General features: G+C 37.1%; 1 protein-coding gene across 1 annotated transcript; it reads left to right on the top strand.

Moving 5' to 3' along the window:
* Window positions 1-22,224: 22,224 nt before the first annotated feature.
* LOC145665113 (uncharacterized) lies at window positions 22,225-22,659 on the top strand. Its single transcript, XM_081732389.1, has one exon. The coding sequence runs from the start codon at window positions 22,225-22,227 to the stop codon at window positions 22,657-22,659; it is 435 nt and encodes a 144-aa protein (XP_081588515.1).
* Window positions 22,660-72,089: the final 49,430 nt, after the last annotated feature.

Here is a 72,089-nt window from a genome sequence, read left to right as displayed (position 1 = left end):
ATTGCAGATTTTCACAAAATCGATTTGCAGAGGGCAGGAGTTTTATAAATAGAAATCCAAGTACTGTAACTGGGCCTAATCGTCATGGAAACACTATAGATTGTGGGATACAATGTTGCTTAAGTGAGCCCTTCGAACGTATAACTTGAACTATCCAAAAAGGCGTCCGATGGATTTGTATTAAATTGACCTTTGCTTACGTCTATGGTTAATATGTTCTTCAGTCGAAAAACATATGTAATTATGAAATATTTTGATTATGGGTAAAACTCATTATTTACGGAATATTGACGAAGTTAATTTATGGCAGTTAACTGAAAATATTATTGAATTTGTTATGCCCCCAGCAACTGGCCATAACAGCTCTGTTGATATTTTGTTTACCTTTTCGTTATTTATTTCGTTATTTATTGTTTGTGATTACATTTCGTTAAAGTTCAATTTTCTACAAAGTTGGGATTTATGTTTTATCAAAAGATTAACCTGTTCTAGACCTGCACCAAGCGATATTACGAATTAATTTGTTAATATTTATTTTAAATGCGATACCGTGTATTATATATCTGTGCCGTTAGAGATATAGCTTAATTGATAATTACTGTGTCAATTGGCGAAATAGCTTTCTTTCCCGGAACAAGAAGAAGAAGAAAAATTATTAATTTAAAAAAATAAAAAAAGTACAGGATACTGATAAACAAGTCGATGTTATCTGAATTATTGATTATAAACAAAATAATTGGATATAAAGTCTAAAAAAAGGAAACTACTGTTTAAGTTGGTAATATAATTTCAATAGTATTTATTTAGAAAATATTGGTTAAAACACTGAAGATATTTTAATTATGGAGGGCAGGAGAATAATAATAATGATTAGCTAAAGAGCTTCTTCTGGGGCTTAAGCCCTTCTCCTTATATGCCGCCGAATAACTGAAAATATGTAATTTCACGACAAACCATAATGTTCCAACTAAATTTCAGTAAATCTGTATTAATCGTTTGGTAGACATGGAAATTATTATGAATGATATCAACTCAATTATATTTATTGGCGTGATATTTATCAAACAAAAAATACCTACGATATATTTTAATGGCATAATATTTCTAGTAAAAAGACGTTAGCAATAACGTTTAATAGCACGGCACTAGGTTTAATCTAGTTAAGTTATGCAAATTCAGATAGAACGTAATTCTCTGTGATGCAGTTATAAGGTCATGTCCAGTTAGATTAGCAACAAAACAAGGATATGTACAACATAGGCAAAAGGCTTTATTTGTCATACGAAATGACGATAATATTAAAATACAAAATGTATCAAGGATTAAATAAAATGTAGTAAATATAATATCGTGCAATGTGATTGAGAAAATCTTCATGATTGCATTTACATCCTCATCACCGAACTTGGATCTAAAATACATCTTTCCACGGTTTTCATTCGTGGTGGCGACTCAGTCTACATGCCAGGGCCAAACGGTTCAATTGTCATAACGTCGCCTACGGTCGACGGAATGGATGACTGCTGTGCCGGGAGATGAGCAAAGTGGAGCGTTACAAAATTGGCTTGACCCAGCCAGGATTTGGAGAGTTCTGAATACAGGATACTCTAGTGAGGGGTTGTAAACTGAAGTTGTGACGATTATTACTAAAGTTGCAAGATGGGTATATGGAAATTGGAGAAACTTGAAGAAAATTAAATGAAGTATTTGTATTTACTTATATTGCTTGAATCGGAAAACGCTTGGTTTGCATAATACGATAGTGTGCGGCAAAAAGGGGAATTGGTGCTGGGTTCCCAGAATATGTGTAATGATAATGGTTAATAGTGAGATAGAAAAAAACTTGTATAAATGTTGTGGAGAAACTGTCTCTACAAAGAAAGGTAGCAAAAAGAAATCTGTGACCCCTGAAAAAGTCATAGAGTGTGAAAACTGTCAAAATATTTTTCATTGCAAATGCATCGGGATGGACGATGATGATTTTAACAAAGTTTTGAAAAGTGAAGTAAAATGGTGGTGCAAAACGTGTGAGACGAACTCGTCAGTGATGTCTAAACGTGATAAAAGTGACGAAAATAAATGTGATGGTGAAGTAAGTCAAGAAGGTCGAACTTCAAACCAAGATGTCACTGGAGAAGACGAAGTAGAGCCAAGTTGTTCGGACAATGTGCTAACACAAACAATGGAAAATGATGAAGTTTGTAGTGAAAAGCAACTTCGTCTAGAGAAACCTGTAGAGACAGAACTGGAGAAAGACATCTGCATTCTCATGGAGTCTATAGGAATGCGTGATCCGGAAGAACCACCTACAGTCCCAGTAAATAAAAGAAAACCGGAGGATATGTTTGCACTGATGATGCGACGATTCGATAAATTCAGTACAGATGTTACTAACAGTATGACTGCTTTAGCGAGAGACATGCACATGTTTGGAAAGGAGCTAAAAGATGAAATTCGTCAAGACTTAAATACTGCAGTCGCGGAGATGAAGAAAGAAGTTGAAAGCATTCGAAACAGGGAGGACGAAACAGAACAACGATTGAGAGTAATTGAAAATGCTATCGAGCATTCAGCTGAAACCCAAGAAGACACCGTTGCTAGACTGGTAACAATGCAGAATGTCCAAGCTGACAATATACGTAGAATTGAAAGTAACACCTGCAGAATCAACACCTTGGAAGAAGAAATGAAAAGTCGATTGACGAAAGTAGAGAATGAGATACAATTCAGAGAGCGGAATGTGACATCACACCAAATAAATTTAGAATGTGTCAGTAATGAGGAACATCCTGCCGTACCAGTGATGCAAAGTTCGGACACCATTTGCAGCACTACTGTAACCACAGTAACAAGTAATATTCCCAGTTTCACATCTAGTAAGTGTGCATGTACATGTACAAATGCTGTTAACACTGTTACGAATTTTATGGAGACGGTATCTTTGGAAAATGGAGTGGAAGTTTCAACGGACAGAAGTATCACAAGGAAACCCATTTCGTCAGTGCGAGACGCACCGCAGATTGCTGAGGGAAAGAGCTCACCGCATAAGGGAAGTTCAATATCCAAGCGGAATGCATCAGAGAGTGGTCTTCGAATTCAAGTGAGCGATTTAAGAGAGTTTCCTAAATTTGATGGTCAGTTGGACGGATCTGCGAAAACATTTCTGGAAGAACTGACGCAAACCATAAAACTCTTCGATTTCACGGAAGAGGAGAAATTAGTTATAGTACAAAAGTGCATGGTGAAGAGAGCTGGAGCGTGGCTCCGAAGACAACTACCGGAATTGCGTACGTACCACGATTTTGTCAACCGCTTCCAACGGAAATTTATGTCATCTAGAATTGAAAGAGCACAGAAGCGTCAACTTCAAGCAATGAGATACGATAGATGCAAATATGCGTCTTTGTCTGATTACGTTTGGGATCTAGTTGACAAATACCAGTCCATAGCAACGGAATTCGACGATGAGGAATTAACAGAACTTATCCTCGAAAGTATTCCTTACGAAGACGCGAAGATTTTCCGAGCGAATCCTAGTCCTAACGTGGACGACCTACTTCTTAGGCTGACTGAAATGGAAGATGGTCGTGGTGATAATCCAAGAAAGTCGACAGATTGGAGAGACATCCGTAAGACTGATTCGAGAGTGCCACGTGTCAATTATGCTAAGCGTGTGAAGACAGATTCCGCATCTCAGACGGATAATGAAAATAATAATTGGTCGAAGAAGCCGACTTTGTCGCAGAAAAAGGATATAATTAAATCCACCAATGCACAAGCAAAGAACCGAAACTGGTCAGATGGAAGACCATTAATGCAGGGTTGGTTTCCTCCACCTTACTATTATCCTCCGCCATGGTGGAACAATCGACGGCAATATTATCCGCCTGGACGTAAACCAGCTAAAAGGCAGGAATTAAAAGAGAGTAAAGAACCTTTGAAGGATAACTGCAATATCGAATTGGAAGTTGATGCGACCAAATCAATAACTAAGGCATCGACTTCCCAAAGTAAAGTTACGTCGGGAAACGAACAGCGCAACTGCACTTAGAAGGGGATGCAGGTTGCGGGGACGTAGGAAACCCTTCTACCAATGGTTGTTCCGTCCGATCCAATACGGAGAGTATCCAATACCAAGTGTCATTTGTGATCGACAATGATAGTGATAAAGAGGAAACTCCGATGGAATCCTACTGTTATCCGTCCCCAACAGTTCAAGGTAAAATTGGTGATATCAGTTTAACTTGCGTTATTGACTCTGGCGCAGAAGTGAATATCCTTAGTTATAGAATCTGGAAGCAGATAGTGGATAAATTTCCGTCGGTGAAATTACGTCCGTATTCTTCGTTAACATTAGGAGCATTTGCTGGATCAGAAAGTTTTCAGGTTAAGGGCCTTCAAGTTGTAAATCTTATGTTAAAAGGACGATTATTTGAAACACCACTGTTTGTGGTAAAGAATGTCAAGCCAGATCTGCTATTGGGCAGCCCATTTTTGAAAAAGTTTAGGTGTGTCATAGATAGCGACAAGCAGGAATTAACTTTAATAGATAACAATAGTCAGCAAGTACGAATCGATATATCCAAACCAAACTGTATACAACTTTCTTTACCAAATGTAGACATGATAGATGTAATAAATACCAGTAACACTATGAAGGAGGTGAAAACTGACAATGTGGAAGGTCCGGAGCCCAATGTCACTGTAGAAGAGCTCACAGAAATGGTCTCTGCAAGGAATGACCTGGACGAGGCAGCGAAAAAGTTATTATTAAATCTTCTCATACGGTACAGACATTTGTTTACAGAATACCCAAGAAGAATTAAAACCGAACCGTATCGTATTCAACTTACTGATGAAGAACCTGTTGTCGGAAAATTATACAGTGTGCCGCAGGCAATGCGAGCTGAGTTTGAAAAGGAGTTGGAGCAATGGGTTAAGCATGGGATTGTAGAAGAGAAATCCTCACCGTATCGTAACCCCATGCACTGCGTTCGTAAATCTTCGGGAGGAGTTCGGCCAGTATTAGATTTGCGGGGTCTAAATAAAAAGGTGATATCTCCCAAGGTTCAAGTAGAACCTATCTTTGACATACTTGCGAGGTTATCAGGAGCGAAGTATTTCACATCCTTCGATTGCGCTTCAGGATATTATGGACTACCTTTACATCCTGACTCATATAAATATACAAGCTTCGTTTATTTAGGACGGCAGTACTGCCTAAAATCTCTCCCGATGGGTCTACGATCATCTCCGGCTATTTTTCAAAACATGATGAATAGCTTCTTTGGAATGTCTACTCGATCGTATCTAACTGTGTACTTAGATGATGTTTTGTGTTTTTCACCCGATTTGGAGACTCATTTTAGACACTTGGAGAAGGTAATGAAGATTTTTGATACGGCAAGATTTTCTTTGAACTTTAAAAAGTGTAAATGGATTTTAACAGAAATCAAATTTCTAGGACACGTAGTAAATGGAGCCGAAATAAAAGCTGACCCGAAGAATACAGAAGCTATCCGATGCTTTCCGATTCCGAAAAATCGCAAACATTTGAAATCATTTTTAGGCATTATAGGATGGATACATCGGCATATACCTGATTACTCCGTACTCACTGCTCCATTTTATAACTTGCTGAAGAAAGATGTACCATTTAAACTAACTGAGGATTTAATAAACACATTTCATAAATTGAGAAAAATTGCCAGTAGTCCTCCAGCATTGAGTCAACCAAATTTTGACTTGGAATTTCACATTTATAGTGATGGTTGTAGTGAGAATCTTGCTGGCTACTTGGGACAACATCTACAGGAAGGAAATGGCATCAGAGTAATCGCATATGCAAGTCGTCGCTTGAAATTACACGAATTGTCGATGTCAATCTTCCAAATTGAGCTACTTGCAATCCTCTTCCTTTGTGAGCGATTTGCTTATTACATTTTGGGTCGACCAACGATTGTACATTGTGACAATCATGCAGCAACTTACGCTTTCTCTTTGAAAAACTTGGATTCCCGTACCACCCGAATCATACTCAAGTTGCAGAGATTCGACTTGAGATTCGAACATGTACCTGGTAAGGATAATTTTATTGCTGATGTTCTTAGTCGATATCCACCGGAATTGGAAGCTGAAGATGATGGGAACAAATATAGTGATACGATTAGAACTCCTGTCCAACACACAAATCCTGTTATAAATTCTTATCACGTACCGAAGCATCAAGTGGATATCTTCCAGTTATACGGAAACTTCATATTTCGAGAGGATCCAGAATTATACAATCCAAATGACCTGGGAAAGAAACAATTAGAAGATGAGTACTGTAATACACTACGCAAGAAGTTATTAAACGGACAGTCGACGTACATCAAGATGTATAGATCTATGATTTTCGTTAAGAATGTCAAACGAGGTAGTTGGCTCTTGGTTATACCCCAATCAATGGCTAAAGAATTAGTGCGGAAGATACATTGTAAAGGGCACTTTGGACAAAAGAAGTGTTTGGCTTTCTGCCGTTCTATCTTCCATTGGAAGACTTTGAAGAAAGACATGGTTCAGTGTATACAGGATTGCCTGGAATGTGCTAAATCTAAACCGAGAAATAATCGTATAAAGCAAGAGACTCATCATTTGACAGCCCACTATGTTCACGATAAAATCTGCATTGATCTAGAAGGAAAACTACCTGCGAGTCAAGGATACCAATATATTTTGTCTATCGTTGACGTTTACTCTCGATTTGTGTGTTTTCATCCTTTACGAAGGGCAAATACGGCTGAGATCATCCGCACGCTGGAACGATATTACTTCCATGTGTTCCCTTATCCCACAGCCATCGTCACAGATCAAGGTCCACAGTTTATGTCTGCCCTATGGAGAAACTTTTGTCAGGATAAGAATGTCAAACATTGCCCTACTTCCCCGTTCAATCCGAGGGGCAATGGAATCATTGAGAGAAAACATCGTGATCTCAATAGAATTATCAGAACATACTGTGCGGAAAATCAAGGTCAATGGAGCAAGATGCTAAAGTTCGTACAAAACTTGTTAAATAACTCTGTGAACACCATGACTCGTCAGATCCCTTCGGAAATTTTCTTAGGATATTCTGCGGTCGAGAGTTTCAAGAGAGCATACTTATGGCCTGAAGAGTTATATCCACTTGACATCCACGACCGAATCTTGACGCTTCAAAACCCTATACTACCAAAGGATAGTAGTCAAAAGCAACAAACTAAAGACGTCCCTCTGAAATTAGGAGACTTAGTAATGCGTAGAACGCATTATCTGTCATCAGCACTTAAGGGTGAATGCGCTAAATATTTAAACTGTTACGTTGGGCCATATGTAGTAACGAAAATTCTAAGAAATTGTGTTGTATTGAACACATTGAATAATCGTCCCGCAGGAACACAAAATTTCCGAAATCTAAAGCTCTTCAACTGTTCTTCTGAGGAAAGAGTTAATTTATTAAAGAAATACAATACCGTTTGCGCCAATTCTCTGAAAGACGAATCTCTAACAGAGTAAAAAAAATACCTTCGGATTTTTTTTTCAAAGGAGGGGAAAACTGTTATGCCCCCAGCAACTGGCCATAACAGCTCTGTTGATATTTTGTTTACCTTTTCGTTATTTATTTCGTTATTTATTGTTTGTGATTACATTTCGTTAAAGTTCAATTTTCTACAAAGTTGGGATTTATGTTTTATCAAAAGATTAACCTGTTCTAGACCTGCACCAAGCGATATTACGAATTAATTTGTTAATATTTATTTTAAATGCGATACCGTGTATTATATATCTGTGCCGTTAGAGATATAGCTTAATTGATAATTACTGTGTCAATTGGCGAAATAGCTTTCTTTCCCGGAACAAGAAGAAGAAGAAAAATTATTAATTTAAAAAAATAAAAAAAGTACAGGATACTGATAAACAAGTCGATGTTATCTGAATTATTGATTATAAACAAAATAATTGGATATAAAGTCTAAAAAAAGGAAACTACTGTTTAAGTTGGTAATATAATTTCAATAGTATTTATTTAGAAAATATTGGTTAAAACACTGAAGATATTTTAATTATGGAGGGCAGGAGAATAATAATAATGATTAGCTAAAGAGCTTCTTCTGGGGCTTAAGCCCTTCTCCTTATATGCCGCCGAATAACTGAAAATATGTAATTTCACGACAAACCATAATGTTCCAACTAAATTTCAGTAAATCTGTATTAATCGTTTGGTAGACATGGAAATTATTATGAATGATATCAACTCAATTATATTTATTGGCGTGATATTTATCAAACAAAAAATACCTACGATATATTTTAATGGCATAATATTTCTAGTAAAAAGACGTTAGCAATAACGTTTAATAGCACGGCACTAGGTTTAATCTAGTTAAGTTATGCAAATTCAGATAGAACGTAATTCTCTGTGATGCAGTTATAAGGTCATGTCCAGTTAGATTAGCAACAAAACAAGGATATGTACAACATAGGCAAAAGGCTTTATTTGTCATACGAAATGACGATAATATTAAAATACAAAATGTATCAAGGATTAAATAAAATGTAGTAAATATAATATAGTAAAGAAATATGTCCCATGTGGAATATATTAGCCTTTTCGCCGGACTGTTGTTATCCTATGATGTTAGCTGGAATAGGGCATGGATGAAAGCTGCGAAAGAAGGAGTTTAATCTGGAACATATATGATATGATGCTTGTGTCCGTTGCTTTTAATCTAATTTCGTTAATTTATTACACGCCTACGAATGTATCGTTGGTTACTTTCACCACATTTAATTACTTGCGAATCAGATGAATATGGTATCTACAATATTAAGGCCTATGGAACAAAGCCATTATATGGACTACGTCCCAAAATTAACAATATGAGTAATATTTAAATACATACACTACGCTAGTCCCTATAGACGTAGCATTGGTATTTATTGTAAAATCTCATTCTAACTTCTACAAATAATTTAATGTACATTGTTCTGAATTCAAGATCTTTATAAACAGAACATAAAAAATTTGGTTTGATATTTATTTCTTTAATTTCTGAGGTTATCATTGATACGTTTTTTAAATTTAGTGTACGCTAAATTCTTTCTTCAATGACTGTACTACATATTGAGTCACGGTTGTTATCTCGTACCGTGCAATGTGATTGAGAAAATCTTCACGATTAACGTTACAGCCTCATCACCGAACTTGGATCTGAAACAAAATAGAAAGTTTCCACGATCTTTCTATGCGTGGTGGCGACTCAGCATATCTACAAGGGCTAAACGGTTCAGTTGTCATAATATCGTCTTCGGTCGATAGAATGGATGACTGCTGTGCCGGGAGATGAGCAAAGTGGAGCGTTACAAATTTATTCCTTATAATTTAGTTACAATTTCCTTTTGTAACTTTAATTTGAGGAATTGTTAATTTGTACGGTTACATCCTCAAAGTGACGCCGCATTAAAGAGGATATACAAGTTTTGTGAGTTGTATGCCGGACCTTATTTATGCACTAAACAATTTAATCCTAAAGTATTTGAACTTATGGATATAAAGACAGGCAAAACTTTAAAATTACGAAACATCGATGAAATTAAGTTGTGGAAACCTACTGACAAGTAAACCTTACGTTTGGGTGAATCGAGTTGCTGACTGAGACACATATGAGAAAGTAGTACTAAATGTGGTCAGTATTTCAGTGAAGTTTTAGGTGCGAAGCTCCAGGGGTTTAGGAGATACAGCTACCAGAACATCACATGGAAGTACAGAATAGTCTTCATACAGCTGGAGGTAAAAGCTCTGTAAGACCTCTTGTAAGGACAAAAGGTGAATAACAAATATATGGGTACATATTAGGGCTAGAGGGAAGTCATATAGTAACGGCGGCCATCTTGAAATCCGCCATTTTGAATTAAGGTTACGTTTTTAAAATAGGAATAGGGTCATGTGATACATGATTTAAGGCGCAAATTTAATCAGAACAACAATGATGACGTTAATTTTGATTTACGCGCAATTGGTAAAAAGTTACAGGGAAATTAAATATTGTTGCTGCATATGTATTAGTCCTTTACCCCACCTTGTAAATTTTGTGTTAATGATAATAATTAAATAAAAAGCAGATGGATAAATATTAGGTCTATGGTAAGAGTTGCCTTGATGGTGGCCATGTTCAAATCCGCCATTTTGAATCAGACAAAAGTTTTAAACAAAACGCATAACAGTGGCACCTTATTAATAGCAAATTTTACCATACATCCAACGGTATAACCATTTTTGCTTTATCATTAACCAGCACAAAACTAATGGATCGCTCCTTACGATTACTGCTTTGACGGAATTGTTAACGACAAATGTGTCAAGTGTAACTCGATTGCCTTTGTCAGGTGTGCTCACTGTGAGCAGAGCATTTGTGCAAGTCATGCACTCTTTTCTGAACTACATATTGATTGTACTAATTGAGGACTTTTCTGGAAGAAAGACCCAAGTTCAATTATGACTCAATTCCACTTTGGTCATTTTTCCTTAAATTAGCAACTTGTTTATGCGATAACAAATGCTGGTTAATGATAAAGCAAAAATGGTTATACCGTTGGATTTATGGTAAAATTTGCTATTAATAAGGTGTCACTGTTATGTGTTTTGTTTAAAAGTTGATACAAAACTCTTTTGTCTGATTCAAAATGGCGGATTTGAACATGGCCGCCATCAAGGCAACTCTTACCATAGACCTAATATTTATCCATCTGCTTTTTATTTAATTATTATCATTAACACAAAATTTACAAGGTGGGGTAAAGGACTAATACATATGCAGCAACAATATTTAATTTCCCTGTAACTTTTTACCAATTGCGCGTAAATCAAAATTAACGTCACCATTGTTGTTCTGATTAAATTTGCGCCTTAAATCATGTATCACATGACCCTATTCCTATTTTAAAAACTTAACCTTAATTCAAAATGGCGGATTTCAAGATGGCCGCCGTCAGGTATACCCTTACTATATGACTTCCTCCTAGTTCTAATATATATCCATATATTTGTTATTCACCTTTTGTCGTTACAAGAGGTCTTACAGAGCTTTTACCTCCAGCTGTATGAAGACTATTCTGTACTTCCATGTGATGTTCTGGTAGCTGTATCTCCTAAACCCCTGGAGCTTCGCACCTAAAACTTCACTGAAATACTGACCACATTTAGTACTACTTTCTCATATGTGTCTCAGTCAGCAACTCGATTCACCCAAACGTAAGGTTTACTTGTGAGAAGACTAGAAAACGGTGGTTGGACTTAGTTCGAACTTTAATCCCTTCTGAGGTCATGACACAAGCTAATATTGAGACCAATTAACAAAGGAATTCTTTCTTTAAAAGGAGAAAAATGAAGTGTTTTGTGAATATGTAAATATGTAAATTTAGTTCATTGTATTTGACGTTGTGTCATTTTGTCATTGCGTTTTCAATTGATATATCTTAGAATTATGGGTCTTATTTGATGTTAATGTACCATATCTTTTATAAATTCACCCATAATTACAAAAATGATAAAAAAAAGAATTTGCTCATTAGGGGATTTGTTTCAACAATGATTTCGTTTGAATTTGTTCTTTGTACATTTGTTGCAAAGTTTCTTTCTAAATTATTCATTGAAGATTTGTTAATTTGTATTTCATATTAAGAAATCATTTAAAAACTGTGTTGTATTGTATATATATTTAAACTATGTTTATATTAGAATGATGGTACTTATACAGGGGCTGTTCAAAAGGTAAATGTCTTAAAGTTGTCATTCCAGGGTTCTTTCCTTTGTAATCAAACTACTACGGAAGTCCGCATTCGGGCCCCATTTACAACGATAACGTTGTATATTATAAAATTTACCTGTGCCAATTTACAAGAAAAAGAATCAGAGGCGAATTATGTGAGCAATTTTATATAATGAAAAGAGATATATGTAAATTATTTTCGAGTGTCAATTTTTCGTATATAGTTGCTATGGTTACGATGTAAATGTAATGAAGAATAAGTCAAGATATACGGCTACGTGTGTTTAATCATTAAAAACTAGTATCAAAATAATAATTTGTGTTTATCTTTATACATAAAAGGAACCAGGTAATAATTAAATGCTATATCAAAAATTGTTATAGCTAAATAGTGTGTATAGAAACAGAAATATATTTATGATATTTAAGATGATTAACCTCACAATAAAAAAGATATTTTCCTTATTCCGTTGCGTGTAAACAGTATTTCTTTCAGAGATAAACAGGAATGGAGATGTTATGCCCAGAGCACGAAAAACTCGTCGCTGAAGTTGACACTTAATTACATTCTCCAGACCAGGTCTATCGGTCTCCTGCTCCGTTTTAACTTTGGAACGTGCAAACGCATATGAAGTGCGTGTGTATGTGACAGAGAGGGAGGAGAAGTGAAAGATGCAAAGACAGGATAGGGAATCGTCAAGAAAGGGAGAAAGAGAGAGAGAAAGAGACGAATATATATATGAAACATACTTATCATTACAGTGTATGATGAAGAACGCACACACTGTTTACTGGAATTCTCGCCAGTGATGCTTTCTAAGTTCTCCAACAGAAGATAAATCTCTGTTTGCAGCCATTATTTTATGCGAAAATGTTATATTACCTGACGGGGAATCGAACCCAGATTTTCCGCGTGTAAGTCTGGTACTTTACTACTACACCACCGATTGCTTTACCCAAAGTTTGTTCAACAAATGCTGTACTATTTATTTCTGAGAATGATAATACGAAAAGTGTTTACTGCAGACCAATGAAGTGTTTCGAATGTCTTGGAAAATCCCTTGCCCTTTCCCAATCAACATTCGTAAATCGTCTCTATCATGAATAATGTGTTTTCTTCCACATTCTTAAGCATTGGACGTCTAGTGTGAGAAAACGATTCTTCACTATTACTTTATAAAAAATGCATCTTTGGCGTGAACAGGACTTGAACCTATGCTAGACAATTTTATTAATCGTAACTCCATTACGTTATCGCTACACTATCCTGCCACCTGAAACTAGAACCCAAAAATTACTTACTTCAGCATTGATCATTGGAGCGATCAAGCTTCTTCCTGTAAGGTTATTTGCACCTAAGTGCACAACGAAATTAATTTATTCGACGACCTAGAGAGAAATTAGTGCCCACTAACAAAGGAAACCACATTCCATCCATGAAAAATTTCAGAAATAAAAACATATTATGAATTAATTTCGCCCTACAAGTTCAAAAGTACGCGAATAATAATAATAATAATAATAATAATAATAATAATAATAATAATAATAATAATAATAATAGCTCTGCTGGGATAAAATGAGAAAAAAATATGCTCCGTTATTCAGTCACTTTTTACCATTACTAAAGCGCTCTTTGATATCGGTCATTTTCGATGAGTTTTATATATCCCATCCCCTTCCCATGTTGCGGAGCACGGCATCTTCAGTGTCATTGTTCATCTCAGCCACCCGGAAAACTATGAATTCCACAATGATATTGGTTATTTTGATCATTTTTATATGTCTTCCCCTCCTCCATGTTACGGGCTGAATTTGGATTTAAACGGCATCAGATGTGTCACTGTTCATCTCAGCGACTCCAAAACTTATAGATTCGATACTAAGATCGGTGAGTTTTCGTTCTCTTTTAAATGTTGCTATCCTTCCCCCTTCCTTTAGTTACACCATCAAAATTATATGAGGAAAATCTTCTCGGGTTCGAACTTCATCAAGGCTGAAAATTTTATCGAGATTGGTACGGTGGTTCAAGACTTATTAAATTTTATTTATGTTTGTATATCTCCCTTACCCATTCCCTTCTCTAAGTTCTAGCGTCAAAGTGAAATAATAAAAATCATATCAGGCCCGAACCTAATCAACTTTTAATTAGGCTTCGCCCCATCAAGTGAATTAAAAGTTGATCTCCGGATACTATATAAGTGATGACTAACTCCCAAGCAGCCAGAAGGAGTGGAAGTCTGATGAAGGCACATTTATTGTGTTGAAACTGTTACGTGATAATGTTTTTTTTTTTTACATATTATCACATAACCTTGCTCAGTGTGTTATTGTGTATTAGTACAAAATGGAAACAAGGCCTGATAGAATAGTTACAAACTAGAAAGCCATCCCAAAATTAATGACCCACTACACCTCTGTTGTACACAAGTAGATATGATGTTTGTTTTTATATAATATTGCGAGAGACGTGTTGTCACATCTAAGTTAAGATTGGTTGTCACATATGACAATTTACCCAACTTTACAGGAAGTTTTCATTGTTATGCAATGCTTCTGTGAGAGATTGTTTACCCTTGGAACACGGAATCCCTGGTTCAACCCCAGCTAGCACTAAATGGACTTTCTCGTCTTCTTCCAATTTCCATCATTTCATACATTATCATTATCGCCGTCTTAATTAACATATCCTTACACATTATATTTGCGGGACTTGAACCTGAAAGTTTCTTTTCGCTTTCTTCCTTCAAACATTATTTAATGTTGCAGGATTTGTCCAATGGAAAGTCTCTTAATCTGTGTGTCACGCTAATCCTAATAATGAACACTCACTCAAATAAATATATAAGGAATAGATTTATAACACAAGTAGATGTATAACGAATAGATTTATAACACAAGTAGATGTATAACGAATAGATATATAACACAAATAGATGTTTAACGAATAGATGTATAACGCAAATAGATGTTTAACGAATAGATGTATAACGCAAATAGATGTTTAACGAATAGATATATAACGCAAATAGATGTATAACAAATAGATGTATAACGCAAATAGATGTTTAACGAATAGATATATAACGCAAATAGATGTATAACGCAAATAGATGTTTAACGAATAGATGTATAACGCAAATAGATGTTTAACGAATAGATGTATAACGCAAATAGCTTATATAACGAAGTCCTTGGATAGTTGCATATAAATGGTATGGTATTTATGGTGGTTGAGGGGTAAATGAAAAAGAAATAGTGAATTTAAGTAATTAGAGCTTTTATTAAGCACAATTTTATGTTATAGTGTACGGACAGTCAAAGGCTCATAAGAAGTAACTAATCTGACGTAATGCGACTTGAAAAACTACAACTTTATGTTGGGCTTGCAACCCTTGTTAATTTTATAATACTTCAGAGTACCTTAAACTGTTTTCTACTGTTGATATTTGCTTAGTACAACGTTTAAGTGTTTTTATGTATAAGTGTAAAAATTATAAGAGCTTATCAAGATAAATTTTCAATCTCTCTCTCTTCGTTTATATATAGTGAATAAATAAAATAGATGTGCAGAAATATTACGAAAAGAATAAAAGAGAGAAAAAATTTAAAATTATATTAAAGAAAAATAGTAACAAAGTATTCTTCTTAGTTTTTCTTATATAAGCGTCTGTTCTGTTAAAGTATCTGCAGTGTACAGGATCGTGCATATGGTTCAGACACCCGTTAAGATTTGGTTGTGGCATCACAGAAGGTAAATTCAGCCGCTTTGTCCCCTACACGCACATTTTCATCTCTCGTGTCAAGAACAATAGGTGTATCCCGCATTTTTCTCGGTCCATATTTCAGTGCAAAGTCGCAGCTAAAGAAAAATACCTTATTTGAAATGCACATTAACACACTACGATAGGAACATTTAACATAAAGAACACTCCTACGTATTTCTTGACATTTGTATGTAGAGTGATTAATGCTGTATCAAAACTTAAAAATATTCACAAATCCGTTAATGAATAACGAGTGAGTGTCATTTCAAATCGTCTTGGGGTCCCGGGTTCGATCCCAGTCCCCGCCAAGTGAACTTTGTGGTGGACAAACACCGTGTGCGTGGTTTTTCTCGTGGTTCTCCCGTTTCCTCCCACTTTCTTCATTCCACCATTTCATTCATTACTCATCATCACCGTTTCCTTTAGCATAACCAGCATAACCGTGGGACGTAAAACTCAAAGATTTCATTTCATTTTCATTTCAAATTGCAGAACATTGGTCGAGGCTAAACTTCAAATTAACCGCTATAATAAACTTCAATAAAGTAACCACTATAGCAAGGATATGGCTGTTCACATTTCAAGGAAAGTGGTAGCTATTTAATATGCTTTTATGTTTGTTTTATTTTTAGGGGTGAGGTTGCGTGAAACTACTCTTGCAAATACGTTTCTCTTTAGCCACTGTGCCTTTGATACCGATTACAAATGTGTACTTTTTCTTGTTTAAATCTAAATCTAATCTAAAACACAAAGACTCATTCAAATAGTTCTCAATACTATGCAATATAAACGAACAATCTACAACAAAAGAAATTGGCATTATTTTTGTGTAGTATATACAGTGCTATAACATTTAACTACACTTTTGCACTAGCCTTAATGTTAATTTATTCCGAAAATATTAACGAATGAAGAGCCAGGACAGTCTCTCTGAGTTTTACGTCCCACGGTTATGCCGGTTAGGCTAAAGGAGACGGTGATGATAAGAGATGAGTGAAATGGTGGAATGAAGAAAGTGGGAGGAAACGGGACAACCCCGAGAAAACCCACGAGCAGGGTGTTTGTCCACCACAAAGTTCACTTGGCGGGGGCTGGGATCGAACCCGGGACCCCAAGCACCAGAGGTGAACGCTCTTACCACTGAGCCACCGCACCCCCCGAACCAGGACAGTCATCTAAAGGAAAGCAAGAAACTAATTCCTCCCTCTGCTGTGTGCATTTCCCTTTTTCCACGATCGTTAGTTTCAGGTTGTGTGTTAAGCTAGCTTCTACCCTGCATGGAAAGATCAACATACAAAATGTGCGAATATTGAGATCCCAGGTTCGATTCCTGGCGGAAACACTCGGTCGGAAAAATCTAACAACATTTTTTTAGGCCATAAACCAAAGAGACTGATAACAGAGTGAAATGCATAGAAACTTCTATTTTTTTCACGTGGGCCCGAAATCAATTACATGGGTTTCTGTAAAGTATCATGTCTTGAAACTGAAATATGGCAGATTATATCTACGCTTACACTAAATACTGTATAGACTTGACTACTCCATCAAAATTTCTGAGAGGATGCATTTAAAAAAGGAAATTCATTGGTGATTTGGGGTTCCACAAGGAAATTCATAGTTTCATGGGTACAATAAAACATGAATGCTTGATGGAAAACAGTTTTTGAGTTGATATTCTTTATCCGTTGTACGATTTCATACATTGAGTTCTCATTTTTAATAATATATGGCACATATATTTGCTCCTTAATCACAGATTGTTTTTAGATTATTAAGAATAAACAGCTGTGTACCAGATGGAAATCCAAGTCTGATTGTTGCCAGGTCTACAGATTTAGCTGTATATACAACAGTTTTTTCATAGCAATATGCGGAAAACAAGAATTTTCAGTTATGATCTAGATTTCTTTTGTATTGACAAATACATCATTCAGTACGTATATTAAAGATCCAATCAAGACGTTGTTAAATAAGAAACAAGCTAAAAGTATGCAGCAATATTTTCGTTTCCATAAATGTTTCTTCAATGGTTGATTGCTGCAGGGGTGCCCATCCCCCCCAAAGCTGATGGCGCACTCCCCCCCAAAACATAATATCTTCCCTCCTCAAAACTCAAGTCCTTAAAAACAATTGCCCAGTGTAGCAGTAGTTTTTATAGTACTAGTAATGTTATTTTTGTTGTTGTTTTTATTTTCTGTAGTAGTATTATAAAATGCTTGTAGTAGTAGTAGGGGCAGTAGTAATTATAAAAATGACATTACTTTTATTAGTAGTCTTGGTAGTGTACACTGAATACTAAATATGTTCTATAAGGATATTGAAGGGTATAAAAACTTCTACACACTGTGTATGGCACAGGTATTCTTTTTTTTTTTTTTTTTTTACAATTAGTAGTATTATTTTTTATTTACAAAATATTGATATAATTCCCTTGTACATGAAAAGTAAGACGCAAGTTACAAGTTATTGAGTTTGATACGAAAAGAAAATGTTATCCTCGAAATTAGCCTACAAAAAGAAGTGATATCCAACAAAAAACATTCCTGTAAAAGAGCCAAGTACGAGTAGCCTTAAAAAGAATTGAAATCACAAAAATAGGCGCCAAGTTCTGGTGGACAACAGTTACAAACACTCACTGGCTCACTTCAAATTTAGATTTGAAACTTGGCTGTTGTCTGTATGGTTACCACTAGCTCACAATTATGTCAAACTACTTTATAATTTTCAACAGACAACATAGGCAAGTTTCAAATCTAAATTTGAAAGTGATTCCTTGAGTGTTTGTAACTGTTGTTCACCAGAACTTGGCGCCATCCTTTCATATAGCAACTTGCGCGGTACTTCATTCATAGAGTTTCTAAGCAGGGGGGAGGGAGATTCATTCTCGAGATTAAAAAAAAAATCGCATCGTGTTCCAATGTTATTCTGACGACAGCAAAATTACTTATTCAACATTAGAGTAAAATTCTTCCCCAATTTTTTTATTCCCCCAATTTTTTTCTCGATGGCACAACTTGCTCCATTCATCTCTCCTGTGGGCGGCCCTTCTCTCTTAAAACGAACCAACCTTTCCTTTCATACGGCTACTTGCGTGGTACTTGATTCATCGAGTATCGAAGCAGGGGGTACGGGGGTTCACCCCGGAATTTTTTTGGAAATTAGCTTCTCAAAATCGTGTTTTAATTCTATTCCGACAGTAAAATTGCTAGTTCGAAAGTAGAGTAAAATCCCCCCCAAAATTTTTCTCAATGGCGCAGCTTGCGCCATACATCCCCCCTATGGGCGGCCCTGGATTGCTGCAAAAATGTCTAGCTTTTTTAGTCGTCTTCAAAACCTTTTAAGGTTTTAGGTCATTTTCGGTGTTTGTGTTGGTTTCCTCACACTTCTGGTGAGTATTCCTCATGGAATTAATCAACTAACACTCTCTACCAGAGGAAAGATAAATTGTTATTTCATGTTACTCTTGTGCAGGTCACATCATCACGTTACATTTTAATTTGCTTATTCTTGTGTACTAGTGTTTAATTAAAAATAAATAAAACAATTTTCTATCTTGAAGGAAAGTAATCATCATCATTATCACCATACGTATACTGTCATTATTGGTGGGTAACTTGCCGCACTTCCATGCTTCAGGTTCTCTCGCTAACCTCTTCGTCTTCGTCCAATTATTGTAGTCTCCTTCGCTCCCTTCTTCTCTTTCCTGCCATCATACCTCTAGCACATCCCTCATGATATAGTTTCTTCTGAGCCGATGTACCAAATAGTTTCTTTTCCTCTTCTTAATAATACCCAAAATTGTTCTTTTCTCCTCCACCATTTCTAACACTCTCTCATTCGTTTTCCGTTCGACCCAATAATTCTCTCCATTCTTCTCCACACTCACATTTCGAAGGCTTCCAGTCGTTTTCCAACATATTTGCGTAATGTCTATGCTTCTGATCCATACAATAGAATACTCCACACGAATCATTTTATGAGTCTTTTTCTCAACTCTTTATTCAAGGTCCCATCGCCATTCCTACCCTTGTTTTTATTTCACCTTCTTTCATATCATTACTAATAATACCACCCAGGTAGTGAAGGAAAGAAACATTGATAAAAGAGAAAACATATTAAAACTATTATTGGGATGGTTGATAAAATGCAGATATGCACTGCTTCGAATCCAGGACGGACTCCAGTGAAAGATTAGCAGTATTCTATCTCACAGGGCTTTTGCAGCGTTGGCGCCTATGCCAATACGAGGGGGAATAGGCGAATGACTCTTCACCCCTCACCCCTTTCGATCCACGTATGGTGTGTAGCCCTACGTTACTGAAGTTATAAACAAGTCACATCATTATTTAAGCAACGAATATTTATATAAATATACTCATTCAGGACCGCCGGTTCCGGCGATGATCCGGTACTCGAGTGGTGAAAGGAAAAGAAAGAGAAGGAAAGAAAAAGAGAGGCAAAATTCAAATATTTCACTGCATCTCTTAAATTATAGTGTGACACGATAGAGCTAAAAATGGTGGATATCAAGTTTGGGCAGACTTTCCAAGAGAACTGAGGATACTTAAATGGCAAGTTGAACAAACATTTCTCTGTGTTATTTTCAGCTAACATTTTTCACACTGCTTATGTCACAAATGGTCATCATTCAGAATGGCATGTCGAGAACTTAGATCTGGGGATAAAGCCTGAAACCCCGGTGCCTAGCATCATGTAATGATTTTGGTAGAGTTAATAATGGATTGAGATTTATCCCCTTTACCAATTTATTATAAAATTTGTTAACTACAAAACGTCTTTGATTACAAAGAGTAAAAAAGTGTTTATTTTGTTATTATTTAAATGTAGTTTTTTTTATTATTTAGTGTTTTTAAGGCACCTGCCGGTTTTGGTGAGTTTTGAAGGATAGCCCCCTTAGATTAAGGCAGCTTCGCGAGGTTTGGTTGTAGAAAGGACCCTTAGTTTAGCGCGACCACGGGTAAGGATGGGTGTACTTCTAGCCCAGTGCGACCTCAGGGCGGTGTAGGTAATTTGATCAGTTGAACGACTGATGCTAGGTCCCTCGGTAGTCAGCCTTTTATCTGTCCTCTTTGGGTTCTTCCGTGAAATCCGTTTTCTTTCGGCAATCCGCGGTGCCTTTTGTATTGGCTTTTTATATTTGCTCTTTTGTTTATAATCAATAGCACGTGTTATGTTGACATGTGCTCCTGTCGCAATGTGGGGATCCTTACAATATACTTATGCTACATTCCTCAGCTATATGATATACGTCCACTTGTATGTGAGATCCTGACCGCCTATATTGTTTCATACGGAAAGTGCGTACAGTTGGAACACTTATTCGGAAAGTATCATAAAACATGCGTTTTCAGTTATACGTCTGCCGTACGTTAAGTCCAAAAACTACAGGAATTATGCATGTAACCTACCTTTTTAAGTACCCCACTTACAATTTTTTTTCTCAGTGTAGTATGATGTTAATTACATTTCCTTAATGCTGGAACAAATGAGGAATTTCGGTTTATAAAACGATGGTTTTAAGAGTGCTTGTGAAACGCGTATATTGTTTGTATGATCGTCACGCCAAAAATATTGTTAACATTTTGGGTGTAACCTAGTGAGATTCGAAAGGACAGTTGAACAAACTATTTAATGATTTAATTAACAACGTATGGTATACTATTCTGATGTAATACACCCTAGACGTGGGCGCTCGAAGGGGAGGGCAGGTGGGGCACAAGCCCCCCTCCCTGGCTCACGAAAATGTATTAAATTTCTTGAGATTTTCTTAATACAAATAAAAAAAATATCGAACGTAATATAGAACCAGGGATTTGAGCTCCCTCCCCCCTAGAAAATTTTCTTCGGGCGCCCATAATCCTAGAATTTATTCTAAAAGCTTTTGTCAGTCAAACCACACTTAAGTGTTAATTTCAGAGAATAATGTTGAGATTAGTTTAAAAGTCTTTCTCACTTAGATTTTGATCATGTTGTGCCTTTCCCCCCAGACACCCTCCCCGTTGTTTAACACTAGGAGGACCGGATGGGTCAAAATAACCCATCACCATATTTTAATTTTCTACTGTAAACGTATTTGAAATACAAAGTGAACAATATTTTATGAATTTGTTAACGCTATTGGCCTGCACCAATGCTAAAATTCAGAGCATTGTGGGTTCAGAAACTAAGGCAAATTTTATAGTTATACCTAAAATGTCCGCAATGGGTCATTTTGACCCATGTTAAATTCCATATATTTTTACGGTATATTTCAATTTAAATATTTGATACGAACTAAACACATAGCAATATATTTTATGCCATTGTGTTTTACAACTTACACATAACTAGACGTACCTCATTTTTACTGAAGTTTTTGATGTGTCTGACAGATGGCAAGCAAGGATAAAATACGTGTTACTACCAAGTGGAATACATAATGCTACCTCTAGATATTATTCGTTAATGCTGTAATCTATAAAAATCTTCTTTTACTACGTCTGTTATTTTTTATTCCATATTTATTCATTTCCAATCCTTATCAGTAATAACTAAATAAGCTCCCATGGAGAAATAGTAGCTTGCTTTCTAGAAAAGCCTCTTGATCTTCTCAAAATGGGTGATGTGATGAAACAGACTGCTTTGTAGACCAAGATACAATTTTTATGCGATCATTCTGGAGCGCAGAAAGCGATTCTGGAGATGAAGATGTGCCGATTTCAGGTTCGGATTCTGAATTTACAGAAGAGTGTGAGAACATGTCCGAAAGATCAACGGACTGCTCTTCGAATGAGTCAAGCGATATTGAGGATTCCATACCACAAACACATAATCTACCAAGATCTGTAACTGCGGCTGATGGGACAAAATGGGAGGTTATAGATTCATCAGCTCCATCTCAGGGTAGAAGACAGACGCATAGCATCATACATATTACTCCAGGGCCAACACGTTATGCAAAGCAAAATATAACGGAGGATTCGTTGTTTAGTGCATTTCGACTGGTTATCAATGATGAATTCTTATCAATTATGAAAAGATGTACCAAGAAAGAGGCGGAGAAAGAAAAACCTAATTGGACAGTAAAGATGAACTTCTAATTTTCATAGCATTGCTCTATGAGGTGCGTTAGGTCTGCGGAATATGCCACTGAAAAGTTGTTGGTCCAGCAAATGGGGAATAGCTCTGTTTAGCGATGCAATGCCTAGGAACAGATTTCTTAAAATCATGAAGTACAATCGATTCGATATACGTGCGGAGAGATGAATCAATCTACAAACTGACAAATTTGCCCTTGCATCTTCAATATGGAACATATTTGTGAAAAATTCGTTGAATTGTTTCAACCCTGAGGAAAATGTTACATGTGACGAACAACTATATCCCACAAAGTGTAGATGCAGATTTTTGCAATACGTTGCAACGAAACCGGATAAATTTGGAATAAAGTACTGTCTGTTAGCTGACGTCAATACCAAATACTGTCTTCACGGGTTTCCTTACCTAGGAAAAGACGAAAATAAGCCTGCAGATCAGCCTCTTCCCGAATGTGTAGTTTTACGTCTAATGGAACCATATAAGAAAACCGGCTTGAACCTTACATAAGACAACTTTTTTACTTCTTAATCGCTAGCTGAGAAGTTGAAGAAAAATGCTATCAGCATTGTTGGCACAGTACGGAAACAACGTAGAGAATTACCAGTCTATCTCAAGAAAGTGGAATCAAATCGAGAGCTATATGATACAAAAATATATAAAAACCAATGTGGCCACACGATGACAGACTACCTCTGTATAAAAAATAAAAACGTGCTAATTTTGAACACTCTGCATCCTGATGTAGAAGCACCAACAACAAGGAAAAAGAAGCCCGAAACAGTACAATCACACGAAAGTGGATGTAGATGTTCTGGACCAAATGGCGCGCAAGTACTCTGCTCGAGCTGGTAGTAGACGATGGCCAGTTCATGTTCTTTATAACATATTGGACTCGACAGGCATAAATTCTTGGATAGTTTACAAAGCAGTCACTGGAAGACGGGTAAGCAGAATTAAGTTCCCCTTTGGTCTAGCTGACGAAATCATAAAAGAAAGGAAAGAGAATCTACAACCCAAACAATACCTTCCACAGCAAACTAAGGGTTCTACAAAAAGAAAGCACTGCAAGGTTGCACAAAAATGTGCCAACAAGTCATCTGCATACTGCCCACCATGCAAAAAATTTGCCTGCGGAAAGTGCTCATAGATAGTGTTGGTGTGTAATGAGTACAAGAAAGACGTGTAAGACAGTTTTCTCCTTGCACCATTTTCATGAGTAGGTGAAGCTCTATAGCTCATTGTATTCCCAAGATTATTTCAATAAGAAAGGAAAAATGTTAACTAAAGTGTTCATCTGTAAAATAACAAACTGCCTAGAAACAATTTCGTGTTCAAAAAAGAATAATAAAAAGAAAATTATTAGAAACATCATTTTGTAATAAATCATTTATTTTTTTCAACATTTTAATTCTCATACAAATTAGAAAAATAAATTGTGTATTGTTGAAGCATATATCACTTCCACATATCTTGTAACTAGCTATCTATCTGTATATATAAGTATATCTGTATAAGTATTTCTGTTTACCCCTTAATGTACGTAAAAAGTACTTCTGAACTAACATTGACAATAATTCGCGCTTTCTAGTGCACAAAGACAAGAACCCAACAGAAAATTGCACAATAACAATATAAAAATGAATATGGGTCAAAATGACCCATTGCGGGCATTATAGGTAGGTAGAAAGTGCGGTCCTTCTAGTGTTAAAGTTTTGCCACATTTGAGCTACGAAATGACGAAATCTTGCACCCTGATCTTTCACTTAGAGGGAGGAGGGGCAAGTGTGTTCTCCCCTTAGTTACGATCCTGATGTTGGGAATAGAAATTGTAAAAAGGGTTCAGAGTGTTAAGATTAAGTAACAATAAGGAAAGAAGAAGATTAATTGCTATATTCTGCCACTCTGTGAAATGATGGCTTTATTAGTATATAGGAGTATAGATGGAAGTGTGTGAATAGTGTGCCTGGTTTTCTAGAATTTTATACAAATGCTTCATAGTTCTTAATTTTTCTTTTTGTAAAATAATTATATAAATCCAATCCGCTGTGGGAAAATAATTTAAGTTTTACAGTGAGCATTTGCAAATTTATAATTAATCTACTAAAATAAGTTTCCCCGATAAACAAATTAAGTTTTTCATTATTATGATTATATATAAATAATTATTTTGTGTACTAATGAATATACTTTATTTCATTTAAGGACACTGTAATTGCAGGCAATCCGATACTTTGTTAGCGCCAATAATAAAAATACAGGGTGGTCTAGCATTTGGTGTACCTCACCTTCAGTTTTAACAGTATAAACATCGGTATGATCACCATCCATGTCATAACAGCATTCTGCGCCAAGTTTTCGCAACTGTACCCATTAGGGGTACGCCCACTTCCGGACCACCCTGTATAAAGTAACATATCAAAAAAGTGTTAAATACATAATAGAAATAATTTTTAATAACTGAATTTCTCATGCAAATGGCGGCGGTTACCAGACAAAATATCGCAGCAAGAAAATGCAAAGCATAAGAATCAAACAGCAATTTTCAAAATAAGAACAATTAACAATTGTTGTCATTGAAATGTTCAACTTTCATAATATATTGTCAAACAATTTAAACATAAGCCTATTTCACATTTGCATTTAATATGCATTTTTGGCACGCTGGAACGTGATGTCTATGCATCTATGTATATCGCCGATAATGGTGAATAAATGAATGAATGAAAGATAAATTATGTTCGTTGTATAAAATTCTGTGTTTACTCGAGCAATAGTCGCACTTTGTGTACCAGTTTTTAATGCGGAAATCCAACTGCAACTATTATGAGAGGAAAGCTGCCATTCGTTACCAGTATGATCAAAACAATTTGGAATTTTGAATACATACAGCACTGGGTCAACATAACAGATAAAATATAGTCTGCACTCGGTAAAATATCCAAATTTGTAAAAAAAATAAATAAATAAATAAATAAATAAAATAAAATAAAATAAAAAAATAAACTTGTAAGTTATCGATTCGTGAGAGACAAAAGAATTCTTCTTGGCATTGGCACAAAAAACGATGAATTTAGTAATCAATAAACCCATGAATAACAACTACGTAACACCACAGAGAAAAATAAAATATTTGAGTTTTACTGAAATTACGCTTATATAATATCGTCCTTCCACGGAGTCTTCCCGAAGCAAACATGCTGTACGTGGCATCTGAGCGCTGTCTTCGAAAGTCAAATCGGACTTGTACAAGACCGTCGCACATATTGGAGGCGCATTCTAGCGGATTTCGTGGGAAAGGTCCCAGCACTGAACACTTGGCGTAATTAGCTGCACTAGCGTACATACCTGCAGTTACCTTTTCTTACGTGTCCTGTGGTACCCGCCAATATTCGAAATATGTGAAATGTAGCTATTTGTATTGTCACTTGTTTATTTCATTATTTTGTATTTATGTCGATATCTTCGGTTTGTTAATAAAGTTTACATTCCAAATAAATATTTCAGGTTTATTTTGAAACAATTTTAGTTCTTATTACCAAGAGGCAGCTCAAAGTGTTAAAATGTCTGGGTGACCCTTCCCCTCACCCTTTTCTCCTAGGAATGTGAACTAATATTCGCATTGGGCCGCAGTGGTTCAGTGGTAGAGCATTCACTTCTGGTGCTTGGGGTCCCGGGTTCGATCCAAGTGAACTTTGTGATGGACAAACACTATGTGCGGCGGTTTTCTCGGGGTTCTCCCGTTTCCTCCCACTTTCTTCATTCCACCATTTTCATTCATTACTCATTACCGTCTCCTTTAGCTTAACCGGCATAACCGTGGGACGTAAAACTCAAATATTTCATTTTTAATATTCGCATTTTTAATTTGCTAGATTTACTATAGGAAAATACTTTGGACTCTTCAGTTAAGTACAAATTTGTGCAAAATAAAAAGTTGGGCGACATTAAATTCCCCACCCGAAATTAGGAGAGGCAATGATCCCATACATCCCACTTCCGTCTTGTTACGCCACTACGAGTTTTATGATTCCTGAAGCCAGCTTGACCATGTTTGCAAAACTTTTGTGTCCGTTTTGAAAGCAGCCAGTATGAAACAGATAATTAATCCCGAATAAAGGTCAATAATGCGGTCAGAGCTGCAGCATTCACTTGTTCCAGTCTTGAATCCAATTTATAAAATATGGTTACTTTGTTTACCTTCAATTCTACCTGATTTCCTATATGTATGTGAGGTGCATTGTTAAATCAGTCTACAAAACTTTTTTTTTCGCTACAAGTGAATGCTGCAACAGATCAACGAAAGATACAAAAATAGTACCAAGACAAACTACATTAAATCAATAGGTTCCGTTCAAAAACAATGTCACAGGCAAAATATGTATGTTATCTATATGGTTGTGTAACATGCGGAAAACAACGTTTGAGATATCAATGTCCAGCTAGGGATGCGCAATGTAGGAATTGCAACGAATATAATCCTTTTGTACAGTATTGTCCAAAAGAAGGACACGAATAGGTACGAAAGAAGAACCAATGAATTATCTGATGAAGACATTCAGATGGAAAACAAGACCTTAATCCTTACTGAATTACAACAAGCATTAGATGACATAGAAGCAAATACGAATGTAGAAGGTGAACAAAACTTTAATTCAACGGAGATTTTATATTAAGTTACATTCAGGTAGCCAATACAGAGAAGAAAATATGTTCACTAGTAATTAATCGAATTCAGTCAGAAAATAGAAATTCATAGGTACAACACGAATTCATAGGTGAACATGAAAATCTATGCCAGAGGAATAAGGTCTGTAGACGCCACACCAACAACCCGATAGAAGAAAAGAAACATCCTGATATGATCCCGGAGATAACTACGAGGTCAAGGACAGAATAGAAGAAAAAGACAAAATAGAAATAATAGAAGTCCAAAGCAAATATGGAAAACACGTGAGCGTAGAAAATAAAGTAACGAAGAACAATGAAGATGCGTAAAGATAAAAGAGAAGGCGAAGAGATGGAAAAATTAATGAAGGAACAAAAAATAAAAAGTAGAGGTTGAATTGAAAGCAAAAGACACAAAAAAGGAGGAATGATGAATGGAAGTCTGAAGAATTAAAACAAACAGAAGTGAAGAAGGTCAAGAGGAAAAAGAATGAGACACACGTGAAGAAGCAGATCAAGGAAAAAGAAGAAGCTGTAAAAAGAGAGAAAGAGGAGAAATTTTCGTATGATGGTTATTAGTATCGAAAAAGACATATTAAAAAATGAAATGAAAACTTTGAGTTTTACGTCCCATGGTTATGCCGGTTAGGCTAAAGGAGAGTAATGAATGAAATGGTGGAATGAAGAAAGTGGTAGGAAACGGGAGAACCCCGAGAAAACACACGCACACAGTGTTTGTCCACCACAAAGTTCACTTGGCGGGGGCTGGGATCGAACCCGAGACCCCAAGCATCAGAGGTGAACGCTCTACCACTGAGCCACTAGTTTTATTGTTCATGTGCTTGTCTTTATACAAAAAGTGTACAAGAACCAGACTGACTCCTAGGAATACAATATAATACAATACAATACAATATGTCTTACATACAAGAAAAGGAAATTGTAAAGTATAACAAAAATCGCGAAAAATAAAAAAAAAAATTAAATAAAAACGAAAAGATAAACCTACATAATGAGTTGTAGCGTTTTTTTTTTTTTTTTTTTTTTTTTTAAGAGAAGGAAGGAGATTACTGCAACACCACTTCTAAAAACCTACTAAAATACTGCCTGTCCAACTCGGGGGAAAAGAGCTTTCGGCGAGTGCGTTTAAAAAAATCCAAGTAGGTGCGAGCATCCAGCAAAGGTACATGGCGATGGATATACACAATTGTACACGCCAGTAGAAAAAGCACAGCGTGGTGTTTGGTCTGTGGAAAATAACGAAAATCCGGAAACAAAACATAGGATACTGTGAACTGGTGTGGAGGTCGACGACAAATTCGTCCTAAGAAGGACGTGAGACAGTTCCAGATAGCTGGAGCACCCACACACTGATCGAACCGGTGGGATAGTGTATCTTCTTTGGCGCATCGAGAACACAGTGGGTCAGGAACACGTTTCAGCTCAAATAAACGAGCGCGCGTAGGCACCAACTGATGCACCACTTGAAACCATTCAACCTGTAGGTATGAAGGTAATACCGGGGCAGAGATATTAGCCCATACCTGTGACCACGTAGTCTGAGGATATCGGTGAGGAATTCGGAGAATAATCTGATCGTTAGGCAACGAGAGAAGGAAGTTATACAAAGTGCGAGAATTGTATCCCGTAGGGCAGAGAACCACACCACTGTATGCCCAATAACGTATTAGTGAAGTAATGTACGCCGGACAACAATCAGCAAAGTTAATAAACGGGGGGCTCACAGGTAATTCATAACTAGGCCAAAAACATCGTATCCATTGCTGTGTGAAGGATTCGTTAATAGCAACTGCAGCATAGAAATCGAGCATAAACAGAGTTTGACATTTCAATCTGAGATGTACTAGACCCAGCCCTCCCTGTGAACGGGGAAGATAGAGTCCTGCACGTGGGATACGAAAATAGAAGCCACGCCATATATTCCATAGGAATAAGGAGTCAAACCGCTTAGCGAACAATTCCGGTAAGGGGAAAATTCGAGCCCGATACCACAGCTTAGGTGCAATGTAAATATTGATAAAGTGAATACGATGAATTAAATGAAGGCGACGGAAACGCTGAGAAAACAAAAGCTGGCGAATTTGTAACAACAACGGGGACCAAATTTCCTCGAAAAGGGGAGTAGGTTGTGACGTAAACGGGATACCTAAGATCTTCAAGGAAGTGACGTGGGGTACACACGGCACCCCAGGCTCGTTAGCAGGTAAATGAAAACCATTGAACTGTAATAGGTTAGTTTTCTGTACATTATACTGTAATCCGGAACAAAGTGCAAAACGTTGCAACACTGCAAAAACCCGCGCCATACGAACAGGATCCACGCCGTTGATGGTGACGTCATCCGCATACCCGAATATATTTTGACTCAAGAAACGGGAGGGTCCAGGGGGGTGCAGGGTGGCCAACTGTCGAAGTAAAGGATCTAATGCGAGTGCAAAAAGTATCGTTGACAAAGAACATCCTTGCCTTAATCCACGTTTCAGCGGAATAAGAGGGGACAGGTGTCCGTTAATATGTATACGGAAATTGGCCGTGGTATATAAATTGTTAATGACTGTGCGGAAGGCTAAAGGAAACCTCCAGGCTTCCAGCACCTGCAACAAAAAACTGTGATCTAAACTGTCGTACGCTTTTTCTAAATCTACAGCTAATGCGCCCGCAGGCACCTGCCGAAAATGAAAATAAGCAAAAATATCGCGCAAAGAGCGAAGAGTATAGGAAAGGTTATGCGTAGCATGGAGTGCTGCCTGATAAGGACTAATGTAGTGACGGATGATTGGTCGAAGTCGGGCTGTAAGCACTTTAGTGAACAACTTAAGATCGACGGGCAATAAAGAAATAGGTCGATAGTCCTGAACATAATGCGCTGCGCGGGATTTCGGAATGAGAACTAAGATAGCGGTATTACGACCCACTGCTTCGCCTCGTAACCAAGCATTGAATAAAGCGGTAAGAGAGGGACTGAGTTGAGACCAATACTGTTTATAAAACTGGATATTTAATCCGTCTTCTCCGGGGGCACTACGGCCCTTTGTCCGCCTGAGGACTGCGAAAATTTCTTCCGCACTAATGGGATTGATCAATGTCTGACACTCGTCATCCGTGAGATGGGGAGATAACGTGCACAAAAACTCCGAGGCATATGAGTAGTCTATGGGACGCGCACGTGCAAAGTCTGTATAGTAGCGCGTGAATTCTTGTAAAATCTGTGAACAATTAGTAGTAGTAGTGCCATCTCCCAGAATGAGAGAATGAATGGCGGTGGAACGCCGTTGTCGCAAAATCCAATCAACATGATAAATAGTTATAGTCTCCTCCGGAAAGCGATGATAAAAGTCTTCCGACAAATACGCACTAATCGACGTGTGGGAGTAAATACTTTTCAATCGGTGTTTGATACCGTTAATACAAGCCAGGTTCTCCAGCGAAGGCGGAGCATTCCAAAAGTCACAGAGAGCTTGATATAAAAATTCATGTAAATGGTGGTCGTCTTCCCTCGCGACCCGCCCTTGCCATTGAAAAAAACTGCGTAATTTAGGTTTACAATATAAATTCCACCAGGAAATAACAGAGGGGTAGTACCGCTGCATGCTGCACCAATAAGGTAAGCGACGCGAGAATTCCTCTACAACCTGCGGGCGAGACATGATGTCATTATTAATCTTCCAATAGGAAGGGCCCCGGGCCGGTGGTAGCAAGAAAGGCATTTTAAAGGCTACTTCAATCGCTGCATGATCGGACAGCGCCACAGGAATTGTATTTTGTTGTATCACCGCAGTGCATAAACTCTCTGAAATGTAAGCTCGGTCGATTCTACTCTTCGTCGTAGTAGTGCAGTGGGTGAATACATGCTTAGAGTTTGACACAACTAAAGCGTCTTTTAACTTTAGGACACGAATAAGCTCTGACAAAGTAGGACAAGGCGTGGTAGGCGTCAGAGAATCTCGGGGATCAACAATTGCATTGAAATCTCCGGCAATTATACAATGAGGAATTCCCGGAGGAAGTAAAGAAGGAATGGTAGTTGCATAAAACTCATTCCTCTCTTTTGCACGTGTAAAGCCAGAATGACCATATAATGCTATAAAACAAATGTTCTGAATATAACAACGTATAGCCCTTCCTTCAGGGGCTAACACAACACGATCATAACTCAGACCCTTTCGCACCAAAATCGCAACCCCAGTCTCTTGGTCGCGGTTAATAATAACTTGATAATTGGTAAGAAAATCCAAAGATGTAAGCAGAGAACTTATTTCTTGTAGAAAACAAACGTCTGGTCGGCGGCTTTCGATGAACTGTTTTAAAAGGGCCTTATTATGATCGGAACTGATTCTATGAATATTGAGTGATATTAACTTAAATGAATTTACTGTTAACATTAGAAAATCACTCAAAAAGAAAACTATAACAAAAAGAAAAAAGTACTTACAAAGGTGAAAGGGATTCTTTCCCATGAACACTAGTAAAGTGACGCATTTTGAGACGAATAGAAAACAAATCGAGTGAACTTTCCTGTACGAACACAAACACTAACACTGCCAAATACATCATAACATCCAATGTGGACGAAGCCCTGGAAAGCAGGTGTGAAGGTCAATAGCGAAGAGTAAACACACCACGCCTCAGGGCAATTCTGAATCAGATATTGCCCGATGTTGTGATCGTAATTCGCGTGGCTCAGCTTGGTCTATCCCTCGTGTAACATCAAGGGCACACTGTTCTTTCTTTCGTGTAGACGTTCGAGTAACTTTCCTTCTTTTTTGTTGTGAAGAAAAATCAGCTTGCACAGAAGTAACAGTATGTTCAGCTGAAGACGGGACATTATTGTCTTGCACTTCAGACGAAGAACCAGACGGAACTGTTAACACTTCCTGCTCCGACGGACGAGTCGAGTCAAGTTCCATGACATCCACAGGCGTATTCTGTAAAGGCGGGGGTCGCAGTTTCACTTCAGAATCTTCCATAACTAGGGCATTATTTGTGAGAGATGAATTCACTTGGGGTGTTCGTACTAACACTGGAAACTCGTTGGTATCAGTCAATGAAGGCAAGCCTGAGGAACTCTGATCAGGGGCCCGGGGGGCAGTGACAGAGAGCGAAGGCGAGCCAGAAGAGGGAAAAGAGCGATGCACTTTGCCAATCTCCGTCATGTGTAGAGACGTCTGTTCAGGGGCGGCCGTAGTTGGTTTTGCGTTCTTCAAAGGGCACGTGGCAATCGTGTGAAAATTACTCTGACATCTGAAACAAGTAATAGGCTGCCCTTCATAAGACACACTCACCTTACAACCGTGCACTATGATACGGGACGGTATATGCTTATGTATTTCCATATGAACAATACGTACGCCACTGTCTATGCCTGGGGGAAAAGGGGCACTCCATAGTTGTGGTTTCACTTTGCGCACTTTACCATAACTTTTGAAATGATCTTCTAAGAATGATAACGGTAATTCAAGAGGAAAGTCATATATACGCACCAACCGAATGGGGTCATCAGCGGGGACGATCCTTACTGTGCTTGTTTCCCCAGACACATGCGTGAATTCTACAGACGAAGGAGCTGTTGCTGCGAAATGTTCATAGGCTTGTAAATCTTTAAACTTAATATATATGCTATATGATTCCGCATGTAACTGGAGCGCACAAATGTTGTCGAAGATACGAGGAAACTTATTTTCCAACCACTGATATACTTGATTAGCATTAGGTTTGACATTTCTATATCTTCGGTCAAATATTAATTGAAATTGTAAGTCCTTCTTATATTCCATACTACCACAAGCTATTTAAACTGCAAAACACTGTACACACAGGGTGAGATTCACCGAGCACACTAAAGCACAAAACTTGTGGAAGAAGCACAAGTCTTTTCAACTAACGTATGAGTAGCGATATCAGGCACTCCAATGGGACCAACACTACTCACGATGTGAACAGCTCGAGACAACGAGCTCAACTGGAGCCACCGTGGTCCCAAAGACATATTAATTGGTGCCACATGACGAAGTAGAAAAAGAAACGAAGAAGTTCCGATATAAAACAGTTGAATATTTGCTGATTGTAGTTAAGAGATAAACAGTTGAATGTTGATTTCATTCCTATTGCCTATTATTGCGTGTACTTGAGGAAAACAATACAATATTTTCAAATATCGAAGCTTTTGATATGTTAATGGTGTTGGGTGAATGTCGGCAGAATCATAGCAAGGAGCGCGGCTGTATGGTGAACAGTTTCCTTATCGTGCTTGGCAGTCGAGAAAAGTATTTCGGTTCTTGGTACTTCGTGTGCAGAGGACTGGGCACGTCACTCCTCACCACAACAAATGTCAGCAGATCAGATGCCGTGTTCAGGATAAACTGTCTCCCGACATCCTTGTCGCAGTCCATATGGTTCAACAAATCTCGACAAGACGATTAGCCAGGGATGCTACTAGTAGACACATGGCGGTTTGGAAGATTCTGCACAATAATGCGTTGCATTTTTACCATTTTCATCTGCATCAGGAACTTCGAGAACAAGATTTTTATAACCGTCTGTTTTTTTGTCAGTAGATGAGCGCCAGTAACCCATGTTCTCACCAGAATATTCTATGGACGGATGAGGCCTCCTTGAAGAGTAATGGAGATGTTAACATACACAACGCTCACTACTGGTCCCGCGAGAAATCTTACTGGGTACGTGAAGTTGACAATCAACTTATCTGGAATCTAAATGTCTGGTGTGGTGTAGTAAGGGGCCAAATAATATTGGTCCCCATTTCTTCGAAAGTACATTAACAGGGGTAGGGTACGCAACTTTTTCGTGAGATGTTCTTTGTGAGCTCTTGGAAGACGTTCCACTAACAACTCGTGAAATGAAATGGCTACAACAAGACGGTTGCCCTGCTCATTTTGCGAGAGTTGCTAGACGAACTGTTGCTCGCTTATTTCCAAACAGATGGATTGAAAGAGGAGACCGGTTTCCTGTCCAGCTCGTTCTGCAGACTTGACTCCGCTCGATTTTTTCTTTTGAGTACGTGTCAAGGAGCTGGTTTACCAAAGGCGTCCTACTACATAGGACGACACGATGAAGAAGATCCGTAATGTGCATGGACTAAGTGCAAATGAAGTGTTAAGAGCAGTTAAAAAACTCCTCGTACGCATTCGCATGTGTTTCGCAGGTGCTGGATGATCCTTTGAATGTTTATTGAGAGTTTACTTTAGGTCCAAGTGCGATATATTGATAAGAATGTTCAGAACTTGCCGTTCACGTTATTTATTTTATTTATTATTTTCTGTTTATTTATTTGTACTCTTCCTGAACAGATATTTGTGCTATGAGTTCCGAAATTCAATAAATTTGAAAAATTTTGGTTTTCTTTGGATGCTTTATTGCTGGGACTTTATGTCCAAAATTGTTTCATACGTAGTTTTACTTAAGACCAAAAAGTGTTTTTCTCTATTTTTCTGTTTTAAATTGGTTCTAACCCCGGAATTTAAACTACGTATTGTCCTGCAATAATGTTCTCGTTTGTTGATACATGCACGAGATATGTCATAACATTTGATACTGAATTCTGTAAAGAGTTTTCAACCGTACTATTTGATAGAACATGTTATCTGGTGTTCTTTAGAAGTCAGTGCCAACTATGAAACTGTTGTTTAGTGGCTGCAATTCATATTGGAAAAAGTATTTTCGAATTTCCTAACTTAACTGCAATACGCAATTTCATCCCTCGCTTTTACTGTGAAAGTCTGTCTTGCACAAAATTTGTTTGTTTGAAGTGTCTACGTGCACTACTAACAGAGAAAAATGCCTGGGACGGGTGGTCTGATAGTAGCAATTCTACAACAAATAACAAACGTAGATGCCAAACCATAGAATTTAACAAAAAGTATTTCCTGTAAAAGTTGTTTCTTTTTCAATAGTGCTTCCAAAGAAATCGAAATTGATACCACTTTCCATTTGAAATTTTGGAGTTGACTCCCGTAGTAGTATTACCGCTACGCCACTGCATATAGAAGAACCACCATTTGACTCTTCAGATACGATTTAGTATTCAATTTTTTGTTTGAAATGTCTACTTGCATTACGAGCCGAGAATAATGCCTGGGACGGATAGTATATATACAGGATGTCCGGTGAGGAAAGTCAAAGACTTTGAGAAGTGATAGGGAAGGTCATTCTGACATAAGCAAAAATGCTTATGTGAACATAGGGTCTATTCCCCCTCGTCCGGAGATAGGAGTGGGGGTAACTTTTTTTTCCTCTTGCACTTGCCGATTTTCGTTTGAAACATTCTAGCACATCCTGCAGTTGGGGTTGTGTACATGTTATACCTCGTTAGAAAGCTAATGAAACAGACTTGCAGTTGGTATATAAATTGTCCCAGTATTGCATACAAGAGGAAAGTAACGGAGGGATTTGTTTCGAATTTGCCTATAAAATTCCATTTTTAAAACAATTTTGCACTGTTCTTGAGTGGAAACACTATCGCTACAGGAACATTATCTGATTAGGCGAAAATGATACTGCATACAAATATCCAGGTGAAATGTTAAGTTTTTAGCTTCATTAGGAGCCGTAAAAAAAGCATTCTTCCTACTCCTTACTCTAATAACATAACAATGTTCCAACTTTCCATAGATGACAATGGTTACGAATATTAATAAAGAATGTTTTTATGCAAAATTGGAGATACAACACTATTCCCTAACATACGAGAGCTCTACATTTCTATGTAGGAACACTGATTACAGTTCTGAACAACAGATGGCAGTGAAACTTAAAGTTTTCGTACAACATACTACACTAGAATGTCCATTGCAACAGGGTTGACGAAATCATAAATAATTACTTTTACAGAATTCTGTAATACATAAATAATAGTTACTTCTAATGCATACAGATAGAGACGTAACTCTACTACCGTCAACCTTCGACGTAATTATTTTGCTCGTGCAGCAAATGTTCAATCATCTCATCCTCCTCCTCAATGCTTATTGCACTGCGCGCCATTACATACAGTGTTGGCGACAGATGTCTTCTCAGAGCTCTTTGACGCTGTTGAATGCCTCTAGAATGATCTGAATTATCTCTTCTCTTGACTTTGCCTTTCGCTTGTATACAATGTCCTTCAACAACCCCACAAGGCAAAAATCCAAAGGTGTAAGATCCGGGGAGAGCGGCGGTCAGTGAATAATCGACCTCCGTCCTCGGCGACTCATCCTCCTATGAGGAAACTTGGAGTCAAGATATGGACATACAGCTTGTGTTGCATGAGAGGAACCCCGTCGTGCTGGAAGTAGATAGACGCCCGAGTTTGAAGAGCTACATCTTCCAGTAGTACTGGTAATTCATGCCAAAGGAAATGCAAATAATATTCATCTGTCAAAGGCTCAGGCAGTAAAAAGGGACCAATGATTTGATCACAGATGATCCCCGCCCAAACATTTATAGAAAGTCGTTCCTGATATTGTCTTACTGTGATTGCCCTAGGAATTTCGTCACTCCAACGATGCCTGTTGCGGGTGTTGTTTGTCCCATTACACACTGAAAGAAACCAACACGTAGTTCACTGTCTCCCAGATTCAGATGTTGCACTCTTTGGACATGGAGAGGATAAAGTCCTTCTCCTTGCAGTACATCATGTACACTCATGTCCAAAATTATTGTCTCATGTCTATAAATATGTTGTTGCAGGAATATAATTTAAGAACGAATTCGCCCGATGTTTCTTATAATGTTAGTATGTGTATAATCGGCAAAGACATGTATGTAGCAAATTTCATGTCAAAAGAGTAGTAAATGAGAACAACAAAACGAAAATAAAACTTTCTTGTCCATTTAGCAATATTTTGGTTTACTCATTCTAATTTTCGTATTTAAAATTCTTTTCCTATGAAATTTGTCACAAATATACATTTACCGATTATACACAGAGTATCAGTATTAAAAGTATCCTACAAAATCATTATCAAATTATATTCTTACAAAAAGACAGTTATAGATATGCGACAACCAGTTTGGACATGAGTGTACATACGTACGTGGAAGTTCAAGTTGATTAGAAAGTCTCTTATTGCTGGTGGTTGGACTTCGCTGTACACCCTGAATAACTTTGTCTTTTTGTGGAGGGGTGTATTTTTAGGCTCGTTCCCATGTTAGCTTCAGGCTGGGAAGGTCACCAGTTTGCCGCAGTGTAGTATACATGTGTGTAAAGACCCGTGCAGTAGGGACTCTGCGGCGAGGAAATCTTCGCTGGTGTTCTTCCACCACACCTTTGGCATTACCATCACAAAACCTGTAGGTGTACATTATCTGCATATTCAGCGTGGGTCTATTGGAACGGCATTCTACTACAACACTGTCGAACTTCTTTCACAGAGTACACACAAGTATCTTGCATTTTCTCGCGGTACTGAATCTCCTCCTATCAGTTGCACACACGAGACACAAAATAACTAATGAAGGGCCCTTTCAAGTTAATGAGTTGCGGTGCGCTACTTACAGCATTAAAAATTAAAAAAAAAAAAAAAAAAAAACATTTCGAGGGAATTTGGCATAACAGTGGCAACGTCTCTGTTGGGTGTACGTCAGACAAGCAAAATGTTTGTGTGCATTAGAAGTAATTATTTGTGATTTCGACAACCCTGTTGCAATGGACATTCTGGGGTAGTATGTTATACGAAAACTTTAATTTAAGTTTCACTGCCATCTGTTGTTCAGAACTGTAATTAATGTTTCCGCATAGAAATGTAGAGCTCTCTTATGTTAGGGAATAGTATTGTATTTCCAATTGAGCATAAAAACATTCGTTTATTAATATTCGTAACCATTGTCATCTATGGAAAGTTGGAACATGCTTATGTTATTAGCAGAAGGAGTCAGGAAGAATGCTTTTTTTACGGCTCCTAATGAAGCTAAAAACTTAACATTTCACCTGGATCTTTGGTATTCAGTATCATTTTCGCCTAGTCAAATACTATTCCTATAGCGACAGTGTTTGCACTCAAGAACAGTTAAAATTGTTTTTAAAAAGGGAATATTATAGGGAAATTTGAAAATTTTCTCTCCGTTATTTCCCTCCTGTATGCAATACTGGAACAATTTGTATACCATCTGCAAGTCTGTTTCATTAGCTTTCAAACGAGGTATAATATGTAACATAACCCCAACTATAGGGTATGCTAGAACGTTTCAAACGATAATCAGCAAGTGCAAGAGGCAAGAAAGATACCCCACCCCTATCTCCGGAACAAGGGGGAATAGCCCCTATGTTCACGTTCACGTAAGCACTTTTGCTTAAAGTAATGACCTCCCTTATCACCTCCCAAGATCTTTGACTTTCCTCACCGGACACCTTGTAAATATATATATATATAACTCCACCGTTAAAGTCGTATTCTCCGTTAAAATGTTAACAGATTGACTTCATTAATAAACTCGACCAAGGTAATTGCTCTAGTCACCTATTGTAAAAAAGGAAAAGGGCGGAATATGAAATTTCCTCTACATAAATGGGTTATAAGCTAGAGATAACCAACGTTAAAGTTACCGTAACCTGTACCCGTTAAAATCTTAATGGACTGCTCATTAACAAATTCAGCTGAGTTAATTCTTCTTGTAATGTATTGCAAAAACAAATATAAATTCGCTTCTGCTTACGAAGTGTCGTGCGAAGAGACAGACGTACGGACATTACAATATTGTAAATATACCTGCGTGATTCTACTACCAGACAACCAAAAAAGTTCTTTCCGTTTTGAAGTCCCATTGATTATGCTCTCACAAAGAAGAAACGAAATGACGCGCGTGTTTGGCAAGCGATCGGAAGCTAGTCTGACATCAACCTTCAGTAATACAGGCACGTTGAGTACATACAGCAATCAGTGGTGCCCCCCCCCTCATGTCCATGACGCACCCCCCTCAATTGTTTATCCGTAGGTGTTCTTCCATGAAAAAAAATCTTTTCGATTAAATTTTACACGCCCTCAAACATATTTATATAGATTTTTAACCCCCCCTAATATTTCAATAACGCAGTTTGCGTCATAGCCCCCCTCCCCCCTTGTGGGCACCCCTGACAGCAATCATAGCTCGTCCATCGTCGAAGAGAATTGGAAGTATCGAAGCAACTTGTTTTCGTATATTTGTTGTATGACTTTAAAGTAAAGTGGGCCTGTGAGTTACCGCATCAAATCGCCAGATATGCCAGGTGTTTGGGGAGAATGCCGTGAACGAATGCACCGCCAGACACTGGTTCCTGAAATTCTGTTAGGGTGAGATGTGAGCCTATTGGTTGAATCTCGCAGTAGACGACCACATATGTTGAATGACGAGGCCGTAAAGGCAGTCAATGAGGAGGACAGTGGTCTAACGTGTGATGTACTTGCAGAAAGGTCCCATGTTTCCGCTGAAGCAGTCAGACTGCACCTAGATGAGATAGGGAAGTCATACAAGTTAAGTAAGTGGGTTCCCCACACATTGTCAGCAACCAACATGGAACCACTTGTGACAGCCTGTTTGTGCTTGCTCACTCGGCACCTGAACACGTCCATCTTTGATCAGCTGCTCAATAGAGACGAAAACTGGGTCCTCTACGATACTTCCAAGCGTGCTAGATATTGGTTGTCGACCCTGTTCCTCACACCTCAAGACCACCTCTGCACTCACGAAGAGTTTTGCTCTCTGTATGGTGGAACTATCGGCAGGTTGTGTATTACGAGCTCCTTTCACGTGGTCAGTCCATCACTGTTGACCTCTACTCTCAGCAGTTGCAAAGCGTGAACCATGCATTGCGGCAAAAGGAGCTAGCATTAGTGAATCGCAAGGATCCACTGGTCCTGCAACCAAACCAAGCCAAGCCACATGTGGCAAGAGGACCCGAGTGAGCCTTCAGCAACTTGGTATGGAGACACATTCACCGAACCTTGCGAAAACAAATTGCCACCTATTTCGTTCCCTCGACAACCACCTCCGTGGGAGATATTTCGCAAATGAAAGAGACCAGCGGAACGCACTCGTGGACTTCTTTGCATCTACGACCGTCGAGTTTAATCACCAGGGTATTGAACAGTTGCAGAATTGTTGACAAAAGGTGTTGGATGCTAATGGAGCCTAAAGGTGCGTACCGTCTACTGTATTACTCTTTGTTTATCATTGCTCTAGAACAAGGTGACCAGACGTCCCGTTTTAGCCGGGACAGTCCCTTATTTTCAACCGTTGTCCCGTTTTTTCTTATTCTCAAACGGGATGCCTAAATGTCCCGTTTTTAAGCAAACATGACCCAGGTGTTCCGTAATTATTATTCAAAATATAAATGGTCAATACTAATTCTAACTCTCATTGGGAAGGTTCCGCTGTGCCTAGAACTTCTGAATATTCAAATGAGAATTGAGTGTTCTGTGGTTCAAGTGGGAATTGAGTGGGAATTCTGAGTTTCGAAGTAGTTAAAAGTATTTTTTGGGTAGTACTTAAGTTAGAAACGCTGTGTTATCATTCTTACTTGTTTATTTTGTAAATTGAAAACACTGCTGAGACTCGAAATGCAATGTGGAAGCACCTCCCCCCATCCCCGTCGCCGATTCGTATGCGTCCCGTTTTTTAAAATAAAAGTTCTGGTCACTTTGCTCTAGAACGGCAAGAACGTTTTGGTTACCTGGTAAAACACATTCGAATAATCAACTGTACGTACAGTATAAGAAATAGTTTGTAAATACGAGGAAAGTTTTTATTAATTTATTTATTTACAACTGAGCAATTTATATCCTGTCTTCAATCAATGTAATGTAGAAAGCCAGAATCCATCAACATATGAACTTGCTTATGCGTGTAATGATTAATTGAGGGAACAGATTGTAAGGTTGCAATTCAATAGGTATAATTCATTAAATTTATTCTGCAAGTTCATATTATTTCACAGTGAATGAATGTTAAAATGTTACGTAGTACATTAGCAATATATATACACCTAGGTATGGTATATATATATATGTGTGTGTGTGTGTGTGTTTATTTTCGTTTAATTTTGCATCCTATCAAACCAATGTGTTGGAAATTAATTTGAACGAAACTTCCAGTGTTCGTGTAAAGGGCAGGAGGGAATAAAAGGGAGGGAGAGTATTACTGTTTCTTTTTCCCTCCCCCTTCCTTGTTTTCCTTTCTATTTTTTTAATTGTTCTTGTTTTGTACTCCACGTAGATGTAACATGACACTTCATTAATTAGCGGTCATATTCTGGGAGTTCTGTTTCATGTAGATTCTCTAATTGCCAAATTATTACTTTACTCTTTGCTCATTTTCTGTCCATATGAACCGTATTATTTCAGTCATGTAATGCACACTGTTATTGAGTGTAAATTTAGTCTGGGTATCAATTACAGAATGATATGTTTTTGTCTTCTACTGACAGAAGTTGTCATTTCTTATACCGGGTGTTTACAAAAGAATAGTACTCAAAAATTCAGCTATGTGACAGGGTGTTCAGAAACAGCACCAACGTTCAATAAGTTTTGCACAGATGCTTATAATATTATTAATAGTTGCAATATTATGATGATGTTTTAGGTGTATATATTTTGAACCTTTGGCTACAAGGTCGTATCACTCGTATACTTTTCACTATCGTATACTTTTCCTCGCAGGTGGACCTTCACACAACCAACCAGGAAGAAATTTGATTGAGCCAAGTCCGGACTGTAGGGATGCAAAGGGAAGACTTCCTATCTCATTTTCATGATTTTCCGCTGTGTCATCGTGGCTGTGTGAGGTTTGGCACTGTCATGATGAAGTTTGATGACCTTACCTTGCAGCTCCGGTCTCTTGGTCTGGATAGCACGTCATAGAGACAAATAATTATGCTCCTTATTAATTGTGGAGTCATGTTCCAGGAAGTCTATGAAAATGGCACCTCACTGGTCCCAGCAAAAGGCCATAATTTTCTGCCATGATGTGGAATGTCTACGTTTTCTAAACCGCTGCATACAACAGTTGTTGTAACGTTGGATACTGACGCGGTCCAATGTGTGATCCCCATAAACCGTAAATAACTTACTATGAGGCTGAACAACTTGATCACCGGTTTTCAACAGGAATTCTATTACCGTCCGTTGTCGGGTTCTGATGTCTCCTTCACTATTCAGTGTGGTTAATCTTGAACAATATAAAAGAACAAAGTATTACCATAATAAAGCCAATGGATAAAAGTATGTTCACCTAAATTATATACTATATATCAATACACAATAACACACTAAGCAAGGATATTTGATAATATGTAAAAAAAATACTATCACGTAACAGTTTCAACACAATAACTGTGTCTTCATCAGACTTCCACTCCTTCTGGCTGCTCAACGTACGCGGCAGAAAGAGTGTTGAAGAGATACAGCACGACCATTATAGCCGGGAAGTTGACCGCTAGTGTCTGCGAGATCCTTCAAGCTTTCCGCTTAATCGCATAGAATAGAAAGCTTCTATTTCTCCAGAAGGGGAAGAGAATTTTAGTAGTTGCTTGGAAACTGTTTAGGGCACCATTTCGTTACGGTTTGCGTCAACAGAACAATGTAAAATCTATTGCTTTAGTTAACACACAAAAAATAATTATTACACTATGCAACACTTTAAAAAAAAAAATATTTTTTGTCCTTCGGTTGCTATTGTTGATTCCTTAGTCATATTCATTGAACATTTATGAAAATGTGCATAGTTCTCATGAAACTTCGCTTTTGTAAGTTTAACATCGATTTGTTTGCAAAAACAAATAACGCTATGAAATATATTAGACTTTGCATTTAAATTAATTAAAGGAGTTTGGTCGTAAGTTCGTCAACACCCCTATTATAACATCAAAAAAGTAGGCCACTTAAATACATAAATTAACTTAGGTACATAGATATCAGGGGTGCCAGAAGAATTTTTTTAAAGGGGACCATCTCTATGGTTGCTATATTACGTCTAATATTTCTGGTATTTAATATACATGGTTTGCTATATTACGTATACATTAATTTCCGGGCCCCTCTCTGCCCCCTTCGTGCGACCATGATAGATATCCATGTCCACCTGTGTATACCCCTTGAAATGTGTCCTTTTCCTACATTTTCATTGATGCGTATCATCATTTTCATGAATTAGCCTCCAGATGTAATTCCGCATCATGTTCTCGTCATACTGTCCTCGATAACCGCGTTTGAAAGTCATAATGTCTTGGTGAAAGCGCTCACCGTGCTCCTCTGTACCCATATTTTCCTTAAAACTGTCCAGATGAGAGGCAAGGACAAGTAACTTAAGTGACATCCTACAACCCGTTTCGCCATAGTTTGCCACCATGTTCGTAAGTTCCACATAGTTTTCAGCTCTGTAATACCCTAAGAAACATTGAACGACTGCCACATAACTGCACCAGGCTTCTTTTTCAGTCTCAGTTAGCAACGTGGAGAACTCAGTGGACTGGATTATTATCATCACTTGTACACTCCAGCCTCCATCTTAACACGAGATAGCTGCGGAAACATGTCTTGTAAAAACTTGTGTGACAGGACACGCTGCCCCATCAGTAGTGTTGTAAATAGAAAAAAAACGGTTCGTATTTTTTCAGAAATGTACGTTTTTTTAGAAAAAAAAAACATTGCCTCTCGTTTTTTTTCTAAATTTCGTTTTTTTTCAAATGGTCATTTGTAATGCATCTTACGTCTATTTAAGTATGAAATATTTTTATGTAGGTGTAATCACCGTAAAATGCAACATAAATTAAACGCTAGATACTGATACGCTACAAATATTTTACAATTTACATGAATACCATACCTATTAACAATTCGAGTTTCAGCAGTTTTCATCAATATCAACTAAGAAATAAAAGTAGAAATGGAATTTTGTGTTTTCGTGAATGTAGGCCTTTAATAAGTACGAAAATAATGTCACGAACAGTATAAAATTCCAATAATTTGTCTAAAGGTAAAAACTAATACTAATTTGCCTAATAGTATTTTTCTAAATGTCATATATAAATAATATGTCGACTAGATATATATGATATGCAGAGCCGGCTCTACCATATATGCAGTGGCGTATTTACGATTTTGTTTCGGGAGACGCTTTGCTAACTTTCGGAGGCATTTGCCTGAAAATGTGAAAACTCTGCAAGATATTTCATATACACTGCTCCACAAAACTTAAGCAACCCGAGAGAACGTAGTATAAGCGACTTGTGGGGCCCACTCAACACTGGTTAGTGGCATGCACATACACAGAGACGCGTCAGAGACACACAGGCAAGGCGAACACACGTTCTATTGCATAAGCAACACCGTTTCAAGCGCGGTGAACAAATTATGCCATGAGGCGTACACCACAGCCTAGTAGTGTCCGAGGCTCCAAGCATTGTGTTAGTGGTTCTTGTGTGGGGTACACACCTTGCAATGACTGATAGACGACATTTGAGTGACTTTGACCGCGGGCGAATAATTGGGCGGTTGGAATTGGGTTGATCGTACAACGACTCACCAAAGGTAGTCGTTAACCCTGGTTCAGTTAATATAGGTATATATCTAGTGGCAATAATCGTTTATACCTTAAAATATCTTCTGAAGTTATATTCACTAATATGCTCACCTTTTCTACTGAAATTACAAGTCCATGATGAATATTAAATAATTTATTCTTTGATTCCTTTTTAATGTATATTCACACAAACTGACTTGCAATCAAACATGTTAAGTGAGTATCTATAAACAACGACATAGCAACCAACTGGACAATAATGTATATTTCTTATATTAGAACATTCTTCTTTTGTTATTTAATTAACATTATAATAGGTATAGTGCTTGTGTAAAAGCACTTTCTGCCCGAGATATATGTAATTATGGACCGATACAAAGTATCTCGTTATATAAAATGTCGCCCGATAAAGGGACTAAATATAAAAGTTACAAGGGAGCTTGACTTTTATATTTAAGAACCACTGGTCCGTTTATAATAATGACATAAGAATAATTGTGTTCTCTACATTTTGATCGCCCTTCATATATATAACTTCATTAAGTTTCCTCATATAAATACATTTATAATAAAACTTTTATTCCATTAATATTTATCTTTTATCATAAAAATGTCGTCGCTTACTAATACAATCAACGAAAAATGCGAAATCAAAAGCGTAAGAGATAATTACATTTTAAAACACAAATTACAATGATCAACGATTTCATTCATCATTAAAAACGGTCATGTTAAAAAAAATGTTTGTTCTTTCCAGGGCGCATTATATAACAATTGCGTAAGATGGTATTTTAAAGTATACATCATATCAACAAGGCGTCATGATACAAAAGAATCTTATCCAAATATCATATAAGGTGACACATGAGTACAGTCGTCGGATAATTGGCTTAATAGAATGAACCTTCTACTGAATATAATCTTTGACAATAAAGTTTCAACACAAATCAATATAATATAAATAATCTTTGTTTTTAATCAGTAATAACATTAACATCTTCCCGTATGGTAGATATAATAACCTACGTTCAAGCGAACGAAAAGAAGGAATTAAATTTATTTTCACACATAAATATTCATAAGAATCAATAGCTGATATGGGTTTAACCTCTACCACATCAACTGCAGTCAGTTTAGATTCGTACTTGTATATGATTCCAATAAAGTACATTGTACCGCACAATCATGATTATGTCCCGCATTATTATTCTGTACAGGAACTGTGTCATTATTTTGATTTTGATACGAAATGCCATCTCTTGAACTACGGTTATGTCTATCAATGTAGTTTACAGTATTTCTAGAATTTCGCCATGTATTTCGTCTGTTTTTGAATCTACTTTGGTTAAATGGTCTGACATAATTATTGTCACGATTAGTTAGGTTAGGTGGATTCCCATCATATCTTTGCCTATTCTGATTGTTCTGATTGTTTAAATTTACTCGATTCAGGTTATGTTCCGTATCGTCTACATTACGGATATTTAGATTCCGGACAGGTACTGATCTAAAATTATCTGAATTGTTTTTAATTTTGCCTACTCCCGCTTGATGATTCTGTGCCTGGTATTGAGTTTCATAACATTGAACAAGCATTAATAGATGATTAAAACTCATGCATTGCGTAGAAAACAGGATTTGTTGTAATTTAAACGGTAGTAGATTTCGAATAGATGCAATCACTCTAGATTCAGATTGCAGTGGATTTACGACTTTTAATTCATTATACGTATTCACAACAAAATCAACAACAGATTTGTGCAAGCGAGGATTAAAAGGTTGGTTTCTAATCGTAGCATCTCTGTTTGCAAGTAAAAAGTCGTTTTCGTAATTTGCGATCAACGCTGCTTTGAATTCCTCATATGTATTGACGTGTTCCCGTACTGCTTTAAACCATAAAGAACACGGTGGGAGTAATAAATGAGGAATTAGTTTCATATATTTAGATTTATCTATACACATTATACTGCATTCGTCCTGAAATTTTTCTAGGAAATAAGTAGCATTTTCATTACATCTACCACTAAACTTACTCATAGCACGTATTTCGCTCATTTTTACACTTAACTTTACATTTCTTTCACCATTTCGTGTTCGTGTTGAGTGAAAATTTCTACCTACTGCGTTATGGGTGGTTCCACCATCTCTTTTCCGCCCATCTGTATTCCTGGGTTGAATTCTTTAAAAAATAATATCCTCATCGGATGGGTTACTTGAAGAAGAGATAACGCAAGGTTCACGTCGATCTGCTGCGGGTGAATGCGAGGTCATCTCTTGTGAATGAGGGAACTTCAAACGATCATTAACCATGTTGTTGTTGTATGCGTTGTCTTTAATCTGTAACGTCCTAATTTCCTCCTGTAAGGTAGATATCAATTGTGTATTTGCACGTATTTGGTTAGAATTATCTGTCACCTGAATCTTTTGCTGACGAACATAAGATTCGATTACTTCAAAATCTTTTTTTACAATATTAACTTCTTGGATTACATGATTGTAATTATCCTTGCAATCTTCAGATAATCTTTTTAGCTTCTCGTCGAATTGTAACGTGATGTCTGTCACAGCTTGTATTACAGATTGTTTCGCTTCTTCTGACTTTTGATCTATTTGTCTACCCAATTCTTCATGCTGTCTTTCTATTCGTCCATTCAATTCTTCATACTGTGTTACTAATCGTCCATTCAATTCTTCGGATTTTTGCTGTAACGTTTGTTTTAATTCGTTAGACATCTGAGTTAAATTTTGTTTCATAATTTCTAAATCATCCTTTCGGCTTTGTTCCTGTCGCTGTAATGCTAATAGAATTCTATCCTCTAGGGTCAACATTCCGGGTGCAATAGGAGCTATATTCTGCTCGTTGTTAGCACTGTCAACAGTTTCGTTCTCTACTGTCTCACCAATCATGATTTTTCTTGTGATTATTCTGCCACTTCTAAGAACGGTTGAGTTCGTATTCATGAACCTTCTTACAGAGGTAAATTCACCCTTACTTTATACTTCGGGATATGAATTTACAAGATTCCCGGGTTCCGGCACCAAAAATTTTACAACGACTCACCAAAGGTAGTCGTTAACCCTGGTTCAGTTAATATAGGTATATCTCTAGTGGCAATAATCGTTTATACCTTAAAATATCTTCTGAAGTTATATTCACTAATATGCTCACCTTTTCTACTGAAACTACAAGTCCATGATGAATATTAAATAATTTATTCTTTGATTCCTTTTTAATGTATATTCACACAAACTGACTTGCAATCAAACATGTTAAGTGAGTATCTACAAACAACGACATAGCAACCAACTGGACAATAATGTATATTTCTTATATTAGAACATTCTTCTTTTGTTATTTAATTAACATTATAATAGGTATAGTGCTTGTGTAAAAGCACTTTCTGCCCGAGATATATGTAATTATGGATCGATACAAAGTATCTCGTTATAATCGCAAGTGGAAGTGGCGCAGGAATTCAACGTGAACAAAAGCGTTGTGTCAAGGCTGTGGAGTCGCTTCCAAAATGGAGATGAAGTCAGTAGACGTCATGGAGGAGGCCGTCCGAAGAAGACGTAGGCCGTCGATGACGCATTTCTCACAATTTCTGCCAAACGTAACCGGCAAGAGTCACGCTCTCAACTGGCCAATGAGTTGTTTCAGGCTACATAACAACGCGTGAGTCGTGAAACTGTTCGTCGTCGGCTCAACAGAGCAGGACTCTATGCAGGAAGGCCTGTGCTGTGTGCGCCATTGAAAGTGGAGCACAAACGTGCGCGTTACACATGGTGTCAGGAACATGTTGCATGGGGGAACACCAGTGGGCGCATGTCATGTTCTCCGATGAGTCGAGATTCAGTTTGTCGTATGATTCTGGTCGGACTTTAGTGTGGAGAGAGCCAGGAACACGCTATCATTCAAACTTCATTGCTGAACGGCCTTCCTATGGCGGTGGTTCCATTATGGTGTGGGGTGGAATTATGCTGAATGGGAAAATGGACCTCCATATTGTGCAACATGGCACTTTAACAGCACAACGGTACCGGGATGAAATTCTGAATGCACATGTGCGCAATTTCCGCGGAGCATTTGGCCCAGACTTCCTGTTCATGGATGACAATGCCCGCTCACACCGTGCACATCTTGTTTCCGACTATTTGGAGAGCGAAGACATTACGCGTATTGCATAGCCTGCATATTCGCTGGACTTGAATCCCATCAAGCATGTGTTGGATGCTCTTGGACGGCGAATAGTGCAGTACAGTCCACCACCAGGCACTCTCCCTGACCTGGGAGCAGCTCTCCTGGAGGAGTGGCAACATCTGCCACAAGACTTGATCAACACTCTGATTTGCAGCATGGAGGCCAGATGTCGTGCCTATAGCTGTTCGTGGTGGTCACATACGAGCATGGAGGCCATATTGACTGAATATGCCCTCGCACAATCCAGCTTCACATGTTGAGGTATTGTTGTGCTGAACTTTTTGGTTACTCTGTACATCCTAACTGTATTGTTCGTCTTCACTTGTGTTGCATTGTGCATCTAGACCGTCGGTTTCTTCATTATACTTGGTGCAGTGATGGTGTCGTTTTATTTTCTGCCACTTTCTTCGAGTTGCTTAAGTTTTGTGGAGCAGTGTACTTTACTATAGTAAGATTTCGGGGGGGGCTTAAGCCCGGAAGCCCCCTAAATACGCCACTGTATATATGCAACACGTGCATTTGCGTGGAATGGCAAGCTTGGATGGTCCGGCAAAATCTGTCATAAGTATATTATTTAAATTAAATATTTCTTGTTGGGAACAGACTTCATAATGATGGTAGTTACATTTACTAAGCTGACCTTCTATTTGAATACAACATTCATAAATTATGTTTAGGTTGCATTAGTTTAAGGCTACATGGACAATGCTAAAGCAAATGGTCGAATAAATCCGAGCACAAATTGCTTGATTGTTGTCAAATGCAAGAATTCAATTCTCGAATAGTAGTGAATATATGTTCCATTTAGTAAGTTATCACAGTTTTGATATGAAAGTAGTCTTGTTTTTCTCAAAAGCAAGTTCCTTATCATTGAAGATAGAAACAAGTTTTTTAAAAAATGTTAGAAGATGTAGAAGAAAAATCAAGAAATAAAGATAAAAGAGCTAGTTGCACTGGAATTGCAAACTGATACATTGAGATTGAAGCTCGATAGTGAATTCTATAAAAAGGATTACCATCTTTCCTCTGCAGGTGTGTTTGCTTTATCTTTCACTATCTTAATAGATTAACATTTAAAGAAATAAAACAGACAGAACGGAATTGCATTTTAAGTAAGTATTTAAGCCTTTCTGAGTGCGACTGCACTTCCCTCACCTTTGTTGTTCATGCTGGAGTAGCATACTTAAAATCATGACTTCTAAGATTTGTTCTTTCTGGAGAAAGGGGGAGGCTGCAAATTATGCCATTGCACGAGGCGACAAATTGACTAGGACCTGAATATAGGATGACTGAATTTGAAGTAATGCAGGGTGTTTCAAAATTAATATTAGGGTTTTGAAACTTTGTAGTATCTATTACAATTAACTTACAATTATAAATATTATATCAAATGAAAGAGCAACTCAAACAGTTTTGTACGCACGCATGTACATGCATTGTTTCTTCTGTCTGCCGTTAAAAAGAGCAAGTAGCAAAGATGGAGACTAGAGAGCAGAAAGCTTTTTGTGTTTTAATAAAGACAGAACCTGTACAATGCAACCGTCTGTGTGAAGAATATTAAGGAGACGCTTGCAACTACGTCTTTATTATTTGCAGTTGCTACAAGTCTAAAGCCTACAGACTACGGTTTACGTGCCAATTTCGCAAGTGAAATATTCCTGCATAACAATGAAGATTTTCTGGATCGTGTCGTCTTCAGTGATAAATCGACTTTTTACCTAAGAGCTAATGTGAACACTCGTAATGTTTGCATCTGACCGTCAGCAAATCCTCAGGAGATGGTACAATTGAAACGAAACTCCCCTAAATTGAATGTGTTTTGTGCCATATGGCGAAAGTTTATGGGCCTTTCTCGCCTATCGACTAGATGTGTGCCGTGTGACGAATGAATCTCACATTCAACACTTGTAGCAAAGACTGTTTGAGGTGCTCTTTTACTTGATGCATTGCTTATAATTGTACGTAAAATGTAATAAGTACTACGAAGACTTAAAACCCCAAAATTTATTTTGAAACACCCTACATTTCTCACCAACAGTGTTGGAACTAAGATCTAAAAAGGAGAGAAAATTTTCCTTATAAAGTTATTGTTTACAACGATATTATTATTAGTCGAGACTATAAATACAACAACAACACCAGTTAGTAGTCAAAAAAGTGTAATCAAATGTATACTCGGTGGTCCAGGTGGCCAAAGTTTCACACACGGGTGTGTCACTTGTTTAATCCGCTCCAGTGTGGACACTAATTAAGATATCGGGATATTATTCTTGCAAAATGTGGTTGGACTATAGTTTATCATTTTAATTTCTTTTTCTTCTGGTGTCGAATTTCCTTCTCAAATTTCACCCCAGTCAAAAATTCGAGAATTTTCGAATTTCCTTTACTTTTTTTCCCTGTAGCTTCCTTCGTTGTACAAAGACATCCTTAAGACTTGCCAGGTAGATACCTCGGATGGATACCTAACTGTTGACATCAATTGGACGGGCCTGCGGGCAGTGTTGCCATTTAGGGAAATTAAATTTCTCCTATATTTGGGCAAACAATTAGAAATTTTTTTTATAAATCCATACTTATACGTCCGAATGCAAGTCAACTTACGCCAATCGAACATTTGTCCTTACTTAACAAACGAAAGTACAGATCGTTACAATGGGGTAATTAGGGGGCGCACGTAAAATTCGTATTTAGGTTCTAGCCCTTGATTTTTCTAGTTTTCCCTTACTTTTCTGTTTACCGTAATATATTTTTGGTAATTAGAAGCTTTGTTCCTTAAATATCACCATAATACTTGTAGGATATATTAGTGGTGTAAGAATGTTTAATTTAAGATAGTTTGCGTCTGTTTGGTAGCAGTGTTGCCAGGTACAGAATATTTTAATTCCAGATTTTAGGGGGAAATTTTGGAAAAATTATATGTTTTGTCTCTATTATTTCCCTCTTGTTGGCTATATCGAAACAAACGTACCAGTATCTGGAAGTCTAGTCTTTACTCTACATAACGCACTATAGAAAGTTTCAATAGGATAATTACGGGAAGTACAGTTGAGGTTTACAGTGGACCTTGTTCTCTAATTGGAAAGATAACTGTGATTTTTTTAAAGGTAGAATGAGATATTTTTAATTGGCATGCTTACTTTACTAGATATTGTCACAATACTTGTAGGATATATTAGAGGGATACCAAAGCTTATTTTAAGATAGTTTGTGTGTGTCTGATAGTAGTGTTGCTAGCTACAAAAAAAATTCCAGATTTTAGGGGCAAATTTTGGGAAAAATTCCCTTTTTTTATTTCTATTATTTCCTTCTTGTTGGCTACATTCGAACAAATGTACAAATGTGTAACAGCCTCATCCTTAGCCTACACAGCGCACCATAAAAAGTTTCAATAGAATAATTAGGGGAAGTACAGTTGAGGTTTATAATAAACCATGTTCTGGAAATGGTAAGAAAATGGTGAATTTCTGAGGTAGAATGAGATTTTTTTTAATTTCATGGTTACTTTGTTATATATCGCCATGATACTTGTAGGATATATTTTTGGAGCACTACGGTTTATTTTCAGATAGATTTCGTCTGTCTGATGGCAGCGTTTCCAGCCAAAACAATTAATTCCCGCTATTAGGTGAAAAATTCAGAAAATTTCCCTTTTCCCCTCTATTATTACCCTCTCACTGGCTATATTGAAACAAACGTACCACTACCTGAAAGCTTTCTCTTTGCCCTATAGAACGCACCATAAAAAGTTTCAATAGGATAATTAGAGAAGCTGTACCCCGGCATATTTGATTTTTTCTTCTGAGGCGTAAAAAGTGTCAAAATTTCATGGGTATGACAGAATTTTTTCTTTCCCTCTTTGAATGGAAGCCAGCGAGTTCAGGATTTCACTTTACCTTGTCAACACACCAAAGAGTTGTTTAGGTGACTTGAACCCATATAGCAGCAGTGGTGCTAGATACAAAAAAATTTTGAAAATCGGTTAGGGATTTTTTTGTAAATTTTCACCCCTACATTTCCCTCAATAATTTCCCACCCGTTGGCAACACTGCAATACAACTTACACCAAAAAATAGCCACATCTATTTTCTTAAAAGCAAGGCCTGATCCATATCAATCGAATGAATAGTTTTTGAGCAATAAGTCACTAACTGGAAATGTAGGAAAACGCCAAAAATGACCTGGGGCTGAAAAGAATAATCACACAATTTTGCTCGTATAGGTTCAAAGAAACAAACGATTTGTAAGTTACGAGGGCTTCGACTCAGGTTCTGTTGATTATTTCAATAATCTGCAACATAAATCAATAAATAATAGTTGCCAGAAAAAAAACAGACTTTTGAAAAAAAACATGAAAAAGAACGATGTTTTTTATTGAAAAAAAACTTCACAGAAAAAAAACCGTTTTTTTACAACACTACCCATCAGCATTTGTGTACGTGTTGTTTTCGCAAGTTTTACGTTTCGCTCACTTCGAGCGGTGTGACTGAGCGCTCCGCTCAGTAACCTTCTGAACTCCACCAATGTTGTCTAAACTTGACTGGCAACAGTGACAACATATGATCAGGGAGCAGCAATGTGAATCGACAGCAAGTGGGCAGGTTGAAGGAGAATAATAAAAGAAGAATGCAACTATGAAGAATTATTTGTAAGTGAATTAATAGAACAAGAATTGTTAAAGGACTTGTTTTGTTTTAACCTGCCGGTAAAGGTAAGAAAACTGAATGTGCTCGAAAAATAACAAGTAAGCCATATTCGTGAAGAAACCAGCCACTGCAAGTAAACATCGCATGTCACGTACTAATGTCAACGAAAAGTATTAAAACAAGTGATATTTGTATACGGTATACGACACACTAAAGCATGCTTTGCACTCGTAACCTTATAGAATTCTTTTGATATTACCGTAATAACATATGCGCATATAAAAAGTAAAACTGCAATATAGATACATTATTTATGTAAACCAATATAATAATATTTATTTCAAATATTTCACTCATAACCTAACCTATTTTATTGGATACTGCATATCATGCTACAAAAAGTAAATATAAAGTTTCTTGCGCCAGTCAATATTAGTAGAAGTTAATAACTTGTATACACTCTGGAGGATTAGTAAATATAGAACGTCGTGCATATAATGAGCGCACAATATGAACGCATTACTTTGCATTGAATTCTTTTAGTCTTAAGCTCAAGTTTGAAACATATATCCACAAAAAGCGCTTGAAAGAAAATCAATCTATATTTGATATAGGCCTATATAATAGCGGAATATTACTTCAAATTATAGCTATAAAATATCTAACAACCACAGTAGTGATATAACATCGTTACATAACTGCATTATTTCTGGAAACTGTGCTAGCTAACATACGTATTTATCTGTGAAGAATGTTTGAAATATCAGTAAAAGGTTGAGTCCAATTTAAATAAAAGTTCGCCAGTCGCGACTATCAAATGTCAATTAGTTAGTCACTTTGTATTCAAATTAGTATTTCACTAGTGAATCATCTGTTCAGGCAAAGACAAAACTGAAGATAGAAACAATTATACTAAGTATAATATAATATAATAGTTCAGTGCATCCGTAAAAAGGAAATAATTAAAAATAATAAATACAAATATAAATAAGAGATCAAATTTCTCTAAAACAATTCTTTCTGGACTTATGAAATAACATAATTCGCTACTGTCGTCTGGACTTTCATTTATTCTGAAAAGACTTATCTTAGTGTAGTAGAGAACCCTTATTGCATGTATTATTATTATTTTGTTGTATATAGTATTTTGTGTGTTTCATTGTTCTAAATATCATGTTTCTTTTAATTACTTGTCAATCTCAGTTTTATGTTGAACGGTATCAATAATTAAAGTGAGTGACGTTACCAAGTCATTATTGAAGCAACTATTTACGTCAAAAGATTGTTTATTTGTGGCGAGCATTATCTGTTGTGTATATGAATACTATTTTGTGATAGAATGTGGTATTATAGAAACAAATATAGTAAATAAATACGTATGGTTTTTAATAACAAGCTTACGCAAGTGTATTCTGAAACTTTTGAGTCTAGATTGCATCATCTCTCTAAGTCCACGCTACGTCTGACAACTTCGTGAATCACAACATTGTGGAGATTTATATTGAAGGCATAAATGGTAAGTTGTCGACTACGACCTAAGAGTGTTGTAGTATTAATATTGGTATTCTTATTTGAGTTCACTATTTCTTGATACACTGTTTTCGGAGCGTGCGCTCCAGATACCGAGATTCCGGATAACGGGAGGTTATTAAAGATTTGTTTCATATTTTAACCATTAATACCCTCCACCGTTACCGTCACCGTTATACTTGAATGTATCAGAATCTCTATGCACAGCTTTCACAGATTGCTTGATAATGCCAAATTTAATGTGTAGAGGTCGTAACAATACAATTCTAGGGTCAGCAAGTGGCTCATATTTTACGACATGTATCCTAACAGTGTACTCCTTTAGTTGTGGCCAATACTTCCTCCGGTAGTGGGCCTCGGTGTCACTACTGTCTCACAAACAAAGATAACACTGGAATTTGATGAAACCGCCCTGCAAACCCATGAATAAGGCAATAATTTTGAAGTCTCCTATTACTTGCAATTTATATTTTGTATATTCTAAATTGTCCAATAAGGTCTTGAAGCTGTTCAAGTCTTCTTTCATAGAGACAGAATGAGTCATAGGAATAGGGAGGTGCTTATTCCCATTGTGCAGATGCGCAGCCTTGAGACTTCTAGACGAGCTGCTTATAAACAAACGCCACTCTTTCAGAATGCAGGGTATCTGTAGAGCTTAAAAACTTATAAGCACAATCCAGCCTTCATTTTTTAAAAACAACTGTTTGTGCCGTCTCCTTTGAGCTGTTGTGTTTACCGATTTATCAACTATGTTCCACTATTTTACCCACCATTTTTACTCAGACTTCGAATAAGATTATTAAAATCTGCTTGGTTAGAATAGTATTGTTGTCTATTAGTAGTTCATATCTTCAATATTTAATAAGAAAGGCATACTGTGGCACAATTGCATTATAACAGTATATTCCAGGGTTATAAATATACAAGGTGACTCAAAAGTAGACATATATAGTACCATACTGAACAGCTTATTGCATTTTATATCATTTCTTATTGCTATCCATCAGGTAGACTTATTTGTTCTTAATGTCACAACATAAGCTCGGAAGAGTTGAAGCGAATACACCCATAAACTAGAATGTTATACTTGATCAATGCAGGACTGTATACCTACTTTCGGGTCACCCTGTATATACACATACCTCTAAATTCTTACAAATAGCCTTAAAACACTCTGCCCAATGCATGTTGATTCTATCGCAAATCTCTCAGTGTTGGCAGATTCTTCAATCAAATTTAAATGCAACTTAACGCATCAAACGTTTTAAGACGCACATATAAATTCATTAATGCAGGACAGATTCCATATTTTCGATGCTACTACTTACATAAACGAAGTTTCATGGAAAAAATAATCTTTTCTAGTTACTTTCAAGGTAACAATACAGGAAATCACTATTATAAGACAAGGACAAAATGAGTGTTATTATATAAAATATATTTTATCATATTCATTAGTTAAATTTTTCAGTATCCGTTCTCAAAAATGTAAAGGAAAAAATATAATACGTAAATTACATTTTCCATATGTTGTTTTGACTACTAAAATAGAACTTATGAGGTACAAAGAGGCGAAACCAGACAAATTATTAATTCGTATTTACGTCTTACATCAACAACGAAGTATATAAGACGAGACCCACTTTCAAAATGGGATTTGACCACTGTAGTGCGTTCGATGAAGCAATAGTAGGAACTCTAGTCAATAGACTAAGGGAAAAACTTTATAAAAAAGGAAAAGTAGACCTGTAGGACAATTTGTGACTGCAATCTAATCTCGATTTATCCATTTTGGTTTTAGTATATATCCTTTTTATTAGCATTTTCAAGTTTCAATGCCGAATTCAAGCCTTTCTGCGTCAGCATTCCTCTTCAAAATGTAACGTTAATTCTCATATATTATTTAAAAAATGGGACAGGACAGGGTTTAGAGAATCTAAAGTCTATCTAGGGACAGTGGTGAGTAAGGAATCATACAAATTAAACTACATTCTAAGTCAGTTTCAGTGTGTTACTGTTTCTTGTTTCATTTTTTAAAAAATAAAGGATACATCCTTTCGAATTTTATTTTCTGAGTTCAGGTTGTATGACTTCAAGTAAGATGCATAAGGAATAACTTGAATATACTATGGAATAACTTGATGCATAAGGAATATAATATAATAGTACATATATAATTGTTTCGAAGACCGTATTTATGCACTCATGATAAAATATCAAAATATAACATCTAAGCTAATCAAAAAATTCAGCTTCGTAGAGCTCCTTCGTGGCTCTTGGCTGTTGGCTAACACGTCTTTGACGGTGAAAACCCGAGTTCGATTCCCGGTGGGAGCTCATGTGGTTCGGATTCCATGTTAATCAGTAGGTCCACATCTCATATAGCCTCGCTGCTGCACGGGACGTTAAACTCAAAATCAACTCAACGAGAAATTCATTTCAGTAATCTTTTTATCCTATGTAAGCTACGATAAATACCTCATGATTTCAAGATAAGCCATATATATATATATATATATATATATATATATATATATATATATATATATATATATATATATATATTATTAATGACCCATGTTATAGTAAATTACTATCCTATCTTTAGATATGTAACTAATTTACTGGGCGTAATGAAAAACTGCATAAATTAAATAAACTTAAAAGAAAAATAACCGACTTCCAGAACACACTAAAAAGCAGAAAACTTTTTAAAATATTAACCAACTCAACAAGATCACTAAAAGTAGAAAAAAAATAAGGGCGTTAAAAAGCAGAAAATAGTTCATTACCACAATTTATGAGAATTTTTGAAGTCTGTGTCAAACGAAATAAATTAATGTCTTTAAATTTGTTTGGCTTGTCACAGAATTTAAATATTTTCATAGATCGTGGTAATGACTGATTTTCTTCTTTCAAGCGCTTTATTAGTTTCTGTTTTTTTTCTTTTTAGCGCTATTGTTGTTTTCTACTTTTTAGCGCTTTTGCTAAAGGCGGTTTGTATTGTTTTGTTTTTGTATAAATTGTAAAAATTTTGTATAAATTGTCGGGAAAAACTGGAAGCAACGATAAAATGAAATGAAATCTTTAAGTTTTACGTCCCACGGATATGCCAGTTAGGCTAAAGGAGACGGTGGTGATGAGAGATGAGTAAAATGGTGGAATGAAGAAAGTGGGATGAAACGCGAGAACCCCGAGAAAACCCACGAGCACGGTGTTTGTCCACCACAAAGTCCACACGGCGCGATCTGGGATCGAACCAGGGACCCCAAGCACCGGAGGTGAACCGTCTACCACTGAGCCACCGAGTCCCCCAGCAACGATAAAATAAAGGTTTAAAACTCATGAACGAAGTAGCTATTTAGAGCGTAGATTTTTATTAATTTATCGGTGGATGTGGAGCAGTAGGGGCACCATGGTCAGTCACGAAGCATACGAAGAAATCTATGAAATCTTCTACTAATTGAAAATGATTAATCATCAACTATAAACTAATATGGATCCCGTATTCACTTCTGCATTTAAAGAATCTACGGACAGAATAATTACTATGTTCTTTAACAATACCTTAATTGGCAGTTCTTTATCAATTTTATACACCCCCTTAATCATTCCAAAAGCAATTTTCGACGGAGAATAACTCTAAAATGACACATTTCTGCATCCTCCATGGACCAAAATTTTTTCTTCATGTTTTTATGAATACAACCATTTCTCAAAGTTCATTTATGTTGTTTGCGAACATACTTTATGTGTTTTAATTGCTCCATTAGGGAGAAAAGACAGTAGCTCCCAGAGATGGAGTGGGTCAGTGGGTCAAGTGGGTCAAGTTTTTTGAGTGGGTCATGGGTCAACACCATGTGACCCACTGTGACCCACCACCCACCGTGACCCACTGCGACCCACCACCCACCATGACTCACTGTGACACACCACCCACCGTGACCCACTTTCACACCACCCACCATGACCCACTGCGACCCACCACCCACCGTGACCCACTGCGACCCACCACCCACCATGACCAACTGCGACCCACCGACTAAGTATGATCTACCGACCCTCTCTGCTCACTGCATTGTAGACAGTATCTTCTGAAGACTGGTAAATTTGTCTCCGTTTTACTTTCAAGACCTTCATTTCCCTTCCTTTTCCACTTGTTTCTGTCTACTTACCTGAGGTGAGTATATCTAACCAAGTGAAAAAAGAACTTCAGGCACTTTTGGATATTGATATTTTTAATAGTAATAATAGCAATAGGACTTACACTACAACTTGGCTTTCGAGACCTGTGAGTTTTTAGAGCTAACTACTGGAAAAAATACATTTTTGAATCACTGTAATATATACATTATTATATAAAATCATTTATATCACTTCCACTATCAAAAGTGTAGTGGAAGATCATTTCATTTTATTGCTGCTGCCTTCTTACCAAGAGGACCGCCATGTGCTCTCTCTGGTACTGCTAACAGTGACGGAGGAACTACCAGTGATTTTGTGACAAGGTATGAGTCAAAAGCAGAAAAACAGTGCCTCATTCTCGTTTGTTTTCTCCTCCTTTGTGGTGATATTCACGTAAACCCTGGCCCACCCTGTCCATATTACACTAGTGCTTTCAATATATATTATCAAAATGTTCGTAGCATTAAAAACAAATTACTTGATTGCTCATTGAACCTAGGTGAGATAAGGGAACTGGATTGTTTCGCAGTGACCGAATCGTGGCTGAATGAATCAGTGAACGACAGTGAAATTAGCTTTTCTAATAATTTCACCATTTATCGTAAAGACCGCTTAACTCGTGGAGGTGGAGTGATGATTTGTGTAAATAATAAGTGGAAGAGCAAGAGAAGACTAGATCTCGAACGGAATTGTGAACTTATTTGGGTGGAAGTATTTATTCCAAAGCGTCGTTCTGTGTTTATTGGATGCTTCTATAGGCCGCATAAGAACACCCCCCAGCACATCTTAGAAGCTTGCCATGACTCACTGTTACATGCGTTGTCACACGGTGACGTCATCCTATTGGGTGATTTCAACCTTTCCATCACATGGCAGGACAGCAAGCATGGAGTCGCTAAAGATGGAAACGACAGTTATTTCATGGACAATTTTATTCATGGACTTGGTCTAGGTCAACATAATATGCATAATACCCGCAATAATAGCAATCTTGACTATATTCTTTCTAACTTACAACCTCGTTGTGTTGTCCCATGCAGAAATCTTTTTCCCTCGGATCACGATTCCTTGGATGTTTCTTTCGATTTCCTCCCCTCCACTACTACAAACCAGCCCCTCAAAAGTAGGTCACAACTTCTATGGAAGAAAGCTCCCTGGGGTGACATCTGCCGGGCTATTGAACTGTTTCCTTGGTATTTGTTAGAGGTAGGAACTGTTGACGACGCTGTGGACTTATTTACATCCGTTGTCCACTCAGCCATAAAGGACTTTGTGCCAGTGAAAGCATCAAAATCGAACAGGTTTCCGGTCTGGTACGACAATGAACTTCGTGACCTTCTTAAAAACAAAAAGCTTGCCTGGACTCTATGGAAATCACATCCGAGTGACTATACATACAAAAACTTTGCTAGAATTAGAAGTCTTGCCAAGAAGGTACAGCGGCGTAAATATTTTGAATACATGGACTCAATTGGTGATTTTACTGTTAGTAACCCTAAAGTCTTTTGGTCTGTAATTAAATCTAGAACAAAATCTCCGGGCATACCGGCAACAATTCAAGATGAAAATACTGAAGCGAGTGATGATCAAAGACCAGACCTCTTCAATAACTACTTCTGCAAAACATTTACTTCCCTTTCCTCTACAACCCATCTCCCCCCTCTCCACCCCATCTGTTCGGACACCTTATCCATTCTCTCTACCACCCCGGGCGAAGTTCTGGCTCTCTTGCTATCGTTATCTCCACATAGATCACTTGGACCTGATAAAATTAGTCCTCTCTTTCTCAACAAAACTGCTTCAGTTATTGCGGTTCCTCTATCTATCTTATTCAATAGATGCTTCAAGGAAGGGTATTATCCCACCAGTTGGAAACTAGCTCACGTGACCCCAATATATAAATCAGGACTTAAAGATCATGTATCCTCCTATAGGCCAATATCTCTTCTTTCTGTAATATCAATTATCTGCGAAAAAATAATTAAAGACAGGCTACTTAAATTCACCTCACCTTACATCCATAGTTCTCAGCACGGCTTTCTACCGAAAAGCTCAAGTCTCTCAAACTTAAGTACTCTTCTTTCCTGTGCAGTCAAATGTATAAATAACAATACTCAATTAGATGTTATCTACTTTGATCTCTCGAAGGCCTTTGATTCTGTCAGTCACATTCATCTTCTTCATAAACTCTCCAATAGATTTAATGTACATGGCAAATTTCTCTCTCTAATCACAAGCTACTTGAAGGACCGTAAACAGAGAGTTGTTCTTTCAGGGGCGACTTCTAACCCCCAACCCGTGATCTCAGGGGTGCCTCAGGGGAGTGTACTTGGGCCTCTACTGTTTGTCCTGTACATGGATGATCTCTACACGCACTTATCAGCTCAACCTAGTGGCCTTCTGCTTTTTGCTGACGATTGTAAGTTATACAGAGAAATATCGTGTCTCCATGACACAATTGCTCTACAGGAAGACATAAATTACCTTACACGCTGGTGTGAAATGTGGCACTTGAAACTCAACAGTAAGAAATGTGACAGTATTACTATTACTTTGAAAAAGTCTCCTGTTCCCTCCACATACCATATCAACGATTCCCCTATCACACATTCTGCTAGTCATAACGATCTTGGTGTCATCTTTGATTCAAAACTCACCTTCTCTGACCACATCTCCTCAATACTAAAGAATTCAATGCGCATGTTGGGACTTCTTTATCGATTCACCGAACTACGCACTGTTTCTTCATTAGCAACTTTTTATAAGACTTTAATAGCGCCCAAGATCGAATACTGCTCTCCCATATGGGCCATGGCAGCACCTACACATCTCTCCAGACTTGATTCTGTTCTCAATTTCTTCATTGCTATAGTCCGTTTTCGTGTTCCTGCACTTCGAATATTATCTAAGAAGGAGCTCTTGCGACATCTTAATATTCAGACTCCTGAAGTACGCAGAATTATCTCTGACCTGAAATATCTACATAAAATAGTTAATGGAACCTTAAGATCGGAAATATTACTTCAGGAACTATCCTTACGTGTTCCTTCCCGCATCACTCGGAATACCCACCTATTCCATCTTGCCCGTCCTAGGTTGGCTGTTATACAGAGGTCTCTTTTTTATAGAATACCAAACAGTTATAATCAAGTAACAACTGATGTGGACATTTTTTCGAACTACCCAGTGTTTGAAAGAGCAATTAAACGAGCTTTGACGGAATAGTTTTACTTTTACACTCTTTTTTTCTATGTTGTTGTTATTGTTGTCTTGTTTTTTTTCTTTATTTTGTTAGCATGTCCCTGTGTAAAATGGCAAAGTTATGCTGTATCTGGGAAATTGTTCAATAAATAAATAAAAGATTGAATGTAACTGTGTGCCGGATCATCACGGTCAAATTGCAAAGTCAAATGAAATTACTTTTGGTATATAGTTAGGCCTTAATCCAAATTGGGATATTATATTGTTTTTATTATAATGCATAATATCCTAAGGAGGTAGTGAGGATCCGAATTTTTGCGATAAAAAATTAGTATCTCGCAAACCGTTAAACTTATGGAGCTGAAATTCAGTGTATTAACTCTTTATTGAAAATAAACAGAATGTGTCCTAGCATTTTTTTAAAATTCTCCTTTATGTAGGGGGGAGGTACTTTCTATATATGGAAAATTGGTAGTGAGTTGGTTTGTAAAAATGATGGAAAACGATCGATGTTATTTAAGAAAAAATCAGAAACAAAAAATACAGTACTTGGCTTCATATATCCATTGTTTTCTGCTATAATAATTGCTTAAGCTTATGTTTATTATATGGAGCACTTACAGCACAGGGCAATCAACCCATAAAGTTGTGGAAAAATAGGCATAAAATTTGTACTGTAAGCTTAATTACACGGAAATTTGAGGTTTGGATTGTACGCATAATTGTATGGAAAATTTTACACTTTTTCCCCTTTAAGTTGGTCTACTTACTTTGATTTGGAACTTTGAAATTTCATTCTTTTTTCCACTGAAAAGTATTGATAATTCAACAAAGAAATAATTATACTATGATAATTTAATTGAAATTCATCGTAATTTATCCCATGGCAAACAGCAGTGTGGTAATTGAAGGGGAAGAAGGAGGGAAATTCCCATTCACCTCTGAACACTTTTCAGGACCCTCGTTCCCTTTCGCTTTCTAGAGGGGAGAGGAAACTTCGTAATGGCATCAAACCTTCATGTGTAATTACAAAAATTAAATTTATAAACAAATAAGAAATCTTCAGTTCATCAGGCTTTAATTGATAATTTATTCACAAGATTCCCTGTCGAAGGCGTGGTAGGTGAAGTTTCTGTTCTCCATGAGTCGACATTGCCAACTGACATGGTCGATATGGAAAAGATGTTGTATGGTGATAGAGAGATGATACTTCCTGCTGAGTATTTCAAAACTGACCGAGAAAAATCGTTATCAGACTTAAGTCTAACAAGTAGATTGTCGATGAGAAGTTGCAGAAATCGGGTAGAAATGTTATCAATTTCCACGACAGAGTGCGAACGGGGATTTCCCCTTATGAATTTACAGATGACTGATATTAGAAATAGACTAAGTGCTCAAACATTGTCTAACTTGTTGCTCATCATTGTTAATGGCCCACCGCTAGACAAGTTCAAAGCAGACGAGCTAGTTATTTCTTGGCTGAAGGATGGACATCATTCCACTGCGGATGATTTACCACCAAAAAGCTACCAACAGGAAAATGTATACTTGTAATACTAATGGCTTATTTGTGTTATTCAACTTTGTACCTAATTTTTAGTAAGTCTCTTCTTTGCTTTAGGTAAACTACTTTGAATAAATGTTCATAATAATTGCAATTATGCATATTTGTAACTTAAATTTAACACAGTGTTTTAGTGATTACACAAATTACAATTATGAGCATACTTTATGGAAATGCTCTCACATAGTGTACCCGAGCACCTTTATATCCTATGAACAACTGGTTTCTCAGGTCCTTTGTGAGAAAAATACTATGAACTGAGAAACCATAACCTTTTCCATATTGTACAAGGGTATTTCCCTGCTAATAGAAGTTTCTTGTGGAATGCGTTCAGAAATTAACACTTGCAAGAATACTCTTTTAGTACAAGTATATTTTAGGCACACACTAATTTCCTCCCACCTCGAACTGTTTCAATTTCCTCACTGACAAACACTTTACCATTTTATATCGTAAAGGTCAGATCCACCCTTATTGTAACAGAGTGGTGCTTGAGCGATTGACTAGAAATTCAAACTCCGATTAGTGACAATTTCACAGTCTTGTTTTATTACAAGTGTAAACTCTTTAGTCAGTACAGAAGAGGCCGAAGATCGTGTTCAGAGTTAATGACGATGGACTTTGGTGAGTCTGAGTAGGTCAAAGTGGATGAGAGTGGTTCATGGTGGGTGGTAGGTCAGAGTGGTTCACCGTGGGTGGTGGGTCACGGTGGGTCGTGGGTCACGGTGGGTCGTGGGTCAGAGTGGGCCATGGTGGGTGGTGGGTCAGTGGGTCGTGGGTCACGGTGAGTGGTGGGTCAGTGGGTCGTGGGTCAAGTTTTCATTGACCCACGCCAACTCTGGTAGCTCCATTAGGAAAAAGAGGACAGAGTTCAGGAAAGTTGTTAATGGACCATGTCTGAGAACCATTACTGATTTTTCTAAATTTTGTTCTCCATTCACGTTTCCTGGACACTGGCGAAACAAAACTTGGGGTACTATGTTTTCATACGTTTGTAAAATTCTTTGTTTCTACGTTAAACCTAATTATCTCCACACAATTTTGCGAATAAAATGTCAAGAGATTTGCTAACGATAATTTCTGTAAGTCTCGCAATGCCGATCCTTAATTCAGGAGGAACAAATCAAATCTATCTATCTGAACGTTGACAAAGTTCTCTAGGTGGGAAGTCGCAACGGTTCATGGTGGGTTAAAAATCAACCATTAAGACGTACGAATTTTTGTTTGATTTTTATCAAGAAAAGATCTTACTTTTACTTTTTATTTTCTTCTGTAAGAACAGTTTGTTCTATTTACTCTAAATCCTGCCACTGTATATTACTAAAGGGCAAAGTTTGAAATCCATGCACCGTTTTGAATTAATTGTTAATTGATAAGGTCCTACTAAACATTCAACTTTTTACTGAGTAAAATGAGAAAAATGATTGAAATATATATATATATATATCAATGTAAGAAAGACTACTAGTAATAACAAATGAATTTCGTTTCACTATGTGGATGTGCATATTTTGTTTTCGCGCTCGATCCTAGCCATAGGAAATAAGTACACGTTTCTGATTGGTTGCAGTTTCCGGTTGTCCAAACCTTTTGGTGCATGTATTGTGTATTATAGTAATAGAAGAAAATTGTCAGTTTGTGTGTTGATAAAAAAACAAAGACAATTCATTTCGGTTACATTTCGTAAGAACATGAGGCATATTTTTTTTCCACATGCTACCCTTTAAAAAAATACACATTTTGGTCACACAAAAGCGGGTAAGGTTCGAAGTTAGACGACCGTAGTGTGACGTAATGTCACGTTGTATTATCATGGGAGTAATGGTGGAACAAAATGACCCTGCTGGGCTTCTGATCCCGTTCGTTCGCTGACGCATGCTCAGGTATGTTTCATAACGTAAGTAAATTGTTTTTTATGCACCGTCAAACGGAGCAATGCTGATACACTTTTTGGGTAAAAAGGTATGTAATTTTAAAATAATTACAGCTGGAATTGCAAAGAAAATTATTTTATATTTATCTTTCCTAGATCTTCACATTAATACAAAATTGGGAAATAATAATAATTAGTACTGTATCAGCATTGCCCCGAGGTCGGGGCAATGCTGATACAGTCAGTTGAATTACCATTATCTTGACGTAGGTGTCTATCAGAGGGGCAATATTGATACAGCAGAGATGTGTCCTTTTAGCTCATTCTATAGATATGTAACATGACATATTTATGGTAGATTTTGATCGTTTACATAAGATCACATGGGAAATGGAAGTTGTACAAGATAGAACTTTTGTTAGGTAACAAAATAGTGTAACTCAACCAAAATACTTTCAGCATGAGACCTTAATGTTAAAAGGAGCATGACAATTCTCCAAAAAATAAAACCTGACATAAATTATACATTCGAAAAAAACATTAAAAATGAACACAAAAAACAAGTAACATTAAATTTTTCTTGAAATTAAATCAAACTGAGAAGTACAATTTTGCTTCTGTGAATGCAGTACAGATATTAATGAACTTTTGTTGCTAATTCGTTGTCTACAATACCTGTACCATATCAAAAAACATGCAGTTCTCACAGAAAGTAAAAGAAGCAGCATAGGTCTATTACTCGTATTTGTAAAGGGTACCAATGCTTAACAGAAGCATAAATGAAACAAAATCAACAGATTTGCCACAAGAACATTGGGCTGCCTGTCAAAATAATCTATTTACTGCATGAACACCTATTTACTGTGCACTCATACCCTGAAATGAAACTGAAAAAGATATAGTAGAGCTCCTTCTGTCTAGCACAGGGTGAGGCAACAGCAGGACCACATCATCAGTGTAAAACAGTATTCATGTCCTCTTGCTTTGGCCAGTAAAACATAGTGTCACTCATATTTTTGCGAACAAATCTGACATCATAAAAGTAATCAACTACTTAAACTACTTGGCCAACGAAATGTTTTACTGATTTCTTTTCTAAGTATTTAACAATTAACCACTGTCCAACTTAAATTGCAGTACGATTTTCATGTTCATTATAAAATTATATCAATAAAAACCATTGTCTATGTACATTGTTTTGTTATTGATTATTATCAGAAAAAATGATGCAACTAACTTAACTAACTATGATTACATCATTATTGTTCAACATTGCCCCATTCCGATAACATTTTGTCCCTCTTTAAATAAGGTCATTTTAGGCAATACAACTTGGGTGACCAGTACAGTAATAGTTGGAGATAGCGATGCTGATACATTTCCTACACTAACCTGCCTGGAAAATGTTTCTAAATTTTATTTGTCAAAAAAGTACAGACCTTTTAAATTTCCCCACGAAAAATAGTGATAATAGGCTCTGTACAAAACTTTTTCTTTTGGCAAAGTGGGGCTAAAATTACATAATGTAAGACCTGTATTAGCTTGTTATTTATCTCCAGAAGTGATTATATTTTTAATTTACCGATTTGTTGCATATTTTACACTCAGGGTAAAAACGAAAAAAAAAATCCCCTTTTTCTTCAGGTTTACCCCGTGGGTTCAGCATTACCCCGGTTGACGGTATTATATATTACATACAAGGGCAAATAAGTAAGCGATTTTCATTACTAGCTCGTTCGGTAGCACGCTTGCCCACGAGGACGGACAGCAGCAGGCGTTTGATTTGTGCTATATGTATACTACGTGGTGAGAAACAGATATCTTAAACCAATCAGAACCGTGAGTTTAGCTCCTATGTCTAGAGTCAAGCGTGATTAGAATACATGTTGTGGAAGTACGGTAGACGTCTCATCTATAGTATAATCAGTGGCGACGTCAGAGGAAACTTCTTGGGGTGGGAACAAACGAAAGAGCAAACATTTTGGGGGGAGAAACAATTATATTTATGCATACCGTAAATAATAATTTTGTATTACTTGACCTGTATTATGATACATCATATCTGGAGGCGCGAAAGGTGGAACACCCACCCTCTTTGCCCTTATGACATACTCACTGGGCACAATATTTAAACCAGATGTGATAAATTTATCAGTTCTTGTTCGAATAGGCGGAGGAGAAGTGACGATGAAACCTACATTACGGATGACGTATTTATATCACAAAATAAATTCCCTCTCTTACAGTTTTTCATAATTAACAATATTCCAATATTTGCATTTTTGAATCAGGGACCACAACATTTTTGAACGGCTCCTAAATCAACTTCTCATATTTTTTGCGAAATGGACCCATCATACTGAGTTAAGTGATAGTTTGATTTTGGCTACACTGTATGTAGTTCTCCAGATATAAGACCTACAATAAAATTTGTGAGTGAAATATGTTGGATCTTTTGACCCAGAAACCTTAAGCGAGAGAATTTTACAACTTCTGGTTTTAAATAGAGGTATTAAGGCCGAGTTTAAATTTCTCCTTGCGACGCTAAACTCGCATCAAAGAAACAGTTCATCTGTTTACCGTTTCAGGTCTATTGCGACTAGCATTGAAAAAGTCAATGGCAGGTCCGATTTGAATAGAGAACTTAGTACAGAAATAGAAATTGTGCTTGGGACTCTAAATTTATATGTTTTTTTTAAATCTCGCTATTTATTACTGCTTTTATTCTTTAAGTATCAATATCGAAACTAGATGTTAGAGTGGATTTCAAGTACAGTATTCCAGTGTTTAAAATGTTAGACTTCAAATATCGTATGGATTGAACACATATTCGCTTAAAAAAAAAAAAAAAAGAAAAAGAAAAAGGTTATCGGTCTTTTTCTATCAACTGGATGTGAGAATTCTCCGTTATGATATGTAGACATTACTAAGGAAAAATAATAACCGTGTAACACCCGCTCTATGACCTATGGAACCCGGAGGTTCAATATCGCGTTCACTAAAGATCTCCTTGACTTCTGTCCTTAGCCAACTGGATCCAGTTTCTACTTTCTATTCCTATTTCTCCAAGATTCATCTTAATATTGTCCTTCCATTGCGCCTAGGTCTTTCTAATAGTCGATTTCCGATTGCATTGCCAGTTAAAATTTGGAAAGCTCTCCTACTTTCTTCTATTCTGGCGAATAAATGACCTGCCCACTTAAGCCTCCTAGACTTGATTACCGTAAGAATGCAATGTTTTGAATTATTTTGGAATTATGCAGTTCCTCGTTATGAAGTTTCCGCCATTCCCTATTTCTTTTCCACTTGGGCCGAATATTCGTCTCAAGATTTTATTCTCAAATACTCCCAGGTCTGCGCTTTCCCCTCAGAGTAAGTGACCATGGTCGGCTTGCATTTAGGACAACAGGCATAATTATCATTTTATATATATATATTAAATTTCGAATTCCTCGAGAGAATTCGCAACTACAAAAGATTTTGAACTAAATAATAACACGAATTCTCTGCTTTTAGTCTACATTTAATTTCTTCTTGAATATGATTTTGGTCTGTTAATACATAGCACGTAATCTCTTTACTTCAAATTACGCACTCCACCTATGATTCCGTTATTCAACCTTGATTCCCAAAAACTCCTACAGTCACGTGTGTCTTTGTATGATACACAAAGGAATGGATTTCATGTGTTCGGATTTCACGTTAAACTGTAGATCCATATCTCATATAGCCTCGCTGCTGAAAAGGACGCTAAACTGTACGAGTAAAACATTCCTTTTAGCAAGTGACGATTTGAAGGGGAAGGTCCGAGAAGAGAGGGAGGTAAATTTCACGGAACTACGCAATTCCTCCCTGCGGCTATCTCCAATCATTGTTCAGCATGGATTACAAGTAATTTTGCAGTGCTACTTTCACCCTTTGTATATTGAAAGTCCCCTCGAGAGAAATCTGAAATGATATTACTGCTTTTGACATTACATTTCTATCTGTTTAGTTAGGCTCTCTCCAAGCAACACTAACTGTCCATTATACTGTAAATCTACGTACAAATTGCCTCCTGTTCAACATACGAGAGTAGTAATTCCAGAGAACGGTTCTATTCAAATTATGCTGAATCCATATTTTTAAGAAATCGTTTATTGCTATCTTTTCTGTAGTTTTTGTTTTCTTTGGATCAAAACATTGAAACCAGAAATGATCTGGTTACCACTTCCGCTTTAAATAGAATGTTAAGGAAAAAATATCTAAATGTTCTTGGAACTAGCAGAATACCCTTTTTATTTATTTCTTACCGTATCTGCTACATTATCTGTTGACAGTCAGACAGACGGACGGATATATCCCTTCTATAAGACTTTAATTACTTACTAGATTAAGGATAACGACTAATATTTTGGAGTGCATCAATTTAGCAAACCCGTGGGGCAGACATCGGAGAGCAAGACACGAACAGGACAAGTGAAAAGTGTTACGGGCCGCAGGGATGCATGTTCGTAAATGTAACTCCTAGTTCTCAAAAAAAATATTTGTGATGTTATTCTGCCAAAAGTGTTGTTAGAAAGACCAGCATTATTTTCTTACACCGCATTCTGACTGTGCACAACTGCACCATAGACATACAGGGTAACTATTTCTGAGCAAATGACTATGATCCACGCAACCATATAAAGTTTTGTGAGTGAGCGTTGTTAAAACTAGAATATGGCCCATATTAATGGAACATAAGTACTCTGTTGACTGGTGAGTCTCTCTTTACTGTAACAGACGGGGATGAATGCCAAAATAATGATTATTCATCACGTTACAATCCCACTGAGATGTCAATTGAAAGAACAGTGTCGAATTAATAGCGAGCATTAAACATTTTCCAAACTAATTAATTGAACTGTTGTCTAGTTTGCAGCGAATTCGTGTTACTATTCGGTTCAAAATCTCTTGTCGTCGCGAATTCTGTCGAGGAATTTGAAACTTAAAATATACAAAACGATAATCATGCCTGTAGTTCTGTATGGCTGCGAAACATGGTCACTTACTCTGAGGGAAGAACATAGACTGAAAGTATTTGAGAACAAGATCTTGAGACGAATATTCGGACCCAAGAGGAACGGGAATGGGGAATGGCTGAAACTTCATAACGAGGAACTACATAATTTATATGGTCTACCCAACATTGTTAGGGTCATCAAGTCTAGGAGGCTTAGGTGGGCGGGTCATGTAGCTAGAATGGAAGAAAGTAGAAGTGCTTTCAAAGTCTTGACTGGAAGAACAATCGGAAAACGACCATTAGGAAGACCTAGGCGCAGATGGGAGGACAATATTAAGATGGATCTCGCAGAGATTGGAATACAAAGTAGAAACTGGATGCAGTTAGCTAAGGATAGAAGTCAGTGGAGAGCTTTTGTGAACGCGGCATTGAACCTCCGGGTTCCATAGGCCATAGAGTTAGTTAGTTAGTTAGTTAGTTGTCTAGTTTGCAGAAACATATATCAGCCCGTGGAAGTCTGAATCCGGAAAGTCTGTTTCATACCCTATTGGGTTTCTCCGTACTATGATTCTGCCGGATTATATTGCTGAATAAACATTCGTCTACAAACAGATTTTTCATCGTGAAGCAGGCAGAGTTGAGTCGGAGAGCCTTCTCGCATCCCCGATCTCACTCCACTTGACTTTTATCTATGTGAGGATATTTTTTCCATACACATTCTAAAACTTAATCATGTCAACAGATCACCCTGGTTATCTTAGCATTTGAGAAGCTGTGTTCTGGAAAGCAAGAATGCAACATGCCCTTGTAGATCAGGGGTGGTCAACATCTAGATCGAGGTTCACTAGTGACCCGCAAGTTATGATCTGTATCATACACTAGCTGTATGCTCTAAACGGAAGAAGCTTCAGTAACAGTATTCACGTTGTTACCAAAATTCAGGCTGAACAGTTGTTACAGACTCATTGACCAATATAAACGCTTAAAATTTTCTTTTTTATATAAAAAACAAACAATACAATATAAATACTTTGTGTATGTGTGTGTTTGTGTCTGTTCAAATTAGCATAATTTGCAC

The sequence above is a fragment of the Thermobia domestica genome, chromosome 11 (genome assembly GCF_964235325.1).
Source record: "Thermobia domestica chromosome 11, izTheDome1.hap1.1, whole genome shotgun sequence".
NCBI lineage: Eukaryota > Metazoa > Arthropoda > Insecta > Zygentoma > Lepismatidae > Thermobia > Thermobia domestica.
This window is presented reverse-complemented; position numbering and strand designations above follow the sequence as displayed.

Coding starts and splice junctions, on each gene's coding strand:
- LOC145665113 (XM_081732389.1), top strand. CDS start 22,225: ATGCGATCATTCTGGAGCGCAGAAAGCGATTCTGGAGATGAAGATGTG.